At 42.2% G+C, this 72,089-nt stretch overlaps 1 protein-coding gene across 1 annotated transcript; it reads right to left on the reverse strand.

Moving 5' to 3' along the window:
• Positions 1-26,459: 26,459 nt before the first annotated feature.
• Positions 26,460-27,856, reverse strand: LOC109242397. Its single transcript, XM_019409261.1, has 4 exons — positions 27,832-27,856; positions 27,251-27,623; positions 26,992-27,169; positions 26,460-26,813 (listed from the first exon to the last, which is right to left on the reverse strand). Exons 1-4 carry the CDS (start codon positions 27,854-27,856, stop codon positions 26,460-26,462), a joined length of 930 nt encoding a protein of 309 aa, XP_019264806.1.
• Between the last annotated feature and the right edge of the window lie 44,233 nt (positions 27,857-72,089).

Raw genomic sequence — 72,089 nt, forward strand, 5'->3', positions numbered from 1 at the left:
TAAGGTACTATCAATTTTACCTCTCTTGTAACCATGCTCAAGCAGGAATTTTGACAGTCGTTCATACCATGCTCTTGGGGCCTGCTTGAGTCCATAGAGAGCCTTGTCTAACTTGTACACATGCTCAGGACATTCCTTGCTCTCAAACCCTGGAGGTTGTTTCACAAACACTTCTTCCTTCAGGTAGCCATTTAGGAAGGCACTTTTGACATCCATCTGATGAAGAGTAAATTCCATATGTGTTGCAAAGGCTATGAGAAGTCTGATTGCCTCTAGTCTTGCAACTGGAGTAAAAGTCACATCATAGTCTATGCCCTCCTCCTGGCTGTAACCTTGGACCACAAATCTTGTCTTGTTTCTTGTAACTGTTCCATCTTCATCAAGTTTGTTCCTGAAGACCCATTTTGTACCAATACTGATCTGTCCTTGGGTCTTGGAACTAGATGCCAAACTTGACTTCTTTCAAACTGGTTAAGTTCATCCCGCATTGCATTCACCCAATCTGCATCCTGCAAAGCCTCAACAATATTTTTAGGTTCAATGATAGATAGAAAAGCATCAAAAGCACACAGATTCTTTAATTGTGATCTGGTTTTGACTCCAGATGTTGGATCAGTGAGAATGTTCTCAATGGGATAAGAACTTTGATACTTGTGAGGTTTCACAACCAACTGGCTTCTGGTAGATGCTTCTGCCATTTGCTGAGGAACAGGATTATGAACAGGTTCCTTCGAAGAATTTATTTCAATTCCTCTTTGATTAGTTCCCCCTGTCAGGTTGCCCTGTAGGAAGAACCTGTTCCATCAATTGTTCCTTCTGTTGGTGCCACTTTAACCTGAGCTGATGCTTCAGTCAAGTCCTTTACCAATCCAATTGCTTTATCTTCATGTTCCTGTCTCTCAAAAAGAATGTTAGTTTCATCAAATACTACATGCACACTTTCTTCTACACAGAAAGTTCTTTTGTTTAACACTTTATATGCTTTGCTATGTGAAGAATATCCCAAGAATACTCCCTCGTCACTTCTGGGATCAAACTTACCTTGGGAGTCTTTTCCATTATTGTGCACATAGCACTTGCAACCAAATGCCCTAAGATGGGATATGTTTGGTTTTCTCCCTTTAAGTAACTCATAGGGAGTCTTCTCTACCAGAGGTCTGGTCATGCATCTACTGATTATGTAACATGTAGTGTTTACAGCCTCTGCCCAGAAGCTGTGAGGCAATTTACTAGAAAGCAGCATGGTTCTAGCCATGTCCTCAAGAGTTCTATTCTTCTTTTCAACTACTCCATTTTGTTGAGGGGTCCTAGGGGCAGAGAAATTATGATCTATACCATTTTCATCACAGAATTCAGCAAACTTGGAATTTTCAAATTCAGTTCCATGATCAGACCTAATGGATGCAAGTTGATTTCCTAATTGTTTTTGAGTTTTTCTAACAAATGCAGTGAACATATCAAATGCTTCATCTTTGGAGGTTAGAAATAGAACCCAGGTAAATCTAGAATAATCATCAACAAGCACTATTACATATTTCTTTCCACCTCTGCTCATGGTTCTCATTGGACCACATAGATCCATATGGACCAGTTCCAACGACTTTGTTGTACTTACCATTTTCTTGCTTTTGAAGGATGATCTTACCTGCTTCCCCCTTGCACATGCCTCACAAACTTTGTCTTCCTTGAACTTGATATTAGGTAACCCTATCACCAAGTCCTTAGAGACTAATTTGTTAAGCTGATTTAGACTTGCATGACCAAGTCTTTTGTGCCACAGGAGGGGATCATTTACCAACACACTTAAACAAGTGAGTTCACTTTCTGAGAGAGTAGACAAATCTACAATGTAAATATTGTTAACTCTTTTTCCCTGCAAAACAATCTTGTCAGTGGTAAGGTTAATCACAAAGCATTTGGTGGAGGTAAAAGCCACAAGGTTACCTCTGTCACACAATTGTGACACACTTATTAGGCTATATTTCAAGCCATCTATCAGGTAGACATTCTCTATGGAATGAGAATCTGTCTTTCCTACCTTTCCAACCCCAATGATCTCACCTTTCTTTCCATTACCAAAGGAGACATTACCTCATTTAAGTCCTCAAGTGAAAGGAACTGGTCATTGTTCCCAGTCATATGTTTTGAGCAACCACTATCCATATACCATATTTGGCTCCACCCTTTCACTTGGACATACAAAAGAAATCAGGGGTTAGTCTTAGGAACCCAAACTAATTGGGTCCCTTTCTATAGGCAAAAGGAAAATCAAATTCCTCTTGCCCATCCAGGCAGCTTACTTTTCTCCCCCTTGAACAAAGCTTTGTTCTTTGACTGGTCCTGTTGTTGGGACTTTTTGCATTACATTCATTTTTTTGTAATGACCCAAGTTTTGCCACATTCGTGTGTGCAATATTTTAATTCTCAGGAAGGGTGGAGGTACTTGCTTTAGGGTTCCCACTTTGGTGCTTGAGTCCCCTAGCCAAGTCACTGCTTTTGTTTGCTACTGTGATGAATCTTGCAACCAAGAGAGTGCATCAGAGCCTTGTTCCCATTTGCACAGTTCTGTCTAATTCATGTTTCACTTTTCCTAGATTTCTTTTTAGGACTTTGATTTAGTTCATCCTTTTTTATAACAATCTCATCCCATCATTTTTTTCCTTAGGTTTTTCCTCTTTGAGTGAAGATATGCGTGATCAACTTTCTTCTTTCATTCCTAGTTTCAAATTTTAAGTTTTTCAAACCTAAGTTCTAGGACACTGTTATCAAGTTTTCAGAGAACTGGTTCTTCTCACTCAGCATTTGTGTTACTACTTCTGATTACCCCCTAGAACTCTAACTTTTTGCATTTTGCTTTTAGGTCACACATTCCTAGACAGAACTTTACCTTCTCATTTGTTAATTTATCTGCGACAGGGTCAGTAGAGTGAAGTCTAGTAATTGAGCTGCGAGGCCAACGCTTCCTTAGGACAAAAATTTAAATCTTGTCTTTGAAGATGAAGTAATACTTAACCTCTTGTTACATCATCATGATTCCTCCGATGGCCATTCAGTTGCTTGCTCCTTCTTCAGCTTCATCTTTCTGGTCTTCCATCTGAGGTTTCTCCCAAGCAGCAACCATTAGCCTTGGTTGAAACTTTTGTTCCTTTTTTGTTTGACCTGTTCTCTTCCTATTCCTTCGTAGTCCCTTTCTTTTCTTCCATCAATTCCCATTGAGGACAGTTCTTGATCATGTGAATCAGTCTTACCACACTTGTAGCAGCCTCATTGGTCTGTTTTCAAGGAGCTCTTGTCTGTTGAACGGTTTGTACCTTTTTGAGCAACCTTCTCTCTCATCAGGTACTTTTTGAAACTCTCTAGTGATCATAGCCATTCATCACTCTTCCAGATCTGAACCTTCCAGCAATTCCTGAGAGCTAAGGCTTCTCTCCTTCTTGGGTGTATCATATTCATGGTTTGCCCTTCTCATTTCATAAGCAGTAAAGAATTTCCAATGAGTTCATCCAGTCTGAGAGTAGCAATATTCTTTGGATTCCTGAATGGCAGTGAATTTTGCTTTCCATCGTGACTGGCAGAACCCTTGTCAGAATTTTTCTCAACCTTGTCTTTCTTCAGAATAATCCTTCCAAAGAGATTTTAAGTTCATTTGTCATGTAAGTGAACCTAGTATACATTTCTTGAATTGTTTCTCCTTCCTTCATAGTAAAGTTCTCATATTGAGAATACAGCAGTGTTCCTCTTGACCTCTTTACTTGAGGTGTTCCTTCATGAGCCACTTGCAAGGTGTCCCAGATTTCCTTAGCAGTGGTACAGCTTTGAATTCTGCTGTACTCATCAGGACCTAGTCCACACACAAGCCATTTCTTGGCTTTAGCATTTTTCTTCCACTTCCTCAGGTCTTCAGCAGTGCAGTCAGCCCTTGTCTTTGGCACATCAACTCCTTCAGCATTCTTCTTTGTGGTTGCTAGGGGACCATCAGTGACTATGTCCCAGAGTTCATAGTCTTCCCCTATGATGTGATCTCTCATCCTGTTCTTCCACCAAGAATAGTACTGACCATTGAAAAGTGGAGGCCTAGCAGTGGATTGCCCTTCCCAGTTTCCAGGTGGTGCACTCATGTTGATCTTCTCCTAAGGTGTTAGCCTCTTCAAGGATAACCCGCTCTGATACCAATTGATGTTCTTAACGTCAATACCACACAAGAGAGGGGGGGGGGGAGGGGTGATTTGTGTGCTACCCAATTTTCGCTCTAGAAGAACCTGGTTCTTCTAGGTGTACTTACTACTACTGTTTGCGGAATTAAGAGTAGATAAAATAAAGAACACAGAGATTTTTACGTGGAAAATACCTGGCTCAAAAGGTGAAAAAACCACGACCTACTACTCAGTAGGATTTTCCCAAACTTCCACTAAAATCACTGAGCCAAAATAGCATTTACAAAACTCTTGTAAACCTAAGGATTAAACTCTAATCCCAGTGTAGCACACAGCCTCAACTGTTGCGACACCTTCAAGTTAACTCTAACTTGAATACTCAAAGTACCTAATACAATTGCTTCTATGAAAGTTGGAAATGTACAACTTTAAAACACCTACTACAATTGAACTAAAATAAAAGAAAGACACAATGGAATTGGTTCTTCTATCTTGTCCAAGTAGCTTCAGGAATGCACACTTGAATCTCACATAAATTGCTTGCAAAATTGTCTCGCTCTTTTGCTCTAAATTTAGTTTAACTTCTGCGTTTGTGCAATCCCTGTAAAAGAGAACAATCACTGTTATTTAATGAGTTAGTAAGCAGAGTTTGATTGAGACTCAATTGCTGATCTTTCATCGAAGTTGAGTCCTTGAACAATACAAACTCCAACCCTATCCTTTATCCGGATTGTGTCCTCTTCCCATGAGAAGACTTTCTCTCCTCATCCAATATGCAACCTTTTCGATTAGTTCAGGAGATATTACTGCTTGATTACTGAGACTTATCTCCTTCATGTGTATCTCACATGTCTAGGTTGATAGATATTGTGCCTCACATGATGGACCTGGTCCATGACTGAGTTCATTTGTCATTCTTCAAAACTTCACCTGAACTTGGGCCAACATCTTGCACTTGTCACGATCAACTTGGACTTCAACTTGGGAGACACTGCTTGTTATCGGACAACCATTTTTCCGGACAACCCTTATCACAATAAATATTCCTGATTCATTCAAGTCCAATACCTTATGCCCAATGCATTGCACTCGTGTTCTAACATTCACCAAATCATTGCATTTTACATCAATCCCAAAGAACATATATTATCACCAACTCCGTGCACACATTATTCTCATGTGTCTTATGCCATTTTGATGTGCTTGCCAGACTCAGCTTTGTGTGATTAAAAAGCTGGTAGCAGATTTTGAAGTCATTTCTCACTTGTTTCGATAAAAACAGACTCAAAAGGGACTCAAACAAAACAAGAGGAACAAAATAAGGGAAAAACGAGAAGATGTGATATCTAACAAGAAAATATTTTTACCAAGGAAAAAGAACAAAGTAGAAACGAATCTGATTTGAAGGCCATCTCCACTGACCATGACATGCATATTGGATTAAGCGGCATGATCTATCAAGCGAGTCTAATCTTCAACTCTTGTTATGCCTCTAAGTTGTCAAATTGGGCTTCAGCGCTCCAATTGTCCTATTTGATCCACAATCCTCAGTCGACTTGTAGTGCCCTGAAGGGTTTTCACCATCAAGCCTCTCTCATTTTTGCTCTTTTTCTCAACTCACAGTCGCCTTACGGTGCCCATGAAGGTTTTCACCAATAAGACTCTCTCATTTTATCACTTTCTCTCTTTGTGCTGAAAACAAGGTATTACCCATGATACAAGAAGATCATACTATTACCACACCCTTGATTTGGCATCCTCAAAGATTGATCGGAAGGTCTTTCTTTGTACCGTAATGTAGGCTTTTGGACAGGGTTGGAAAGAAATGGTGGCATGAAGGCTCAAAATAATTTAAGATGAAAGGGTTCAAAATTACAACTTTTGGAATCAGATCTTTTGGCAAAATTACTTCTGCCCCAGTTTCTTGGAGTGGGAATTTTTTTTTGATGGAATTTCTAAGAAGTCTGCCCCACTCTTGACTTCGGGGGATTATGAAATATTTTATTTTGTGTGACCGAATTGTAAGGCTGCCTACGTATCTTGAGGTGACAAGAATCAGGTCGAACGTAGTTCAAACGCAAAATTGGTTTTTTTCTTTTCCTTTTCTTTCTTTTTTTTCCTTTTTTTCCTTTTCTCCTTTTTTTCTTTTCATCTTTTCATCTTTTCCTTTTTTCTTCTTCTTTTTCTCCTTTTCTTTTCCTTTTCTAGTTCCTAAATCTATTTCTAATTCCAAAAGAGGGGTATGAAACAAAAAATTAGGGCTCAAAAGGGGTAGCAAAAGATAAAAGTGTTTNTACCAAAAGTAGGGGAATGGAAACAAAAAAGTTAGGGACTCAAAAGGGGTAGCAAAAGATAAAAGTGTTTGGGTAGCAGAATAAAATGCCTTCGTCATACCAAAATTTAAAAATGCCAAGTACAAACATGCAATTGAAGATAATCAAAGAAATCATACATAGTATCTATTGATGGCATCAACACAAACAAAAAGTGCCAATGGGCAATACCTTTGTCCCAATGAATGACCCTAGCCAGTTCGAAGCAGACTTAACTCAACCTTATCTTGATGTGGAAGAATGCATTTTAGCACTGACTGATCTTCCTCAAACTACTTGAGAGACATTCCCTTGTTGTATGCTCTAATCAACCTCTTGTTTCCTAGACTAACTGCCTCAGTTTCACTCAACTCATGCTTCAGGTTATCTCAGAATGCATGAATCTTTACTTGTTTCCTCAAATGCCTCCTTTTATCATATTCAAAACCGTGTCATTGCTTCATGATGAGACTTATTTTCAAGATCAGGCTAAGAATTATGCGTGCTTGTCATGTCACTAGAGTCATGATGAAAAGAACTATTAAAGGAAAAATGACCTAAACAAAAACTTAACAGAATACAGGAGATTGCATTAGACAGATGGTGAAAAGGGTTTGAACAAAACAAGCAAAATAGACATGGGTTACAACCCTGGAACAACCTAGATAACACTAGACGAGTTACTATCACTAAACGAACTAGGCAAAATAAGAAGCAGAAGGGTTTGAGCCACAAGACAATATCCGGATTACAACCCTAAAATAACCCGAAAAACAGAATGACAACAAAATAAACCACCAAAACTCCTCCCTGGCTAGCCAAGAAAGAAATGTCTTTCCAATTACCAAGCTCGACATCTTAGCCACTAGGTTGCACATCAAAATTACTAGGACCTTCACTAATTTTCATCACGTTGACCTTAGCAAATAGCTTTTGGGTCCCTTTTACCAACTTGTCCTTAAGATCAACCTATGGAACCGAGACTGATAGCGTTGAAAACTTTGCGGTAAGTGGCCCTCCAAGGGATTCAGAAGAGTTCTCATATTCCTTTTCCACACAAATCATGTCCACCATATGCGTCTCATTATGAACAGGCAATGGACTTTGGCTAGTATCTGCTGCATCTGAATTTTGCACGGTAATGTCACCTGCATCAATAAGCTTCTTGACTGCTCTTTTCAGATGCCAACACTTTTTTATGGTGTGCCCCGGGGCATTAGAACAATATGCGCACCTTTGAGAAAAATCAAAATTCTTTGGAAGGGGGTTCGGCCTTTTTATCTGAATCGGCTTCAACATGTCCAATTGCCTCAGCCTTTGGAATAGACTAGCATATGATTCTCCAATAGGGGTGAAAGACTTTTCTCTTTGTTGTTGCCTTCTCATTTTGTATTCCGACCTTGGTTGGAACCTCTTTCGGGTAGGTGGTTGATATGCTTGTAGAGGTGGGTAAGACATTGGTGGAGGCGGTGCAAGCCGTTTCGGGTTTCGTGGGTGTGGAGCATATGACGGTGCATTGTGGATAGAGTACTGGGAAGGTGAGGTATGACTTTGGAAATTTTGTGGAGGAAAGTAGCATTGGTGAGGATTATCTGGAGTACGAGGATATTTATGGGGTCGGTATTCGGGCTGAAAGCGTTTATCAGGATTGCCCACTGGATCCTGTCGTTGGCGGTGCTCAACAACATCTTTTCTACCAATCAAAGAACTGACCCGAGCAACTTGTTCGTTCCATCTGAACCAAAACTCCCTAAAACCTTCCTTGGGTTTCTTTTCCATCTGAGATAGGGAGGAGCGGTCTGGGATAATGTCTATATTGTACTGATGAGCTACTGGATCTCCACGACCATCATATAAATTAAGCTTTGGCATTTTAAACCCTTTCAGCTTTCTGAATATCTCATCTTGCTCCACTGTCTTAGCAGGCTTTGCATTTTCACCGGGAGGCTCAAAATGAGGAGCATAAGAGTATGAACCCGAGACCTTGAAAATTGGTTCAGGAGCATAGTGTTGGGCATCGGGGACTTTGAACACGGTCTTGCTAGAGGATCGAGGAAGAGTAGCTAGTGGGGGAGCTACAAAAACATGAGTGGTCAAAGGAGAGGGATATGAGGTGTTTTTGAGGGGTGGGGTGTAAAAAGGTTGTGGAGAGATATCAGCAGCAGTGGGAACCTGGGCTTGTGATAGTGCTGGGATAGTTGCAGGGTTTCCAGTGTAGTTAGTGGGGAATGAAGGTGGAGGATGCCCCCTGATCCAAGATCGATACATTTCTACCATCTGCTGTTTCAACCTTTGGACCTCCTCTTTCAATTAAGATTCCGAGTTCACAATCTCCCTCGACGGGTCAACAACTCCTGTGTCCAAGTCTTTGCTAGCCATGTCTACCTTGCACTTTGACCTTGTGTTGTACAGATGACTCGCCAAAGTGCCACAAACTAACCACCCTCTGTTATGATAACACTGAAAGTAACAAAGGGGAGCAAGACAAAGCCAACATGTTAGCGTTAGGGCATTTATCAGATAGAAATATCACATCGCGTGCAATACCCCTAGCAACAATTAACGGTTCTAGAATGGCTTCGAGGGTCACAAGGTCATTTGGCATCATCCCAATTTTGCTCTTCTTGCCGCATTTCCTTCTTCATTTTCCTTTCTAACACCTCTTGGTTTTTCATTTCTTTCCCCCTCTTTTCTTTTTGATTATCGCTCTTTTCTTTCCTCTCATTTCTCACGTCCCACAACTTCATTCTCTATTTTTTCTTTTCTTTTTCTTTTTTTTATGGTGATCCGATCGAACCCTATGTAGGTTGCCTACGTATCATGTCCCTCATGAATCAGATTAACCGTAGTTCTGGAAAAAGTAATGGACAAAATAAATTAAGAAACAAATTTTTTTTTGAATGTTTCATTTATAATTTTTTTGGTTTTCAAATACATCATAGGAAGTACGATAACAAAAGACTAGACAAACTCTTAAACCACCTAAAAGACTCAAAAACAGGCTCAAAATATAAAAAGTCCCCTCAAGTAGCTCCTGAATGCAGTGGTCCTGGGATATCAGTCATGCTCGAGCTGTGGTAAATGAATCCATACCTGAATGAGAAAAAGAAGACCAAATATATTAGTGACTCGAGATACTATGTGAGACCACAACACCTCCTATTGGACACATGCAAGACATGATTGGGCTATTTTTGCAAAATACCTACGTGGCCAAGAGTGGCTATTAGAGCAAACTCAACAAAGCTGACCTCAAAGACATGGAAATACCTCACCAAGGCTTATATGGATTCAAACTTCCATCAATCATGGCCCAAAATTAATTTGCTGAAATGACCCATTTTGCAAAAACGATCGATATGGCCAGAAGTGGCCAAAGATGCAAACTCAAAAAGGACGGACCTTAAAGTAATATGAAACCTAGTTGTGGACTCAAGATCCTAATGCATGGGTCATTGAACCACTTTGCGAAAATGACCCTATTTTGCAAGAATGGCCGATGTTGCCAAAAGTGGCTAGACATGCAAGATTTGGCTAAGACCCCGCGAAGCTTAGAACCTAAGACTTACTAGGAAGACCGGAACCTATGCGGGCTGCCTACGTATCCCGCCGCGAAAGACGAGAATTAGGTATGCGTAGTTCGGAAGATTGGATACGGGAGAGAATTAAAAAAAATACTGATTTAGAGAAAACATATTTTTGTCTTTCTTGTTTTTTTTTTTTGAAAAATGATGAAACATGTAAAATCTTTTTGGATTTTCCTTTTCTCCTTTTTTTTGAAAATGACGGGAAAGTGCTAGGGCTGCTTATCGGGCGGATCAGGCGGTTATTTACTTTTAACGGTTTGGCTTATCAGTTATCGGCTTGTAAATGTATTAATCCGCTAGCCACCCGATAAGATATCGGGCGATTGGTATCGGTTTAGCTATTATCGGGCGATTATCGGTTTAGATTGTACCTTTTTAATTAGTAAATTGTGTAATAAACCGAAGTAAAAATCTAAGACATACAGAGATAGTATTTCAGATCTGCACGAGTTCCAGCAGCAGCAACACGTTTGAGTAGCAGGGCTACTGGAAACACCAAGTATAGTGTTACATTTCAGCTAGCTAGTTTGTTGGTCTTGTTCATAGTTCATAAAAGTTGTGTAGAACCTTGTGAATGTATGTTACACAGACATCGAATGAACAAGCATACTAATCAAGTGCAATCTAAATGATATAACTGTTAACGAAGGGTGTAGAACCTTTTGAATGTTCTAAGAAGATAATTACAATAAAATAACGTTAGTTTTGTGTCTTAAGTAAAAATACAACAAAGTGTTAATTAGCATGGAACTTGAGAGTAACATGTGACTAAACCCCAAGAAGGATATAAAGCATTTGAGCGGCTTTAACTAAGCACTGTCCAAAGTAGTCATAAAGCAAATCATACAGACAGCATAAGTATAAAATCTAAATGTCCAATAGAGGTCCAGTACTGGAAGTGGAAGTGTGGAAGGAATTTTTATTATTATTATATATATATATATATATATATATTCTTAACGGATTAACGGATTATCCGTTAAAAAAATTGAATAATATGCCCCCAAACCGATAAGCCGTTAATAAAAAATTCTCAATCCGTTCCCCATCCATTAAACTGTTAACCCGATGCCAATAAGCCATTAAGCCACTTTTGCGGTTCGGATTTCTGTTTCGGTTCGGTTTTGAACACCCCTAGAAAGTGCAAAATCCTTTTTGATTTTTTTTTGTCTTTTCTTGAAAAAGTTGTGAAAGAAAAATATAACTGGACCATACTTGCTTCATCTTTATACTTCACCCTTTTTCCCATTGGTCCGCCAAATGACCTATTTACCCTAAAAGAATGCAACATGTAGCACATAGGGATGATTTAATGTGTTTTTGGAACACGAGCCCATTTTGACATAATTTGGATAGGCCTCCTACAATGGGACACGGTGCCTGGGATCGAGCCCTACTAGGTCTAAATGACATGATGCAAATAAGAATGGCCTAAAGGCTGACCTAAGCTTGGGGTTCATTAACAAAGCAATTCGGGGCGGCACGTGGTCGATGGCGGCTGCTCTAGCTGTCCGCCCACTCTATGCTCCTACGCCACCCCCCTAAAGACACGAGTGACTCACAAAGAGGCCGTGTACGCTCAAACGTACTCCGAAAAACTTGTAGCAGAAAAAAAAGACCCATGGTAATTCAAATGATGACAATTATAAAGCGGTAAACACATAAGGAAAAGCGATAAACAAATAACCAACAAAACATCAAATAAGACAAACAAACCAAATAAACAAAGCAAATAAAGAAACAAACACCTCAACTGAACATCCTAAAAGCCAACAAGATCAAGTATCAGCTCGAACCTGCAAGTCCCCAGCAGAGTCGCCAGACCTGTCACACCCCTTTTTTTACTAACTTCCCTCTTAAAAATAATAAAAGGATTTGTAAAGATCACAAAGGTTTTCAATTAGAAAGTGACAAAAATTTGTGTTCAAAGAATTTTTCAGAGTCGCCACCTGACATTGGTTTCGGTATGCCAGGTCACCGTTTTTTTTCTTTAACAAATGATTTTTCCTTTTAAAATACTTTAGACTCTAAAACTGACTGCACCAGAGATTTTGGTAAGGGGGCTCATTTGACTCGGGAGAAGGTGTTAGGCATTCCCCGAGTCCCGTTGATGACGTCCAAATCCACTACTAAAAATTAAATGGACACGGTCGCATGCAATATAATTTACCAAACTATGAGTCGGGGTCGAATCCCACAGAGAACAATATGTTGGTGATTAGGAATGTAAGAAAATTATCACTTATCGCACAATGCCAAACACTAAGAATTTGGTTTTTGAAAATGTTTTATATCTAAGTGCGAAAATGTAAACTAACCTAGAAAGCAAGTAAAATGATCAATGGCTACAAGTATGAATGCATCGGATAATTACACTCAAGTAACGATCCAATGTATTTCATGATTTTACAAATATGAGCGAGTTTATGTTAATTAGCCACGTATAATAATTCTTAATTAGCTTCTTCCGAAGACTAACAAGACTTCCTAATTGAATTATCCCTAAAACAATTAAGAGATTAAGCACACCCGGAATGGCTACAAGTAGTTCAATCCTATCCCTAGGTAGAATCTATAAAATGAGGGTTAACGCCTCAAGTTCTTGTTAATTAATCTTTCCCAACCCCAAATTATCTTTTCCAAAATTAATTCGGAGTTAATGGGCGAGTCTTAGGGTTAGCTAATCCCTTTGGAAACATTAAAGAACAAGAATAATTAAAATAACAATAACTCACTTCATAAAAGAATAAAAATTATTTAATACATAAGCACAACAAGGTACTTAATCCACACTTTAAATATGAGTATTTCCATAAACAAGATTCAAGTGTTGGAAATAAATACTACACACTTAAATATTCAATACAAAGCAAGAAAATGAAGAAATAAACATAAATGGGTAAGAAATCCTTAACCACAAGCTTGAAATCTTCAAGACCCAAGTGTGCGTGCAAAACCCTAGCTTCAATACTTGTTCTTCTCTAGTCTATGGAACTGAAAATAAGCCAAAGATGTCCAAAGATCTGCTTGGTCGTGTATAAAAATGGTTTGGGGATTAAAAATGTAAAATTCCAGAATTGCCCAGGCCCAAAGCTCGATCTTCGCAATTGCGAACAGAAGTTCGCAATTCCCAACTCTGCCTGTGCTGCTTCACTTCGCATTTGCGATGATACCTTCGCATTTGCGAAGATTGACCTTTTCAGTTGACCTCACATTTGCGAAGTGCTACTCGCATTTGTGAAGAATGACTATTCCAGTTGACTTCGCATTTGCGAAGTACTCTTCGCAATTGCGAAGACTGACTTTTCCAGTTGACTTCCCATTTCCCTAGCTTTTTTTTTCGCAAATGCGACCACTGAGTGCATTGCCCAGATTTTTCCTCTTTTTAGCTTCTTTTTGACTTGTTTTCACTTGGTTTCTTCAACATTACCTCTAAATCACATTCACCCTGTAAAATAGAAGTAAATGACATTAAATACATGATTTTATCACTCAAACATAGCAAAATTATAAGTTTAAAGACAAGATAAGTTTGTAAAATACCAACTTATCACACCCAAACTCAAACTATTGCTTGTGCTCAATCAATGAAAGCGACAAAATCTCTTCCCAAGTATTTAACTCAACATTATATCCTTATCATGCCAAGCCAAAAAGGTCTACTTTAAGCACCAATGGATGACTTCGATTGGTAGCAAAAATTACTCCAAAGCATATGAATTATCAAGCACTTCTCATGAACTTCATTATACTTCAAGTGCTCAAACACTAATGCAAATCAAAGTAGCAATCAAGTCATGACACTAAAGCTTCAAAATTTGCCTCTCTATCACAATCAACTTTCTTTGGTCATTCCTTCCAATTGAAAATGGGATTAAATTCACAACTCAAATTTCATGTGCCCTCACATTTAAGATAGGATCCCACACTCATAAATCTTAATTCAAAACCACAATGGGATATCAAATGGAAAGAATTAACTCTCTCTCAAAAAGATGTTCAAATGCATACAAGTAGTACCATAGGCTTGCCCTTCATGTATTCCTCCACTAATGTAGACAACTTGGTTCAAAATTGATTAGGACTTAAAGGGTTGTAGTTTAGGCTTTTGGTTAAGGTAGGGCACAATATTTTTTTTTTGTTGTTAAAGTGACTCAAAACCTCCCCAAGCACTACAAAAGTTACAATTAAAGTCCACTTCCTTCAAAAATATTTTCCATCCTTTCTTCATTTTTAATTCCACACCTAGTCTTCCCTTTATTCACGTCTTTTTATTATTTTATTCTATATACTTTTTTTTTCCGTTTTCTTTCCTTTTCAAAGTCAAGGAAGATTTCATATATTTTTTTTCTCTACCTTCCACCTTTTCAAACAACTTTCATATCACAATTTTTCCAACCTTCACCCCCAAACTTAGGCTTTTAGCCTATGTTTGCACTTTCAAAGTACTTAGGGAGGTAGGGTTCCAAAAGCAAGCTCAATTAAGAACAAAGGATTTAAGCTTGTAATATGGTTGCCAAAGAATAAGGTTAAAGGCTCGAAATGGGTTGACTAGGGAACATAATCAAGGGTAGGAATTTTAAGGCATACTAGCGGTCCAATGAAGGCCTAATATCATTTTTCGAACCAAGTTAGTCTATGATTTCGCTTTGAAGCACATTCCGGGGAAGTTTTAGACTACAAGTAATGCAAAAGAACTCACAACTAATCTCACCACATATGGCACATGAACATTCAAGTGGAATACAAATCCAAAATCCAATTGAAACCAATGACTCAAAGAGGTTGCATATAGCATATGAAGCTATTTAGTGAATCAAAGAGCCAAAATTTGAGTCTAAAAGTCATGACATTTCTACTTCAATTATTTTTCTTTTTCAACAATCAAAGATCCATATGCCGAGGTTTAAATCAAATTGGTACCAAGCAAGCCACAACTTGGTCAATGGGCATAAACCCCAACTCAAACCATTTATTTTTCCTAAATTAACAAAAGCTAATTCTAACTACAAGACTAATTCTCTTAGAAAGTTGTCTATCTATCCACCATCGGGAAAAGTCGACAAAAATTTTCTACAATTACCCGGTTCAAGAAGAAAATTGGCATCCTTGGAAAAAGAACCATGGTATAAAGAAAACCAAGGATATCGCCACTAACATAAAACATACTATATAAAAAAAATATTAAGAAGCTAATAAACATCAAGTAACTAAAAAAAATTAGGAAGCTAATAAACATACTAATATAACACATGACATGGAAATATACTCATAACAAAATAAAAACAATCACAGTACTAGTCTGCCGTATATCCACAATTAAACCAGAATAACAGTTATACAAGAAGCCACCCCCAACTAAAGATGTTGCAATGTCCCCAATGCAACAAAACATGATAGAGTAAAAAATGGTGGAAAGTGCTCCCTGAATACTGCATCAACTGCTCTCCTCGCTGTCTGAGTCAGAATCATCCTCCTCTCCTTCTTCCTCGGGCCAAGCAACAGGAACATCGTCATCATCCACAGCCCTGGTCGATGGTATCCGGTCCTGAGGCTTTAGGACCTTCCACAGCCCCTTCACACCCTTCCACATGCGAGTAAAGAATTTGTCTCTTTTCTTCTCCCTTTTCACCATCTGGGTGTGTGCCTTTTCTAGACTACTATGGGAACTGCTCAACTCACCATGCTTCTTGGCCAGCTCAGTGTATGCCTTCTCCAGTGCCTTGAGGTGATCCACCTGCTTCCTCTAATCTTCAATGTATTTTTGGAACTCTTTCTGTGAAATGTAAGCATGTCCCTCAGATGTCTCCCCAGGTCCCTGGGGAAGGTCAGCTACTAACTCGAGAATCACTCGCATCTCGTCACTAAGCATAGCAAATGGTCCTCCTGCAGAGCATGATGGCTGACTACTCGGATCTACCTGAGAAGAAGAACCCAGCTTTCTCTTTTTGCTCTTCACTGCGCCGCCCTCTCCTCTCTTCTTCAGCGGATGCAGAGGCTTTCCCGGCTCTATCCAATTGTCCCCTGGAGCCTCTTCCACCCCAGCAAGCTGGCACAACTCAGTGATAAGCGATGGGAATATCAATGAAGGACTGTTCTGCATCCGATACTCCCTCAGTTCATTGATGAAGAGTTCACCAACATTCAGCTGAATACCGTCAATGATGCAGGCTATCATCTGAGCTCTTGTGACTGGGACATTCCATATGTTTGAAACAGGGAGATATGGCTGCATATGATGGCCAGCCATATCTTCGCTTCAGCAGTGAATTCTTTTGATGTGATCCCCTTCTTCTCAGCTGCCCATGGAACATCTGCACCCGGGTATAATTTGGACACCAACCACTCCCCTGAAGCACAGTCTTTTTGTTTGAATGGGGTCATGTCATGGTTTGGCAAATGATAGAAGCCATTTACAGTTTCAGCCCCAAAGTGTACCATTTTCCCCCGAATTCTCATCTGGGGCTTTTTTAGCCGGATAGCTGGGAGGTTGGCATAGAACTCCCTCACCCATTGCTCATTTGCTCGGCAAGGTTGAGGGGCAAAACAATTCCATCCCATGTCCATGAGCCTTTGATAGAATCGGGAAGACGTTCCTGGACATCGTCCATCAGTATGCCGCTTTCTGGGAGCACCTTCTTCGAGATCAGGTTTTCAAAGTACCGTTCTTGACACGCCAATGACAAGAACCGGTCTTGGTCAAAGTTCTGTTCAGCTTCCACGGAGTTGTCACTTGACGATCCTTCAGAGTTTGAGCCCATTTTCCAATTATAGTACCTGTTAACAAGTGATAAGAGTGAAGACATGGTATGACTATGAAGAATAGTGCAAAATGACTCAAATATGCCAAAAGAATGATCGGACAGTCGAAGCTCAGACTTAGAAAAAATTCCAAGATTTTCAGATTTTTTGATGTAAGCTCTCTGATATCGCAATTCCCAAAGAATCTTCGCAATTGCGAAGATATCAGAAGACCCCAGTTATGGGAATTGCGAAGATATCTTCGCAATTGCGAAGGACTCAGATATACCCAGGTTTGGGAATTGCGAAGGTCTTAGAAAAAACATTTTTCGCAATTGTGATGGTATCTTTGCAAATGCGAAGAGGCCATCGCAATTGCGAGCCTTCATCCCCAGTCAAGCTTTTCTACAAGCAATAGTGCCACGCCCTAAAGTTTTGCAATCCAAGTCATTTTTTTATGAACCCAATCATCATTCAAACACAAATCATGCACTAGACCTCACAAACAACCATGAATCAAAAACAATGTCGATGTTTCGGCCAAGAATTTCATTCGGGCCTTTCATCGAACACATGAAAAGCACACAAACTTCACTTCCATTAGACAAGTTTTGGGTACTCAGACTTCCCCAATTTTTTTTAGCAACGAACAATATCACACTCTCAACCAATCCTCACCCAGAAATTAATCATAAGTTTTGAACACATTTTTGAACTATAAAAAATTTGGGCAGAGGATGATACCCATTTGAGCACTAGGGTTTCAGAAAATCAAGAAGAATAAAGGAAAAGATGAAGACGAAGAAGAAGAAAAGAGAGTGATTAAGCTTTCATACCTGGATCCTTGTAATGAGGAGTGAGAGTTGAAGGAGTTTTAGTGAGAGCGAGGGAGACAGAGTTTGAGAGCCTTAGTCGTGTTTGTTCAATTTTTGTTAAAAAATGAGCATATGTCTGCTTTTACCTCTCAGAAGTCGCAATTGCGACACAATCTTTGCAATTACGAAGGTCAGTCAAGTCTGCTCGTGTCGCATTTGCGACAAAAGGTTGGAATTGCGACTGGGGTTGTTCGCAAATGCGAAAGGATAATCGCAAATGCGAAAATTTCCCCTGCACTTTTAATCAGCTACTGGTTTTGGCTCCCCGGGTCACTCCGACCTGCTCAAATCAACTCCAAAAAATCTAAAACTTGGCAGATTAGTCAAAAATAATATTCTAAGCTATCCTAAAAAATAAAATTTCAAAAATGACTAAAAATTTTGAAAAACGATGGGTTGCCTCCTACCAAGCGCTGCATTTAACGTCGTGGCACGACGCAAAATAACATTACCACTTTTCTCGCCACTTGGATGATATAAACTGGGCACCTAGCTTGGAATCAAGCTTGTGACCACGAGCGATGGGGGGCGGTAAGTTGATGATCAAGCCAAGCCTTAAATTCTTCATTTTGCACTTCTTGGCTTTCATGTGAGGAATGTCATTTTGCTTTCTTGTTCCCTCAAATTGTAGGATGTATGGCACGAGTGTTTTCTCCTCGCAGTCCTTCATTGATTCATGTGGTTCAACTTTTGTGTCACCACACAATTCCAATGTTGAAAAATGCTTGGGATGTGACTTCAAACCTCCAACTTGCAATTTTTCTCGGATTTTGACATCCTCTTCCTCCCCCGGACTAGAGTTAATCTCAACCAAAGTTGAATTTACACCGGTTGACTCTAATTCCATATTTTTCTTGGCATCACCAACACTCGTGAAGTCGGTTGGCGGATGTTCAATTCTTGACTCCTCAAAGTAGAGCTCACTTTCTTCCTCGTAATTGGACTCTTCTTGGCTTTCCTCCACACTCTCAAGTTGGTGGGCATAGTTAGCCTCAACCAATATTTGCATTTGATCCTCCAAAGTGCGGATATGTTCATCATTGTAAGCCAAGCCTTGTTTCAAGTCCTCGAGTGCAAAGTTGTGCTTCTCCTCATTTTCAAGAATGGTCTCCAACATGAGCATCATTTTCTCATTTTGAGCATTTGAGAGTTCTTCTTGGTTATGATCAAGTGCCAAGGAAGGATTTTCAACTTCAATCTCCATGGAAGGTCTTGGCTATCATTCACTTCCGAGGCTTTTTGAATCCTTAAGGCTTCGATCATTTCATCCATTTGTGAGTGCAACCTTGCAAGTGCCAAGTCATTTTGGAGACTATTCTCCAAAAGCTCCTCCAAGGCATTTTGCTCCTTGTTTCCTTCTTCAAGTAAACACTCCAACATGAGCTTGAACTCTCCACTTTGGCCATGCTCAACTTCTTCCACTTCCATGGCCCTATAATTTTCATCACAAAAAGTAGAATCATCATAGCGGCGGCTTGGGGAAGGGAAGGACAAATAAGCACAATCATCCCACTGACCATTTCGAAAACCACACTTATCACAAATACTCCGCTCATAGGGTTGAGATTGTGCGCACAATCCACCCCCGGGAGAAGTTAAACAATTTTGCCACGAGTGTGGTCCTCCACAATAAGGACAAGGGTCATCAAAGTAAGAGAAACTACCATCCGACCAATTTTTATTGTATGATGCCATTTTTCAAAAATAAGAAAATGAACAAGAAACAACAATAAAAAATAGACCAAGGTAAGAAAAATTAATTACACAGATATTCACAAGTTTGGACCAAAGCACTTACACTTATTTCTCAAACAACCTAAATTACGCTAAATTGTTCCTCGGCAACAGCGCCAATTTTGATGACGTCCAAATCCACTACTAAAAAGTAAATGGAAACGGTCGCATGCAATATAATTTACCCAACTATGAGTCGGGGTCGAATCCCACAGAGAACAATATGTAGGCAATTAGGAATATAAGAAAATTATATCTAAGTGCGAAAATGTAAACTAACCTAGAAAGCAAGTAAAATGATCAATGGCTACAAGTATGAATGCATCGGAAAATTACACTCAAGTAACGATCCAATGTATTTCATGATTTTACAAATATGAGCGAGTTTATGTTAATTAGCCACGTATAATAATTCTTAATTAGCTTCTTCCGAAGACTAACAAGACTTCCTAATTGAATTATCCCTAAAACAATTAAGAGATTAAGCACACCCGGAATGGCTACAAGTAGTTCAATCCTATCCCTAGGTAGAATCTATAGAATGAGGGTTAACGCCTCAAGTTCTTGTTAATTAATCTTTCCCAACCCCAAACTATCTTTTCCAAAATTAATTCGAAGTTAATGGGCGAGTCCTAGGGTTAGCTAATCCCTTTGGAAACATTAAAGAACAAGAATAATTAAAATAACAATAACTCACTTCATAAAAGAATAAAAATCATTTAATACATAAGCACAACAAGGTACTTAATCCACACTTTAAATATGAGTATTTCCATAAACAAGATTCAAGTGTTGGAAATAAATACTACACACTTAAATATTCACTACAAAGCAAGAAAATGAAGAAATAAACATAAACGGGTAAGAAATCCTTAACCACAAGCTTGAAATCTTCAAGACCCAAGTGTGTGTGCAAAACCTAGCTTCAATACTTGTTCTTCTCTAGTCTATGGAATTGAAAATAAGCCAAAGATGTCCAAAGATCTGCTTGGTCGTGTATAAAAATGGTTTGGGGATTAAAAATGTGAAATTCCAGAATTGCCCAGGCCTGAAGCTCGATCTTCGCAATTGCGAACAGAAGTTCGCAATTCCCAACTCTGCCTGTGCTGCTTCACTTCGCATTTGCGATGATAGCTTCGCATTTGTGAAGATTGACCTTTTCAGTTGACCTCGCATTTGCGAAGTGCTACTCGCATTTGCAAAGAATGACTATTCCAGTTGACTTCGCATTTGCGAAGTACTCTTCGCGAAGACTGACTTTTCCAGTTGACTTCGCATTTCCCTAGCTTTTTTTCGCAAACGCAACCACTGAGTGCATTGCCCAGATTTTTTCCTCTTTTTGGATTCTTTTTGACTTGTTTTCACTTGGTTTCTTCAACATTATCTCTAAATCACATTCACCCTGTAAAATAGAAGTAAATGACATTAAATACATGATTATCACTCAAACATAGCAAAATTATAGGTTTAAAGACAAGATAAGTTGGTAAAATACCAACTTATCACCCGTAACTAGTACGGTTGCGTACTCGATCTAGTTGGCTTTTAAAATATTTGAATTGAGGTAATAAACACAGAAAAAAAGGAAAGCAAATACGAAAGAGGCTCGAGGTCATCCCCACCTAATAAAAGAAAATACAAAGGAAAAATAAAGTCCTAAATACTAATATATACTATACTTCTTCCACGAGGTTCGTCATGGCCTCCAAATACATGATACTACAGGGCATACCCCGGATAAAATAATATACAAATCCTTCGGGGCATTCCCCGGATAAATTTAACTAAGGGAACGACCTCCCGCCTCGAAACTAACAAAAATCCTACGGCTTGCCTACCCAAGTGTGGCCGGCCTAAACATGCTACTAGCAATAAAAAATAATAAGAATAAAATAAAATGATATTAAGTTTGATTCATAGTTTATGACCAAGAGCCAAATCCTATTTTTCATGGATTATTTTCCCGACCCAACACTTCAAAGTGACGCCATTTCCATTCAAACTAATCTTTCATGTTTTCAATTACAAGTGTATAGAACCGATATTATAAAACATAATCCAACCATTCAAAGAACGACTTAAACAAAATCACAGTAAGGCTAACCAAGATTAAGTCGTAACAGATCAACTCAACCACAAAGTTCACAAGAAAAGTGAAGAAAAGGAAAAGATATGAACCTGAAAATTAGCTTTGATTGACTGAAAATTTAAGTGAAATTACACAAGCAAGATGAACCAACTGGTATGGACGAGATTGGAAACGGACGGAACTCGAACGAACCAACCCCAAACAGCAACACCAATCAATCAACTTCGATGTATTCAAGGTCGCTGTTCTTGGCTCTCAATCGTTCTCTTTTTCAAAACCGATGTCCGAACATTTTGTTTTTGTTTTTTTTTGTTTTTTTCTTTTTTTCCGTTTGGATCTGCTATTGGCGGTGGAGTCGCTCACCGGTGATCAATTCCGGCGAGGGAGGTGGTGGGTGACGGCTTTTGGTGGTGGGTGGTTGGCGTCGCTCGCTGGTTTTGTTCAAAAGGGTTGTGTGTGTGTGTGTGTGTGTGTGTGTCGACAGTGGGTGGGAGGTGAAGAAGAGCTAGTGCGGCAGTGTGGCTCTAGGTTTTTGGAGTTGAAGATGGAGATGAAGGAGAAAGGAGTGACGGTTGGGGGGTGGTTGTTTTTGGAGAAGATGACTGAAGGTTAGGGTCTTGGGGCTGAAGATGATGATGGCTGGACCTTGGAGAGGAGACGGCGGCGGCTGTCGGGTCCCTTAGGGTTGGTGGCGGCGGCTGGGCTATTAGGGTGTTCTCTAGGGTTTGTGTTAGGTTTAAGAAGAAGCCGAAGGGTTTTTTTGGGGTTGAAGATCAAAAACGGCTGGGGGGGTATGGGCTAAGGGGAAATTCCAAAAATGGGCCTAAGATTAGACCTATCAGACACAAAATTGGCCCAAAATTTATTCTTCTTTTCCAAGGGTAAAATAAAAGTATCACATATAATTAACAATTGACTTTAACTGAAATGCAATTAAAATGAAATTATTTTATATATTTTTCCAAAGATTATACTAAAAATAGTATAGGATTAGATTAAAATCATTGCAATATTAAAATAATACTACTACCAAAATACTAATATCCTTGAAAACAAAGCAGAACTATTTTTTGTATTTTTGAACTTTATGTAAGGTAGATAAACTAAAAGTAACTAGATAAAATATCAATTAGCTAAATAAAAGAAAATATATTTGTAATTTTCATTTTTGTTATAAAATAAAGTAAAATAGTTAAAACTAGTTAAAATAGTGTGTGACGACCCAAAGGGGTCATCACCTATTTTCTCTCTTTTCCGCGCTTCCGAGGCCTTGAAAACCTTATTTTTAGTAGCCTCGATTTGCGTGCACAGTCCGGGCGCGTAGCCTAAAAGCTTAAATATGAACTCCGTGTGAAAAATGTTAAAATTTGATATTAATATGATTAAAGTTGACTTTGGTCAACATTTTGGGTAAACGGACCCGGACCCGTGATTGGACGGTCCCGGAGGGTCCGTAGAAAAATATGAGACTCGGGCATATGCCCGGAGTCGAATTCCGAGGTCTGGAGCCCGAGAAATGAATTTTTCCGTGAAATTGTTTTTCTGAAAATAATATGGAAATTTGAAAAGGAAATTGATTAGAACGTGTTGGTATCGGGCCCATATTTACAGGTCTTATATGTGGTTTAAGCGCTTTCTGTGAAATTTGGTTGAAATCGGACGTCATTTGACGTGTTTCGGACCTAAATCTCTAAAAATGATAGTTTATGAAGTTTGATGAAAAAGTGATGATTTTGAGGTTTAATTCATTGTTTTTGATGTTATTTTGGCGATTTGATCGCACGGGTAAGTTCGTAGGATGTTGTTGAGTTAGTGTGTGTGAGTGGTTAGGAGCCCCGAGGGCCCGGGAGTGTTTTCGGAGGTGTTCGGGATGGTTTTGGAGTTAGGAAAATTGTAAAAAAATCTGCTGTTGGTGCACATTGAATTCCTTCTTCGCGTTCGCACTCCACCCTCGCGTTCGCATAGCTTCAGTGTTTTTCTCCTTCGCGTTCGCGTCACCACCATCGCGATCGCGTAAGCCATAATCAGGAGCCCAGCAACTTCCACTTCGCGTTCGCAAGGCCTTCACGCGTTCGCGTAGTTCCAGTCTTTCATTCAATGCGTTCGCGTATCCCCTATCGCGTTCGCATAGGCCAATTCCCTGGACCCCAGTATTTTACCCTACGCGTTCGCATCCCCCCCTCTCGCGAACGCGATGCTTCCAGTTCCCCCTGCTTCGCGAACGCGACCCCTGTGTCGCGAACGCATAGGGCATTTTTGCCCAGTTAATTTAAAAGCCTAAAAACAGAACAGTGACGGGTTTTATTCAAAAATTCACACGAGCTCTTCTTCTCCACAGCCCCTAGGTGACTTGTAGAGCGATTCTTCACCAAATCTTCTTGGGTAAGTATTATCTAACTTGTTTTCTCCACTTTCTATCATCATCCATTGAAATCCTAGGCCTAAAACATGTAATCTAGGGTTGAAATTGGGGGAATTGGGTAGAGTTAGGGCTTTTCGATTTTCTTTGATTTAGACCTCGTTTTGGGGTCGAATGTGAAAACAAATTGTATATTCGGGCTCGTGGGGGAAAGGATGATATAAATTTGGTCCGAACCTCGTGTTTCGACCAAGCGGGCCCGGGGTCGATTTTTGGAATTTTTGGGAAGAAAGCTTAGAAAACTATATTTAGGCATTGGGTTTGATTTGTTTAGCTTATATTAATGTTGTAAAGTCGTTATTTCATAGATTTGATTGAGTTGGAGCCGAATTCGAGAGGGAAGGCGGTCGTTGTGTATTGATTTAGCTGTGGAAGTTGAGGTAAGTGTTTGGTTTAACCTTAGCTTGAGGGAATAGGAGTCGAGTCTTGTTTGCTACTTGCTAATTGTCGAGTACGATAGGCATGGTGACGAGTATCTATACACTGGTGTCTATCATGACCGTGAGTCCTTATGTTGTGTTTATTCTTATCCTGTTGTGCTTTTCCATGCTTAGTTGATGATTCCTATGTGATGAAAGAGTATGAGAAGGAAATTATGAATTGTAAAATTCTTGGGAGCATTGGCTCAAGTGATAAAGTGAGATGTGAAGTAAGAAATGAAAGAAAGCTAATGAGTTATTGGTTATTCCCTTGCCGGGATGTTTTACTGTTTAGTAGACTTTTCTCCCTTGCCGGGATATTGAAATTATTGTTATTGTTCCCTTGCCGGGATATTGAAATTATTTTTATTGTTCCCTTGCCGGGATATTGAAAATTATTGTTATTGTTCCCTTGCCGGGATTTCTATTTTGTTTGTCTATTCCCTCACCCCATTATTTGTGATTGTTGTTTGGGTGAGGACGAGCAATAAAGCACGAAGGGTGATGCCGTGCACGATTGTAATATGAAAACTAATGCACGAAGGAATATTCCGTGCCATGACATTAATATTAATGCACGAAGGAATTCAGTGCCATGTTTTGATTATTCATGCACGAAGGAACATTCCGTGCCATGTTTTGATTATTAATGCACGAAGGAACATTCCGTGCTATGTTTTGATTATTAATTCACAAAGGAACATTCTGTGTCATGTTTTGATTATTAATGCACTAAGGAACATTCCGTGCCATGTTTTGATTATTAATGCACGAAGGGACATTCCGTGCCATGTTTTGACTATTAATGCACGAAGGAACATTCCGTGCCATGTTTTGATTATTAATGCATGAAGGAACATTCCGTGCCATGTTTTGATTATTAATGCACGAAGGAACATTCCGTGCCCTGATTTGATTACTAATACACGAAGGGTCATTATGTGCCATGATATGAGTGTTTATGTGAGGAAAAGCACGAAGGTTGATGCCGTGCACTTTATATGATTGTTGTTTGGGTGAGGACGAGCGATAAAAGCACGAAGGATAGTGCCGTGCAACTGTTGATTTTCTACTCTCGTTGATATTGTAGTTGTACTGTTTCATTCCTTATTTATTGATTTTATACCTGAACTGTTACAGCCCCTACATCATGCTTCCCTCCCTCTTGATTGGTTGATTTCTGTATACCTTTATCTTGCATACATATTATATTGAACTGCACAGGTTTGTTTGGTAGTCCGGTCTAGCCTCGTCACTACTTCGCCGGGGTTAGGCCAGGCACTTACCAGCACATGGGGTCGGTTGTGCTGATGCTACACTCTGTGCATCTTTTTGCACAGATCACGGTGCCGGAGCAGCTTTTGGACAGCAGTAGTAGATTGGGAGTAGACCTTCAGTCCGGAGACACCGAGGTAGCCTTGCTGACGTCCGCAGGCCTTTGTTATCCCTTGCACCGAAACAAACAGATTATGACTTCTTTCAGTGTATTGTATTTAGTAAATCTTAGAAGTTCGTGAGTATGGTGACACCAATCTTGGGTAGAGTTTTGTGTTGGAATTTTCGCATTTCTTTCAGTTATTTACATTTGAGACTTCTGCTTATATTATTAAACGCTTCGTTTTGTTATATTGTTGATGTTTGCTAAAAGAGGTAATTAATAATTGGCTTGCCTAGCTCCTAATAGTAAGCGCCATCACGACTCCCGAGGGTGGGAAATCCGGGTCGTGACATAGTGATATTAGGCCTAAACTAAATATTTAAATGCTAAAGTATATAAAATCTTGGGGAGGGTCAAAAATTACATGTCTACAACAACTTTTGTTAACTTGGCTTTGCATCTTGTTGGTGAAACATATTATACTTACATTACTAAATTCTTCTCGCCCCTGCCAATACAACAGTGAATGATGAGTTAAAACTTATAGTCATCTCTCTTTATATTTATTGGAAAAGCAAATTGTGAATACCTGATGATTCCACATCTCTAGCATTTAGGACATGTATTTTATAAATCTTGATGATACCACCATCTCTAGCTTCATCTCAAACTAAATTACGGAAAACTTCTTTATACACCATATTTTTAGCTTCATTCGTTATTTGGCCATCATCATCATAAACTAAAATCTTCAACCATTTCTACTTGTCACGCGTGAAAGAGCAACATACAGTTGTCCATGAGTAAATACTGGCTTCTTCAAAAATAGCCCCACGTGAGACAATGAATGGCCTTGACTTTTATTAATTGTCATGGCAAAAGATACAACAATTGGAGAATGTCTTTCCTGGAACTTAAAAGGTATTCTTGCATCTGACGGTGTCAATGTTATTCTCGGGATAAAAACTTTTTGTCCAGCCAAATTACCAGATAAAACCTTGGCTTCAATAATTCGATCTCCAAGTCTTGTGATGATCAACCTCGTGCCATTACACAATTCTGATGACTGGTCTATATTTCTCAGTAACATCACAGGAACGCCAACCTTCAAAGTGATCGAGTGATGGAATTCTAGAACATTTAATACTACTTAGGAATTCTGGTGTATGTACGTGCTCCAAAGCTGAAAAAGAATGATCAGACATACAAACGGTATCAGAACTCAAATATGTCTTCTCACGACTATGATTGAGTGAAACCATATATTCATTGATTTATTCTACCATATCAAGAGTCGGAGCAAGAATTGCTCTTTGTTGGAAGTAATCTATGTCACTGGAATGGCTAAAGAAATCTGGATATGTACTTTCAACAATTGCCGATGTTGGATCATTACAATTACTTATGAGAAGATCATCAGGGATTTGGACCTTCTCAATGCCATCAATGGAACTCCCAATCCTTCCATCACCGATTGCCAAAATCCATTAGGAAAAATTTCTTAACTCATCCAAATGTGCATCTAACTGATCTCTTTGCAACCTCATATTCATTGTTAGATTTAAGACTTCACAGTGGGTCCACAAATAAGAAGAATTAAGAGTAGCGTTAACAATATCTTGCCTAGATCCTTTTGCAATAACAAGCAAAATTTGTCTAAAGTCACCACAAAGAACAACTATTTTACCTCTAAAAGGTTTATCAACACTGGATGTGTCTTTAAATCTAAGAATATCTCTAAGAGTTTGATCAAGAGCTTCAAAATAATATTTATGCATCATCGGTGCCTCATCCCAAATAATCAACTTTGCCTTTATAATCAAATTTGCTAGAGGACTACCTTGCTTTATATAGCATGTTGAATCTTCAGTTGGATTGAGAGGAATTGCAAATCTCGAATGAGCTGTTCTACCACCTGGTAACAAAAGAGATGCAATGCCACTTAATGCAACAATTAACACAATGTCTCCTCTAGATCGTATGCCATAAGACAAAGTCTTCCAAATAAAAGTCTTGCAGTTCCCCTGTAACCATATGTCACGACCCGGATTTTCCACCCTCGAGAGTCGTGATGGAGCCTACTCGTGAAAGCTAGGCAAGCCAAGTATTATAGATTTTATTACCCTCTTCCTTTAACCTTTTTAACATTTACGAATTTAACAGGTGATCAACAGCGGAATAATCATAATAAATAGAATGCGGAAGGCGAAAGCTAATAGTTTAACCAAATACTTACACAAAAATCCAAAATACAACTCTACCAAAAATATGGTGTCACAATGTCACGGACTGTCTACGAATACTACAAACAGCGGTCTGAACGAAAATACAGATCTGTCTCTGAAGTACATAAAAGAACAGAATGGAAAGATAGAAGGGGATGCCAAGGCCTGTGGACGTCTGCAGGACAACCTCGGGTCTCCACCACTAGACTGAAGGCAGCAACCTCACTGTGGTCCAAAAGCTACAGCACCGGGATCTGCACACAGTGTAGAGTGTAGTATCAGCACAACCGACCCCATGTGCTGGTAAGTGTCGAGCCTAACCTCGGCGAAGTAGTGACGAGTCTAGGACAAGACTACCAAATAAACCTACGCAGTTATATCATATACAATAAATAATCGCGACAGAAACTAACAGTTAAAGATGGGAAGGGGAAACATATGCGGGAAATTTCAAGTACAAACATAATTTCAGTAAAGAAGCATAAGGAACACCAAAATTCAACTATAAGAAAGAATAAGGAGATTAATAACAAGTGCACGACATCACCCTTCGTGCTTTTACTCTCGTTCTTACCATAAGAATCAATATATTCGGCACGACATCACCCTTCGTGCTTTTACCTCACATAATCATGGCACGACATTATCCTTCGTGCCTTATCACTCATATCATGGCACGACATCACCCTTTGTGCTTTTACATTTACAATATCGGCACGGCACCACCCTTCGTGCATTAACACTCACTCACAAATATCACGCACGGCATCACCCTTCGCGCTTTTACACTCATCCTTACCCAAGCAACAATCACAAGCAATTCGGGCAAGGGAATCAATAAAATCACAATAGAATCCCGGCAAGCGAACAACAGTATAACAACAATATCCCGGCAAGGGAAACAATATCATGAACAATAACATCCCGGCAAGGGAAACAATATCATAACCTCTTCTCTTTTCCACAATTACTTCACAACTCAATTTACAACTTGAGCCAATGCTCTACAATGTTCAATTACCAAGAATACTTCCAGAAGCCTTGTTCAACATTAATAACATCATATTAAGCATGGATAATACATAAAGGAGTCACAACAATCATAGTATAAGACTCACAGGCATGCTTGACACCAACGTATAGGTACTCGTCACCACATCTATACGTCGTACTCAACAAGTAACACATAGAAAATAATACTCCGACTCCTATTCCCTCAAGCTAAGGTTATACCAAACACTTACCTCAATGCCACGAACACAATCAAGCCTCAACTACCGCTTTACCTCTTGGTTACACCACCAATTCACTTGTATCTAGTCACAATTTACTTAATAACGTTGCTAATTACTAAATAAACTAATTCCAATGCATGAAAATAGATTTCCCCTTTTGTTTTCCCCAAAAAGTCAAAAATCGACCACAGGCCCGCTTGGTCCAAACCTGAAATTCGGACCATAATGCGATTACGCATTCACCCCCGAGCCCGAATATACTATTGGTTTTGGAATCCGACCTCAATTTGAGGTCCAAATCCCCAAATTTTGATATTCCTAAGTTCTACCCAAAATTCCCAATTCCACCATGAAAACCCTAGATTCTAGGATGAAATCTTGTAAAAAGAAGTTAAGGAGTGAAAGAAATGAGTTAAAATCACTTACTTGTGTTTGGGGAAGAACGAGTGTCTTGAAAAATTGCCTCTTATGTTTTAGGGTTTTGAAAAATGAAAAATGGCTGAAAAGTCTCGTTTATATATACCCCTCTCAGACCCTTACCGCTGACCGCATAAAAAGGACCGCGACCGTGGAGTTCTACCGCGGACCGCGAAGTATCGAGCGCGGCCGCAAAGATATGACCTTGCCCACCGGTGATCGCGAAAAATCCCACCGCGATCGCAAAGACCCCACCACGGTCGCGAAGATTCACTGCGGACCGCGAAGCCTGGTTCAGAGACCTGCAACTTCTCTGAACCTGCAACAGTTATTTTCTAAGTCTAAATTCACTCCGTGGCCTATTCAAAACTCACCCGAGCCCTCAGGGCTCCAAACCAAACATGCACGCAAGTCCAAAAATATCATACGGACTTGCTTGTGCGAACAAATCATCAAAATAACATCGACCACTGTGAATTCAACCTCAAACATGAGATCACTCAAGAACATTGAAATTACTATTTTCTCAACTATAGGTCCGTTTTATACCAAACGAACTCCGATTCGTACCAAACTTCACAGATTCAACTTAATTATTATATAAGACCTGTACCGGGCTCCGGAACCAAAATACGGGCTTGATACCATCAAATTCAAACATCTTTAAATTTCTAAAAACTCTTATAATTTCAGTTAAACCATTTCTTTCAAAAATTTATTTCTCAGTCTGGGGACCTCGGAATTCGATTCTGGCATACGCCCAAGTCCCATATTTCACTACGGACCCTACGAGACCGTCGGATCACGGGTCCGGGCCCGTTTACCAAAAATGTTGACCAAAGTCAACTTTAATCAATTTTAGAGGACAATTTCCTTATTTTACTTAGATTTCACATAAGAGCTTTCCGGAAACGCGCCCGGACTACGCACGCAAATCGAGGTGAGACAAAAGAGGTTTTTAAGGCCTCGAAACACAGAATTTACTTTCAAAACGAGTGATGACCTTTTGGGTCATCACATTCTCCACCTCTAAAACAACCGTTCGTCCTCGAACGGGCATAAGAAAAGTACCTGAGTCGGAGAAAAGATGGGGATATCGGCTCCGCATATCAAACTCAGACTCCCAGGTCGCTGCCTCAGCAGGCTGACCCCTCTACTGAACACGAACCGAAGGAAAACTCTTCGATCTCAACTGACGAACTTGCCGGTCTAGAATAGCTACCGACTCCTCCTCATAGGACAAGTCCTTGTCTTACTGGACATTGCTGAAGTCTAACACGTGGGATGGATCGTCGTGATACTTCCGAAGCATAGACACATGGAACACTAGATGCACAGCTGATAAACTCGGCGGCAACGCAAGTCTGTAAGCCACCTCTCCCACTCGATCAAGAATCTCAAAAGGACCAATGAACCTAGTGCTTAGCTTGCCCTTCTTCCCAAATCTCACCACGCCCTTCATAGGCGACACCCGAAGCAACACCCGCTCGCCAACCATGAATGCCACATCACGAACCTTACGGTCGGCATAAATCTTTTGCCTGGACTGAGCTGTACGAAGCCTATCCCAAATGATCATAACCTTGTCCAAGGCATCCTGAACTAGATCCGTACCCAACAATCGAGCCTCTCCCGGCTCAGACCACCGAACTGGCGACCGATACCGCCTACCATATAAAGCCTCATAAGGAGCCATCTGAATGCTCGACTGGTAGCTGTTGTTGTAGGCAAACTCCGCTAGTGGCAAGAATTGATCCCAAGAACCTCCAAAATCAATAACAAATGCTCGGAGCATATCCTCCAAAATCTGAATAGTACGCTCGGACTGTCTGTCCATTTAAGGATGAAATGCTGTGCTCAACTCGACCCGCGTACCCAACTCACGCTGTACTGCCCTCCAAAAATGCGAGGTAAACTGTGTACCCCGATCAGAAATAATGGACACGGGCACACCATGAAGACGAACGATCTCCCGGATATAAATCTCTGCCAACCGCTCAGAAGAATAGGAATCCGCCACAGGAATGAAATGCGCTGACTTGGTCAGCCTATCAACAATAACCCATGTAAATAACGCCTCCAAATCTTCAGCGCGTGAACAATGGCTGCTAGCTCCAAATTATGAATTGGATAACTGTTCTCGTGAATCTTCAACTGCCACGAGGCATATGCAATAACCTTGCCATTCTGCATTAACGACGCACCAAGTCCAATACGAGATGCGTCACAATACACTGAATATAGCCCTGAACCTGTGGGCAATACCAACATCGGCGCCGTAGTCAAAGCTGTCTTGAGCTTCTGAAAGCTCGCCTCACACTCGTCCGACCACCTGAACTGGGCACCCTTCTGGGTCAACCTAGTCATCGGGGCTGCTATAGATGAAAACTGATAACTAGGGATTCTAGTTCATTTTTTTACACTCCTTTTTACTTGAGTTTTGATTAAAAAATGTATACAAATAGTCCAAAAGGTTTACATGTTGTACTTGTTTGCAGGGTTTGGTCAAGAAAGTGACTAGAAGTCAAAAACCAGCTCAAAAAGGAGTGAAACCTGCACAAGTACCAAGAACAAGTCAAAGCACAGCTGCAATAGACCCACCGCGGCCGCAATCCATTTAGTCCAGCCCGCGGTGAGGAGATTCAGAGAGGTGCAGATGTTGGAAGCTCAAGCATAGCGGCCGCAATCCATTTAGTGCGGACCGTAGTAGCCTCACTGCGACCGCAATCCGGTTCATGCGGTCAGCGGAGAAGAGATTCAGAGAGTTGGAAATTTGGAAGTTGGAAGCCACTGCGGACGCAATCCATTTTGTGCGGACCTCAGTGAAGCCACCGCGGCCGCGGTGCATTTTCCACGGTCACAGGTGGCCAGATTCAGAGACTCAAAAGTCAAGCTAAAAAGCCTCACTGTGGCCGCGGTGCATTTTCCGTGGCCCGCGGTACCTCCGTAGGGGTATTTTTGTCCAGAAAATTTGGCCTTGTATAAATAGTTCTTTTTCAGATTTTTAGGGTATCTAACTTTTAGCTTAGCACGTGAATGGCATTTTTAGACAATTTTGAGTAATTTTATAGTGGGTTTATCATTGAATATTTAATTCTTAGCTTGTAAACATATTATATGGGTTATTCTTCATCTAATTATCTATTTTCTTCCACTATCATGAGCAGCTAGACCCATTAGCTAGGGTTGTGGCTTAACGCTAGTGTGGGTATTTGATGGGTCTTATGTTTTAAGGCTTAAATGTTTATGGGTGGTTGATATTTGGACTGATTTGTGTTTTCTATATTGGATTAGTGGTTGCAAACACTAATTTGTGCCTATTTGACTTGGGCTTTTCTTGAGAAAGAGAGCTTGAGTCTAGGTAATCAGTCCAACAAGGAATTGGGGCGTACTCAAGAGATTGATAGCCCCAATTAAAGGGTTAAACCTAGAGATAGTAATACCCGACTTGAGCCTACATTGCTTGCATAATCTTGACACCCAATTGGTCTTGAGGAAGTCAATTAGGGCAAAGTCACTCAAGCTACCGAGAGGCATAGAGTGAGTAGTGGATTGGAAGCGTAATTAAGAGCATTACGCATTTCTAGTTTAGATAGGAATCCAATTCCCAAATCTAGCTCCCTGTGGATTCGATCCCGACCTTCTCGGGTAAAAGCTGCATCGACCGCTCTTGCCACTTTGTAGTGGTGCAGGGTTGGACCCGATCACTTTTTGGCGCCGTTGCCGGGGAGCTAACGATTTTGGCTATCTATCTAAATAGTTTTGTTTATTGTTTTTCTTTCCTTCTGTGATACTAACTTGTGTGTGATGCCAATTCAGGTACAATATGGCAGCAAACAACAACAATGACCCTCTTGGTAACGTGGTTCCGGGGGAGGAGGTTGATGACATCGGTGAAGATGAGGTGCCTCTTGTACCTCAAGGACAAAGGAGAGGCCGCCAGGCCAATGCCAATGATAATGTTCCAGACCCTCCCCCACCACCTCCAAGAGTGGCCCCTCGGGTGCTTCCCAACCAAGGATATGCTAGTGCAATTGTCCCACCCCAGATCCGGGCGGAAAATTTTCAAGTTACCAATGTGATGCTGACCTTGTTGGAGCAGCGAGGGTATTTCACAGGTGCTCCCGATCAGAACGCTTACAAGCACTTTAAGGGTTTTATTGATACATGTTAGGGGAGCAAGCAAATGTGCGTGTCCGAGGATGCCTTGCAGTTGAGACTATTCCCTTTCTCTCTTCGAGGGAATGCACTAGATTAGCTGGAGAGACTCCCCAACCACTCCATCCATACATGGGATGAGTTGTCGAACAAATTCATTGCAAAATTTTTCTCGCCGAGGGACATGGCAACTTTGAGGGATGAAATCTTAGCTTTCAAATAGGAGCCCAACGAACCATTGCATGAAATTTGGGAGAGGTACTGGACTATGGTAAAGGAGTGTCCCAACAATGATATGACTGAGGCAATGATACAACAGACTTTCTACCAGGGCATTAACACCACTAACCAGTGCATAGTGAACCAACTCGTCGGGGGCAACTTCATGAACACACCATATGATCAAGCGTGTGAGATATTGGATGAGATGGCGGACACTTCTTCCGCTTGGCAAAGTAGAGCAAATGTGCCACAAGGTGACCCCACGGTCATTCACTTGCACAAGGAGCTTCATGATCATGGACATGCAATAGCAGAACTTACAACAACAATGAACCAGTTAGCAAAGGCACAATTACAACAGGTTCAAGCTCCTCGACAAGTAAATGCTATGGAGGGTGTCAATATGCTAGTGAACAAAAGAAGACAAAGAGGCCAACAGAACCAAGGGAGTTCGGATCAATATGACCAAGACAGTGGTGGGTTCCAAGATGATGGTTATGATGAGCAAAAATGAAGAAGTGCAATACGTGAACAACTATCAAGGACAAAGGGGCAATTCTTCCAACCAATAACAACAATGGAGATCCCAAGGCAATTGGGGAAATCAACAACAAGGGAACATAACTGGGGGAACAACAACCAAAATCCAAATTGGGGCAACCAGAACAATAATCAGAACAATCAGGGTAACTGGAGCAGCAACAACAACAACTGGGGTGGAAACAACAATCAGGGTGGTTGGAACAATAACAATCAGGGAAATTGGGGGCAAGGCTTTCAAAGGCCCCCAATGTATCAACAACCGAACAATCCACCCCCATTCCCATCCCAAGGTCCTAGTTCATCCAACAATGACATGGGGAGAATTGAAATGATGTTTGAATAGATGATGAAAAGGAATGCTGACTCCGATGCTTAGTTGGCATCCCACAATACTTCAATCAGAAACTTGGAGGTTCAGCTAGGCCAAATCTCACAATCTATGCAATGGCGGTAACTACAAGAAGTGGACGAGGCGGTGATGTGAATGCCTCCAAACAAAAAGAAATTTTGAGTGATGAAGTTGAGTTGCAAAAGGATGAGATCCCTTTGGGGGAGTTGATTATTAATGCACGTAGGAACATTCTGTGCCATGTTTTGATTATTAATGCACGAAGGAACATCCCGTGCCATGTTTTGATTATTAATGCACGAAGGAACATCCCGTGCCATGTTTTGATTATTAATGCACGAAGGAACATTCCGTGNCCAGATATCCCTTCATTTTCAGCCTACCCATTGACTGCCCACCGTTTGAGCCAGACCCTTGCCAGTATCAACAACTGGATGCAGGCAGCTACTTCTAAGCTGTCTTTCTTTCTACCTCGGTGGCAGCCCAGTCTGTACCCCTTCAGCCATAGGTTCCACAGTTAGTGGAGGATACTCTCAAGGAGCATCTGGACAACCAGAAGAAGCTCCTGGAGAACCAACAATTGATATTGGAGGTTGTAGGTCTCATGGGAAAGCACTGAAGGAGCTGGCGAAGGAAACAAAGAAGCTGAGAAAGACTAGAGCATCAAAGGAGTCTGTGAAAGAGTTGAGGGTCGAAGTGGAGAAAATGAAGGCTTTTGATCACTTGCCATTGGAGCTGCTATTGCATGACCCGACCCTAGCAGTCCAGTCTGAGCAGGAGCAGGATTTACAGAGGGCGCCAAAGAGGAGAAGGGTGATTCCCCATACTAATGACGCAATGATTGAGTTGGCGGAGCCTCAGGAAGGTTCCTATAGCCAGCCCCAGGTCCCAGTACAGGCCCAGGTCCCAGTGCAAACACAGGTTATAGGGATCCAGTCACAGGTTCCCGAGCAGTCAGAGGACCCAGGGACTAGGCACATGATCCCGTGCAGACCCAAGACCAATAGGGAGTTTTCTTTACTCTCTATTTTTTTGTTTGAGCTATTTTTGGTTAGTTAGCATTGAGGACAATGCTAGCTTTCATTTGAGGGGGTAGCCCTATTTTGATGATACAGGGTTGTAAATATGACACTAATTTCGTTTTGTTATGCTTTGATTTTCACTTTTGGTATGTACATAATTTTACCAGTTTATTTCACTTTTCGTACTTTGCAACTTTGGTCTGTATATAAAGTTACTTTCTGATGTATATATTCATTCCCTCTTATGTATATTCGTCTAAATCCCCTATTGTACATATTCATTTTACTTTCCGCATTTTCTTTCATAGCTTCTTCCTTCATTTTTGTAGCTTCTTATTTTGAATTTTGCGTGCAATAAGCCATTGGTTTTCTTAATGCCACGGTTCTTTCCAAAGGTGGAATTTGTGTGAACCGGGTGGCTCTTCCTGATGATGGATGGCATGACAACCTTCTTAAGGGTTTGAGTCTGTTTTCTTTTTCTTTTTAGTAGCTAGTGAGTAATAGTGCCTCAGGAAAAGCTTCACTTGGGCCTAACACATTTGCCTTTGATCTTATGGTCAAAAACAAATTGGTGTGTATAGGATGGTGATAGTTGTGACCTTGAGACTCTTGTGTTGGCCGACAATCATCAAGTGGTTTTTCGGGACCATGTGTGTTGCTCAAATCTTAGCTAATGTCGTTGTGGGCCCTCGACTATGTCTCTTTAGCAAACCTATAGCTTGTGTGGTGAGAATTTGAATTGCAAGTCCAAGTCACGTGCCATTGAGTCTAGAACTTGCTCTGAATGTTTGTCTAGGCGAAATCCTAAGTGTAGTTTGACTTGAGAAGTGATTATAGGCTCTCCTTGATCCGAATGATATCTTGAAAACATCCACAGCCTACCAATGATAATGTCCTTAGTCGACCCCTTTGAGCCATAGCCTTTTTTCCTTCAAAAAACAATGATACAAGCCTTTACCCATTCTAAAAAGACCCTCTCTTGGCACCCAATCTTTTCTTAGCACATGGCAAAAGCATAAGTTTGGGGGAAGAGACGAGGAATGCAACAAAGTGGTAAAAGGTACAAAAGCGAAGAAAGGGATTCAATAAAAGTAAAGTGATGAAAGGCGTGGAAAGCTTAGAAATAGAAAAAGGTATGAAATTAACAAGAAAGAGTGACAGTGTGTCCCTCTAACCCCTAAGAAAGAAGTAAATGACTTAAAAAGTCAAGAGAATGTGTGCCAAAATAAAGTAAATGAATTGCTTGAGGGAAGATGGAACCTACTTAGACCAAATACTTCCTACCCTGAACCAAAAGCCTTCACTATATCTCCACAAAAGCCCTATATGATATTCAGTTAAATGAAGCTTACATTAGTGGTGACTCACATAAGGGGCAAACTTATGGTACTTAGAGACGGACTTATGACCTTTCTTTGAGAGATATGAGTGTTTTCCACAATCCTTGTTCTGAGTGCTACAACCTAAAAGTGAGGTTTGCTTATGCAGAGTTGAGGAGTATGACTTTGGGTTCCACAATGACCAAAGTAATAGAAAGAGTTTCTTTGATGAGTTGAGTCAATCCTTGATGCTCTTGTGTCGCACTAAAACCATGGTGTTTAAAAGGTTGAATGTTGTTAATGATGCATTTGAATTGAGGGCAATTGATAGTCCCAATTGATGCTAGATGAGGTCACTTTAGGTCAGCTGAATTTTCTTGGTTGTATTCTTAAGGAGGTGGGACTTATTTTGTTTGCTTGAGGACAAGCAAAAGCTTATGTTTGGGGGAGTTGATAACTAGGGATTCTAGTTCATTTTACACTCCTTTTTACTTGAGTTTTGAATAAAAAATGTATACAAATAGTCCAAAAGGCTTACATGTTGTACTTGTTTGTAGGGTTTGGTCAAGAAAGTGACAAGAGGTCAAAAACCAGCTCAAAAAGGAGTGAAACCTGCACAAGTACCAAGAAACAAGTCAAAGCACAGCTGCAACAGACCCACCGCGGCCGCAATCCATTTAGTGCAGTCCGCGGTGAGGAGATTCAGAGAGGTGCAGATGTTGGAAGCTCAAGCACTGCGACCGTAATCCATTTAGTGTGGACCGCAGTAGCCTCACCGCGGCTGCAATCCGTTTTATGCGGTCCGTGGAAAGAGATTCAGAGAGTTGGAAATTTGGAAGTTGGAAGCCATTGCGGTGGCAATCCATTTTGTGCGGACTACAATGAAGCCACCGCGGCCGCGGTGCATTTTCTACTGTCCGCGGTGGCCAGATTCAGAGACTCAAAAGTCAAGCTAAAAAGCCTCACCGCGTCCGCGATGCATTTTCCGCGGTACCTCCGCAGGGGTATTTTTGTCTAGAAAATTCGGCCTTGTATAAATAGTTCTTTTTCAGATTTTTAGGGTATCAAACTTTTAGCTGAGCACGTGAACGACGTTTTTAGACTATTTTGAGTAATTTTATAGTGGGTTTATCATTGAATCTTTAATTCTTAGCTTGTAAACATATTATATGGGTTATTCTTCATCAATTATCTATTTTCTTCCATTATTATGAGCAGCTAGACCCATTAGCTAGGGTTATGGCTCAACCCTAGTATGGGTATTTGATGGGTCTTGTTTTTTAAGGCTTAAATGTTTATGGGTGGTTGATATTTGGACTGATTTGTATTTTCTATGTTGGTTTAGTGGTTGCAAACACTAATTTGTGCCTATTTGACTTGGGCTTTTCTTGAGAAAGAGAGCTTGAGTCTAGGTAATCAGTCCAACAAGGAATTGGGGCGTACTCAAGAGATTGATAGCCCCAATTAAAGGGTTAAACCTAGAGATAGTAATACCCGACTTGAGCCTACATCGCTTGCATAATCTCGACACCCAATTGGTCTTGAGATAGTCAATTAGGGAAAAGTCACTCAAGCTACCGAGAGGTATAGAGTGAGTAGTGTCGTGCATTGGCTATATCGCGATCCCAAACATAACAACTTTGCCTTAGAATTTAGAACCCGTCAAGTATTCACCTAGGGGAAAGTACTTCCCTAGTGCCTCGTTACCTATTTAGAAAACCTATCGAGCAATTATTCTTAGTTTAATTTAGCATCTCAGTAGTATAATATTAGAAGTAAAAAAAACGAACAATTATGATTGGAAGCGTAATTAAGAGCATTACACATTGCTAGTTTAGATAGGAATCCAATTCCCAAATCTAGCTCTCTGTGGATTCGATCCTGACCTTCTCGGGTAAAAGCTGCATCGTTCGCTCTTGCCACTTTGTAGTGGTGCAGGGTTGGACCCGATCAAAACACCCTCACAAACCGACGGTAATAACCCGCCAAACCCAAGAAACTCCGGATCTCTGTAGCTGATGTGGGTCGAGGCCAGTTCTTGGCTGCCTCTATCTTCTTTGGATCCACCTGAATACCCTCTGCTGATACAACATGGCCCCAGAATGCAACTGAACTCAACCAAAACTCACACTTCGAAAACTTGGCATACAACTGACTGTCCCTCAGAGTCTGAAGAACGACTCCAAGATGCTGCTCGAAGACAATCACGAAGGAATCCAGATAAGGCCTGAACACTCGGTTCATCAAATCCATGAAAGCTGCTAGGGCATTTGTCAACCCGAATGACATCACCAAGAACTCATAATGCTCGTACCGAGTGCGGAAAGCTGCCTTAGGGACATCGGATGCCCTAATCCTCAACTGATGGTAGCCAGATCTCAAGGCGATCTTAGAAAACACTTGGGCACCCTGAAGCTGGTCAAACAAATCATCAACCCTCGGCAATGGGTACTTGTTCTTGATGGTGACCTTGTTCAACTGCCGATAATCTATATACATCCTCATCGATCCGTCCTTCTTCTTAACAAACAACACCGGCGTAACCCAAGATGAGACACTAGGTCTAATAAAGCCTTTATCAAGCAAGTCTTGCAACTGCTCCTTTAATTCTTTCAACTCAGGCGGGGCCATACGATATGGTGGAATAGAAATGGGCTGAGTGCCCGGAGCCAAATCAATTCAGAAGTCAATATCCCTGTCGGGTGGCATACCCGACAGGTGTGAAGTAAATACCTCAGGAAACTCACCGACAATAGGCACAGAATCCATAGAACGAACCTCGACACTAGAATCACGAACGTACGCCAAATAGGCCAAACATCCCTTATCAACCATACGCCGAGCCTTCATATATGAGATAACCCTATGGGTAGAATGACCAGGAGTCCCTCTCCACTCTAAACGAGGTAAACCCGGCAAGGCTAAGGTCACAGTCTTGGCATGACAGTCCAAGATAGCATGGTAAGGTGATAACCAGTCCATGCCCAATATGACATCAAAATCAACCATATCCAAAAGTAACAGATCTACTCGGGTCTCAAGACCCCCAATCACCACTATACATGAGCGATGGACACGATCTACCATAATAGAATCACCTACCGGTGTAGACACATATACAGGAGAACTCAAGGAATTACTAGGCATGACCAAGTATGGTGCAAAATAAGATGACGCATAGGAGTATGTGGATCCTTGATCAAATAGAACCGAAACATCTCTACTACAAACCAGAACAATACCTATGATAACTGCATCGGAGGCCTCAGCCTCAGGCCTGGCTGGAAGAACGTAACATCGGGGCTGGGCCCCACCACTCTGAACTACATCTTTGGGTCGGCCTCCTGCAAGCTGGCCTCCACCTCTAGCGGCCTGACCTCCACCTCTAGCACCTCTACCTCCACCTCTAGCACCTCTACCTCCACCTCTAGCTGGCTGAGCGGGCGGTGGAACACTCGGTGCCTGAACCATGGCACGAGAACCTTGATGCTGAGAGCTGCTCGGTGCTCGAGGGCAACATCTAGCAATATGCCTCGTGTCGCCACAAGTATAACAAGCCCTCGGCTGCTGAGACAGCTGACCCTAACGGCCTGAATAACCACTCTGAAAACCCTGTAGCAGAGGTGCACTGATAGGAGCTGGCGGTACACTGTAGAGCAGCTGATCAGAATACTGCATGTGAGAACCACGGCCACCTGGAGACCGTGAGAAGCCTGTAGTGCTGAATGAAACGGTCTGGAAGGATGTCCCCTACCAAAAGAATCTCTGCCTCCAGATGAGGAACCACTGAACCTGCCCGAATGACGAGGCCTCTTGTCAGACCGCTGACCACTCCCCTGTGATAGAACCATCTCAGCTCTCCTGGCCACATTGGCTGCATCCTGAAAAGAAATCTTGCTCCCCGTCTCCTTAGCCATTTGCAATCGAATAGGTTGAACGAGTCCCTCAATGAACCTCCTCACTCTCTCCCCCTTAGTGGTAAGTATAAAAAGAGCATGACGGGCCAAGTCAATAAATCTGGTCTCGTACTGAGTGACAGTCATAGAACCCTGCTGGAGACGCTCAAACTGCCTCCAATAGTTCTCCCTGTGAGTGATAGGAAGAAACTTCTCCAGAAAATAGTTGAGAGAACTGATCCCAAGTCAAAGCCGGTGACCCAGCTAGTCTAGCCAAGCAATAATCTCTCCACCAAGTCTTGGCGGCCCTGATAGACGAAAAGCAGCAAAGTCGGTCCCATTGGTCTCCACTATCCCCATGTTCCGTAGGACCTCATGACAGCTGTCCAAATAATCCTGGGGATCCTCAGAAGATGTACTACCAAAAGTAGTAGTAAATAGCTTGGTGAACCTGTCCAACCTCCACAAGGCATCAGCAGACATAGCTGGCCCCTCACCAGTCTGTGCCACAGCACCCGGCTGAACTACCCCAACTGGCTGAGCTGCTGGAGTCTGAAACTGGGGAGCCATCTGCTCCGGAGTACGAGTAGCAGGAGTTTGGGCCCCTCCTCCAGCCTGAGAGACGGCTGGTGCTACAAGAAGCAAGCCTGCCTAGGCGACACTCTCTATAAGGCCCACTAGTCGGACCAGAGCATCCTGGAGTACTGGGGTGGCGATGAACCCCTCTGGGACCTGAGCTGGTCCTGCTGGAACTGTCTGGGATGGAACCTCATCGTCAAACTCAACCTAAGGCTCCTCCGCTGGTGTTGCTGCTCGAGCTCTGGGCTGAGCTCTGCCTCTGCCTCGGGCCCTAGCATGGCCTTGTCCTCTGCCCCTCACAGGAGCTGCTACTGGGGGCTTGGGCTGCTGGTCAGCTGATGAAGTGGTACGTGTTCTCAGCATCTACGAAAGAACAGAGTGGAAGTTCAATTAGCATTGAGAAATCAAGTCGCACGACAAGAAAGAATAGATGTGAAGTTTTTCCTAACTCTGTAGCCTCTGGGGGATAAATACAGACGTCTCTGTACCGATCCCTCAGACTCTACTAAGCTTGTCCGTGAATTGTGAGACCTAAGCAACCTAGAGCTCTGATACCAACTTGTCACGACCCGGATTTCCCACCCTTGGGAGTCGTGATGGCGCCTACTTGTGAAAGCTAGGCAAGCCGAGTATTACAGATTTTATTACCCTCTTCCTTTAACCTTTTTAACATTTACGAATTTAACAGGTGATCAACAACGGAATAATCATAATAAATAGAATGCGGAAGGCGAAAGCTAATAGTTTAACCAAACACTTATACAAAAATCCAAAATACAACTCTACCTAGAATATGGTGTCACAATGTCACAGACTATCTACGAATACTACAAACAGCGGTCTGAACGAAAATACAGATCTGTATCTGAAGTACATAAAAGAACAGAATGGAAAGATAGAAGGGGACGCCAAGGCCTGCGGACGTCTGCAGGAATACCTCGGGTCTCCGCTACTAGACTGAAGGCAGCAACCTCACTGTGGTCCAAAAGCTACAGCACCGGGATTTGCACATAGTGCAGAGTGTAGTATCAGCACAACCGACCCCATGTGCTGGTAAGTGTCTAGCCTAACCCTGACGAAGTAGTGACGAGGCTAGGACAAGACTACCAAATAAACCTGTGCAGTTATATCATATACAGCAAATAAGAACGACAGAAACTAACAGTAAAGATGGGAAGGGGAAACATGCTGTGGGAAATTTCAAGTACAAACAGAATTTCAGTAAAGAAGCATAAGGAACACCAAAATTCAACTAAAAGCAGGGATAAGGAGATCAATAACAAGTGCACGGCATCACCCTTCGTGCTTTTACTCTCGTTCTCACCATAAGAATCAATATATTCGGCACCGCATCACCCTTCGTGCTTTTACCTCACATAGTCATGGCACGGCATTATCTTTCGTGCATTATCACTCATATCATGGCACGACATCACCCTTCGTGCTTTTACATTTACAATATCGGCACGGCATTAGCCTTCATGCATTAACACTCACTCACAAATATCACGCACGGCATCACCCTTTGTGCTTTTACACTCATCCTTACCCAAGCAACAATCACAAGCAATTTAGGCAAGGGAATCAATAAAATTACAATAGTATCCCAGCAAGGGAACAATAGTATAACAACAATATCCCGGCAAGGGAAACAATATCATGAACAATAACATCCCGGCAAGGGAAACAATTTCATAACCTCTTCTCTTTTCCACAAGTACTTCACAACTCAATATACAACTTGAGCCAATACTCTACAATGTTCAATTACGAAGAATACTTCCAGAAGCCTTGTTCAACACTAATAATATCATATTAAGCATGGATAATACATAACGGAGTCACAACAATCATAGTATGACTCACGGGCATGCTTGACACCAACGTATAGGTACTCGTCACCACACCTATACGTCGTACTCAACAAGTAACACATAGCAAATAAGACTCCAACTCCTATTCCCTCAAGCTAAGGTTAGACCAAACACTTACCTCAATGCCACAAGCACAATCAAGCCTCAACTACCGCTTTACCTCTTAATTCCACTACCAATTCGCTTGTATCTAGTCACAATTTACTTAATAACGTTACTAATTGCTAAATAAACTAATTCCAATGCATGAAAATATATTTCCCCTTTTGTTTTCCCTAAAAAGTCAAAAATCGACCACGAGCCCGCTTGGTCCAAACCCGAAATTCGGACCAAAATCCGATTACCCATTCACCCCCGAGCCTGTATATACTATAGGTTTTGGAATCCGACCTTAATTTGAGGTCCAAATCGGAATGTATTTTGGAGGTCCGTGGTAGATTTTGGCTTGGATTGGCGAAAGTGGAATTTTGGCGTTTTCCGGTTGGTAGTGGAAATTTTGATATCGGGGTCATAATGAAATTCTAGAAATTGGAGTAGGTCCGTTGTGTCATATGTGATGTGTGCGCAAAATTTCAGGTCATTCAGATGAGGTTTGATAGGCTTTTTGATCGTTTGCGGAATTCGGAAGTTTTGGAATCCTTAGGCTTGAATCCGAGGGTGATTTGGTGTTTGCGATGTTTTGAGTGTTCCGAGGGTTGGTATAAGTTTGAATAGTGGTTTATGACTTGTTCGTATTTTTGGTTGAGGTCCCGGGGGCCTCGGGATAAATTCGGAAGGTTGTCGGAAAGTTTGGAATTGGAGTTGAGCAGCTTCAGCTGCTGTTCCTGTCATAACCGCACTTGCGGATTGGGGACCGCAGGTGCGAGCCGTAGAAGCGGCAAGGAACGCAGGAGCGAGGTTTGGACCACATCTGCGGAGACCTGGGTCACAGGTGCGGCATCTGGGGATCTTAATGAAAAACCACAGATGTGGTTAAGTTGACCATAGGTGCGGTCCGCAGGTGCGTTAATTTGTTCGCAGGTACGGAAATGCCTGGGCAGAAAGTATAAAAGGCCATCTTCGCGATTTTCAGCTTATTTCCTCCATTTTTTAGACGGGTTTAGAGATTTTTGAGAGGATTTGAAGAGGGATTCAAGGGGTAACGCTTGGAGGTAAGATTTTTGAACTCAATACTCGATTCTATGGTGATTTATAATTGGTTAGGCATGAAATTATTGGAAGTTAAGGGTTAAAATTGGAGAATTAGGGCTTGAAATTGGAGAGTTTTCATTGGGGATTTGAGGGGCCATTTGAGGTCCGATTTTAATGTTCTTGATATGTATAAACTTGTGGGAGGATAAGGATTCTAGTGAAGTGATTTTTATCAAATTCCGAGATGTGGGCCCGGGGGGTCGGGTTTGGCCAATTTCGGGATTTTGATGTAATTTGATTATTTTCGCGTGGGCTTTGTTCCTTTAGCCTATTTTGATGTTATGATCCTGATTTTGGGTAGATTTGGCGCGAGTTGAGGCCGATTCGAGAGATAAAGGCATCGCGGGCTAGAGTGTGGACCGGTTTGAGGTAAGTAATGATTGTAAATGTTGTCCTGAGGGTATGGAACCCCGGATTTCACATCGTTTCACTATCTTGAGGTGACGCACATGCTAGGTGACGAGTGTGAGGTCGTGCACCGTTGGGAATTGTGACTTGGTCCATCCCGTTCGACTATTAAGTCGCGTATTTGATTGAAAACTGTTTGATATTATTGTATTTTGGAAAATATTACTGTGTTTGGGGTTGAATGTCATGTTTGGGCCTCGTGCCGACTGTTTGGACCCTTAGGGGCTTTTTATTACTGTTTCCTCACTGTTTTTGGTTTAATATTTACACTCAGCCCTACTATGTTTTACTGATTTCATAACTCGGTTCTATTTACCCCGTTTTAATTCTATAAATGATATTTTGGACCGAGCCCCTGTTTTACTGTTAGCCCGAGTGGCTTGAGAGGTTTCTGAGTGAGTGAGGCCGAGGGCCTGTGTGGTGAGGATATCATGGGATCGGGCTGCGCGCCGCAGCATGTTGTACTAATTTGTGATATATGATAGGCCGAGGGCCAGATTTATTATGCCACGAGATAGCTTGTGATAGCGATTGGGCTGTAGGAGCCCCTCCGGAGTCTGAACACCCCCAGTGAGCGCGGGTACCCAGTGTGTGTGATGTGATGCTGCTCGGGGGGATAATCTTGAAAATGTTGTTGCCCGAGGGGCTGATTATGAGTGATTGTGAGGTAGCCCGAGGGGCTGATCCTGTTGATATTTTGCCCGAGGGGCGGTTTATGGTACATGTCTTGCTTGATGGGCTGTTTCCGTTTTCTATCATTTTTACCTACTGATTTCATCACTTGTTTGAAACTATTGAAAGATGTTTTAAAGAAAAGGCTTTTACTGAAACTGAGTATGTTTTTACGAGTTAATTGATTTCTATACTGTTTTGGAAATATACTGTTTTGCTATAGTGTAGCGACGTGGAATTCTCTGTTTTCTTACTGCTCAGCTGCTTTTACTTTTATTACTTACTGAGTTGGCGTACTCTCATTACTCCCTGCACCTTGTGTGCAGATCCAAGAGTTGCGGGTCACGATAGTGAGCTTTGATTTTCCATTCAGCATGATTTGGAGTCGACAAGGTAGCTGCATGGCGTTCGCAGCCCTGTTCCTCTCCCTCATATCTTCCCTAGATTTTTAGTTTCGTCTTCCAGACTTTGTTAGACTTTATTGTATTGATACAGAGTTGTAGTTGCTCGTGACTTGTGACACCCCGATGTCGGGCTTGTGTTATATTTTTCGCACTGGTTATTTAAACTTATATTATGAGATTTTAGTTGATTAATGGCTTAAAATGACTTTTTATGAGTTTCTGGTTGGTTTTGGGTTTGTGTCGGCTGGCATAGACAATGTTTTGACTTTAACTGTGGACAATGTTAAATTTCATAATTCTTTTGGTGGTGAGGGTAGCCCCATTGTGGAGCATAATATTGAAAATTCTCGATAAAATGAAATGACAAGGGATGCTTTTGGGACTGTAATGACTTGGCCGATCGTTTTGAGAATTAACGCCCTGATCCCCTATTAACTGCTTTCCCCTATCTATTTTATTCAATTGTGATTTGCTGGGATAATTCGCTTTGAGTTTCGGAGCGTTTATGGACACTTAGTCCCTAAATGAGAGCTTAAGTCTTTGAATTTGGACCGTAGTCAGAACAGTGTGAAGACGACTCCAGAATAGAATTCTATCGATTCATTTAGCTCCGTTCGGTGATTTTGGGCTTAAGAGCGTGTCCGGATTGTGTTTTTGAGGTACGTAGCTCATTTAGCTTGAAATGGCGAAAGTTGAATTTTTGGAGTTTCGGGCCGATAGTGAATTTTTTTATATCGGGTCGGAATCTGATTCTGGAAGTTGGAGTAGGTCCGTAGTGTTGAATATGACTTGTGTTCAAAATTTGGGGTCAATCGGACGTGGTTTGGTCGGTTTCGGCATCGGTTGTAGAATTTTGAAATTTCAAGTTCATTAAGTTTGGATTGGAGGGTGATTCGCGATTTTAGCATTATTTGATGTGATTTGAGGGCTCGACTAAGTTCGTATGGTGTTTAGTATTGGTTGGAATGTTTGGTTGAGGTCCCGGGGGCCTCGGGTGTGTTTCGGATGCTCAAGAGGACATTTTTGGACTTAAAAAGTTGACAGATTTTGCTGGTGTTTCTGTTGCAGAAGATCCTTCTTCGCGATCGCGTGAGAAGGCTCGCGATCGCGTAGAGCATTTTAGGAGACCAGCTAAGTTGTTCTTCGTGTTCGCTAAGACAGGGATGCGATCGCGTAAGTTCATCAGGTGATGCATCACGAACGCGTGGGCTAAGTCGCGTTCGCGTAGAGTTAAGTGGACCTAAGCTGGGGCCACGCGTTTGTTCATCGCGAACGCGATGCGTGGTCTGCGATCGCATAGTTGGGAGAGTCAGAGCATCGCGATCGCGTGGTGTTTTACGTGTTCGTGTAGGGTAAATTAATGAGGTAGCGAAGTTGTTCTTCACGATCGCGAGGGTGTTTCCGCGATCGCTATCAAGGAATCACTAGGCAGAATTTAAAGTTCAAACATGACGGTTTGAGTTCATAACTCCAAAATTTGATTGAGAGCTCGGTAGAAGGCAAAACTTGGAGAGATTTTCGGAGGAAGTTTGTAGTTAATGATTCCTAGCTCCTTTTTTATTATATCCCATTAATCTAAGCTTAATTTATTCATTTAATTTCGAATTTGGGGTGAAAAATTGGGAAAATTTGAGAAAAGTTTTTGGCCAAATTTTGGGATTTTGATCAAGATTTTGGTATGGGATTTGAGTGAATTTAGTATGGTTAGACTCGTGAGTGAATGCATGTTCATAATTTGTGACTTTTACCCGATTCCAAGACGTGGGCCCGGGGAGGATTTTTGGGCATTTTTCTATCTTCTTGCCCTAGCTTTGATTTCATTAGCTAAATTAGTTGCTTGTAGCTAGATTTACATTATGTAATTGATTTGAATAGATTTGGGCCACTCGGAGTGGGATACTCGTGGCAAGAGCGTGATTTCGGATTGATTTGAGCTTCGTTCGAGGTAAGTGGCTTGCCTAACCTTGTGTGGGGGAACCCCCCCCCCCCAGGATTTGGTACTGTTGATATATGAATGTCGTGTACGTGAGGTGACGAGTGCGTACACGGGCTATTTGTTGAAAACCCCCATTTTCATTAAGCAAATATCTGTTTTTTCTTTAATTGAGCAATACCAGTATATGTAACTATCCCGTTTAGCTTAGGAAAGCATGCCTACGTGTCTTAACTATCGTAACTGCCTTAACTGTCTACCTGAACTCTGTGCATCATGTTTTGTGCAAAATTACCTGTCTTCTTTGATATGAACTTAATCTAAACTATAGAATTCCTTGTTGAAATTGTTGTTTATATTGATTGCGTTATATATTTACTTTGGGACTGCAGAATAATATTCCGGGAGATCCCCCTGCACGTTTATGTTTGGGTCTACGGAACGGTATCCCGGGAGATCCCCCTGTACTGGTTATTTACTTTGGGACTACGGAATGTTATTCCGGGAGATCCCCCTGTACATTTACGTTTGGGACTACGGGACAGTATCCCGGAAGATCCCCTGTACGTTTAATGTTAGTATTTATCCTTACTACGATATTTCACACTGTATTATTTTATTATATATTATACTAGTAGGGCTCTGACCTGATCTCGTCACTACTCGACCGAGGTTAGGCTTGACACTTACTGGGTACCGCTGTGGTGTACTCATGCCCTTTCCTGAACATGTTTTTCGTGTGCAGATCCAGGTACCTCTTCCCAGCGATATTTCCAGTGAGGCGAGGCAATTTTAGAGACTTCGAGGTATATCTGCCGCGTCCGCAGACCTAGGAGTCCCTCACTACTCTTCCTTATGTTAAAAACTTTCTTGTATTTTCTTCATTGATAGTTTCTGGAGTTTAGAAGCACTATATACTTCTGTAGCTTGTGACTCATGATATTTCGGGTTTTGGGAGCATTTATGTTCAGTTCGAGACTGTTTATTGTATATGCCGAGCGACATCTAAACTTCTAATTAAATTTACCTGTTAGATTGTTAATTTTCATGTTTTCATTTCATTTCCGCAAAATGTTAGGCTTACCTAGTCGTAGAGACTAGGTGCCATCACGACGGTTCGCGGAGAGAGAACTTGGAACGTGACAAGTTGGTATTAGAGCTCTAGGTTCATAGGAGTCGTGAGTCACAAGCCGGTTTATTAGAGTCTCGCGGATCGGTACGGAGACGTCTGTAATTATCTTTGAGAGGCCATAAAACTGTTAGGAAAATTCCACTTCATCTGATTCCTTGTCGTGCGAGATTATTGACTTCGAAATTATAAACTTCTGTCTTCTATTCACTCACAGATGGTAAGGACTCGTGCTACCATAGATGACCAGGAACCCGCACCCCCTGCAAGAGCCGCTAGAGGCCGGGGTCGGGGTTGAGGCGGAGGACGCGCACGTGGTGCAACCAGAGCACCCGCGCGAGCTGCTACAGAGGAGCCACCAGTAGCTCTAGCCGGAGCCCAGACACCTCATACGCCTACTACTACTTCAACTCTCTAGGAGACCTTGCACAATTCATGAGCATGTACAACACTCTAGATCAGCCAGGGTTGATTCCCCTTGCTGCAGCCACATCTCAGGCCGGGGGAGGAGCACAGACTCCCACCGCCCGCACCCCAGAGCAGCGGGTTCAGGTTGAAAGATACCAGAGGTTATACCGGTACCCCTATAGCCCCAGCTCAGCCCGAGGGTAGGGCAGCATTTTCTGAGAAGGAGCAACTCAGGCTCGAGAGGTACAAGAAGTACCACCCTCCTACTTTCAGTGGCATGTCGTCAGAGGATGCCCAGAGATTTCTGGAAGAGTGCCACCGTATACTCTGCACTATGGGTATAGCAGAGTCGAGTGAGGTTTCTTTCATTGCCTTCCAACTTCGAGGGGCAACCTATTAGTGTTGGCGTACTTTTGAGTTGGACAGTCCGGCTGAGGCAGTTTCCGTTACATGGACCCAGTTCTCGGATATATTTTTGAGGGAGTATGTCCCTCAGAGCCTCAGAGATGCATGGCGCGCAGAGTTTGAGCATTTGCGCTAGGGTACTATGACTGTTTCGGAGTATGCTATCCGTTTTAGTGACTTGGTTAGGCATGCACCAACCTTGGTTTCTACAGTTCGAGAGAGAGTTCGCTGGTTTATTGAGGGGCTTATTCCCAACATCAGGTCTAGCATGGCCCGGGAGTTAGAGATGGATATCGCCTATCAACAGTTGGTGAGTATTGCTAGGAGAGTAGAGGACATACTTGCTTGGGATAGGGAGGAGAGAGAGGCCAAGAGGTCTCGAGAGTCGAGCCATTATTCTGGTGCCCGTGCCCCAGCTGCAGTTCGTCATGGTAGGGGTTATGTGAGTCGCCCCGTTCATTCAGTCTTCTAGCAGCCAGTGGTATTCCAACTCCTCCTAGACCTCAGGAGCCTTATTATGCACCTCCAGTAGCTGGTGCCTCTCTTGCACGGCGTGCTTTCAGTGGTCAGTCCAGCAAACCTGGCCCGAGCCACTCACAGCCGCCATGCCCTCCCAGAGCTTGTTTTGAGTGTGACGACACTCGCCATATGGTCAGGGATTGCCCTAGGCTTAGGAGGGGTGCACCTCCATAGACTTCTCAGCCACAACGTGCTCCACATGGTTCCCAGGCTATGATCATAGCACCAGCTGCCACCCCACCTTCTCAAAAAGCTAGAGGTGGAGGTCGGAGAAGTAGAGGTCGCCCTAGAGGGGGAGGCCAGGCCAGATACTATGCCCTTCCTGCCCGTACAGAGGCTGTTGCTTTTGATTCTGCCATTAACGGTATTGTTTTGGTATGTCATAGAGATGCATCGGTTCTATTCGATCCAGGCTCCACTTATTCCTATGTGTCCTCTTATTTTGCCCCGCATTTGGGCGTATCTCGAGATTCTTTGAGTTCCCCTGTTTATGTGTCTACTCCTGTGGGATATTCTCTTGTTGTGGATCGCGTTTAACGTTCGTGTTTGATTGCTCTTAGTGGTTTTGAGACCAGAGCCAATTTATTATTGCTCAGCACGGTAGATTTTGATGTTATCTTGGGCATGGACTGGTTGTCGCCCCATTATGCTATTCTTGATTGTCATGCCAAGACCGTGACGCTGACTATGCCGGGTTTACCGCGATTAGAGTGGATGGGTACTTTAGATTACGCTCCCAGTAGAGTTATTTCATTTCTTAAAGCTCAGTGAATGGTTGAGAAGGGGTGTGACGCATATCTAGCTTACGTGAGAGATGTTAGTATTGATACCCCTACAGTTGATTCAGTCCCAGTAGTGAGGGATTTGCCTAATGTGTTTCCAGCTAATCTTCCGGATATGCCGTCCGGCAGCGATATTGATTTTGGCATTGATTTGTTGCCGGGCACTCAACCTATCTCTATTCTTCCTTATCTTATGGCTCCTCCTGAGTTGAAGGAGTTGAAGGAACAGTTACAGGAATTGCTTGATAAGGGCTTTATTCAGCCCAGTGTGTCACCTTGGGGTGCTCCTGTCTTGTTTTGTGAAGAAAAAGGATGGTTCTATGCGTATGTGCATTGATTATTGCAAGTTTAACAAAGTTACAGTGAAGAACCATTATCCTTTACCTCATATTGATGACCTATTTGATCAGTTACAGGGTGCTCGAGTGTTTTCCAAGATTGATTTACGTTCAGGTTATCATCGGTTGAAGATTCGGGATCCAGATATCCCGAAGACTGCTTTCAGGACTCGGTATAGTCATTACGACTTCCTGTTATGTCATTTGGGCTAACCAACACCCCAGCAGCATTTATGCATTTGATGCACAGTGTATTTCGACCATATCTTTACTCGTTCATCATTGTCTTTATTGATGACATTCTGGTGTACTCCTGGAGTCGAGAAGATCATGAGCAACACCTGAGGACAGTGCTTCAGACCTTGAGAGAAAAGAAGTTATATGCAAAGTTCTCAAAATGTGAGTTCTGGTTGGATTCCGTGTCATTGTTGGGTCACGTAGGGTCGAGTGAAGGGATCAAGGTAGAGCCGAAGAAGGTGGAAGCAGTGCAACATTGGCCCAGACCATCCTCAGCTACAGAGATCCGTAGTTTTCTTGGTTAGCGAGTTATTACCGTCGATTTGTTGAGGGGTTCTCATCTATTGCAGCACCTATGACCAGGCTGACATAGAAGCGTGCTCCATACAAGTGGACGAAAGAGTGTAAGGAGAACTTTCAAAAGCTCAAGACAGCCTTGACTACAGCCCCAGTATTGATATTGCCTACCGGTTCGGGGTCTTATACAGTCTATTGTGATGCGTCGCGAGTTAGCCTCGGCACGATGTTAATGCAGGACTGTAGGGTTGTTGCATACGCGTCCAGACAGCTGTAGGTACATGAAAAGAACTATCCTATCCACGACCTTGAGTTAGCTGCTATTGTTCATGCCTTGAAGATTTGGAGGCACTATTTGTACGGTGTCCCTTGTGAGATCTATATTGACCACCAGAGTTTGCAGCATTTCTTCAAGCAAAAGGATCTTAGTTCGCATCAGAGGAGGTGGTTAGAGCTTCTTAAGGATTATAATATCACTATTTTGTACCACCCGGGAAAGGCCAATGTGGTGGCCGATGCTTTGAGTCGCCGGGCGGAGAGTTTGGGGAGGTTGGCTTATCTACCAGCAGTAGAGGGGCCCATGGCATTGGATGTTCATGCCTTAGCCAGCCAATTTGTGAGATTGGATATTTCTGAGACTAGTCGAGTATTGGCCTGTGTGGTCTCTCGGTCATCTCTTTATGATTGTATCAGGGAGCGCCAGTATGATGACCCCCATCTGCTTGTCCTTAAGGACACGGTTCAGCACGGTGATGCTAAGGAGGTTACTATTGGGGATGATGATGCTTTGAGGATGCAGTGCAGGCTATGTGTGCCTAATGTAGATGGCTTGCGTGAGTTGATTCTTCAGTAGGCTCACAGCTCGCGGTATCTATTCATCCGGGTGCCGCGAAGATGTATCAGGACTTGAGGCAGCATTATTGGTGGCGTAGAATGAAGAAGGACAAAGTGGAGTATGTTGCTCGGTGTTTAAATTGCCAACATGTGAAGTATGAGCATCAATGACCGGGTGGATTGCTTCAGAAGTTAGAGATTTCGGAGTGGAAATGGGAGCGGATCACTATGGACTTCGTTGTTGGGCTCCCACAGACTCAGCGGAAGTTTGATGCAGTTTGGGTGATTGTAGATAGGCTGAACAAGTCGGCTCATTTCCTTCCTGTGATGACTACCTATTCTTCAGAGCAGCTGGCTCGAGTTTATATCTTTGAGATTATCAGACTTCATGGCGTGCCGGTATCTATCATCTCTGACCGGGGCATGCAGTTTACATCACGGTTCTGGAGAGTCGTACAGCATGAGTTGGGTACTCGGGTGGAGTTGAGCACAACATTTTACCCCCAGACGGACGGACAGTCCGAGCGCACTATTTAGATTCTTGAGGATATGCTTCGTGCATGTGTGATGGAGTTTGGAGGTTCTTGGGATCAGTTCTTGCCACTTGCGGAGTTTGCCTACAAAAATAGTTACCAGTCCAGCATTCAGATGGCACCGTATGAGGTCTGTAGGGTAGGCGGTGTAGGTCCCTGGTGGGTTGCTTCGAGCCGGGCAGGGCTAGATTATTGGGCACAGACTTGGTTCAGGACGCTTTGGAGAAGGTTAAGGTGATTCAGGACAGACTTCGCACAGCCCAATCTAGATAGAAGAGTTATGCGGACCGGAAGGTTCGCGATGTTTCATTTATGGTTGGAGAGCGGGTCTTGCTTCCGGTTTCGCCTATGAAGGGCGTTATGAGATTTGGAAAGAGGGGCAAGATGAGCCCAAGGTTTATTGGTCCCTTTGAGGTGTTGCGACGTGTTAGGGAGGTTGCTTACGAGCTTTCCTTACCTCCCAGCTTGGCAGGAGTTCATCCGGTATTTCATGTTTCGATGCTCCGGAGGTATCACGGTGATCGTCTCACGTGTTGGATTTCAGCTCAGTCCAGTTGGACAAGGATCTATCTTATGTTGAGGAGCTAGTGGCTATATTGGACAGGCAGGTTCAAAAGTTGAGGTAAAAGAGCATTGCATCAGTGAAGGTTCAGCGGCGGGGTCAGCCAGTCGAGGAGGCGACTTCGGAGACCAAGCAGGATATGTGCAGCCGTTATCCTCATCTTTTCACCACTTCAGGTATGTCTCTATGCTCGTTTGAAAACGAATGAATATTTTAAGAGGGGGAGGATGTAACGGCCCGACCGGTCATTTTGAGAATTAACGCCCCGATCCCCTATTATCTGCTTCCCCCTATCCATTTTCTGCTATTGTGATTTGTCTGGATGATTCGTTTTGAGTTTCGGAGTGTTTTGGGACACTTAGTCCCTAAATGAGATCTTAAGTCTTAGAATTTGACCGTAGTCGGAATAGTGTAAAGACGGATCCGGAATGGAATTTTGTCGATTCCGTTAGCTCCGTTGGGTGATTTTGGGCTTAGGGGCATGTTCGGATTGTGTTTTTGACGTCCGTAGCTCATTTAGGCTTTAAATGGCGAAAGTTGAATTTTTAGAGTTTCGGGCCAATAGTGAAATTTTTGATATCGGGTCGGAATCCGATTCCGGAAGTTGGAGTAGATCCTTAGTGTTGAATATGACTTGTGTTCAAAATTTGGGGTCAATCGGACGTGGTTTGGTCGCTTTCGTCATCGGTTGTGGAATTTTGAAATTTCAAGTTCATTAAGTTTGGATTGGAGGGTGATTTGCGATTTTAGCATTGTTTGATGTGATTTGAGGGCTCGACTAAGTTCGTATGGTGTTTTAGTATTGGTTGGAATGTTTGGTTGAGGTCCCGGTGGCCTCGAGTGTGTTTCGGATGCTCAATGGGACATTTTTGGACTTAAAAAGTTGGTAGATTTTGCTGGTGTTTCTGTTGCAGAAGATCCTTCTTCACGATCGCGTGAGAAGGATCGCGATCGCGTTGAGCATTTTAGGAGACCAGCTAAGTTGTTCTTCATGTTCACTAGGACAGGGATGCGATCGCGTAAGTTCATCAGGTGATGCATCGCGAACGCGTGGGCTAAGTCGTGTTCGCGTAGAGTTAAGTGGACCTAAGCTGGGGCCACGCGTTTGTTCATCGCGAACGCGATGCGTGGTCTGCGATTGCTTAGTTGGGAGAGTCAGAGCATCGCGATCGTGTGGTGTTTTATGCGTTCCATAGAGTAAATTCATGAGGCAGCGATGTTGTTCTTCGCGATCGCGAGGGTGTTTCCGCGATCGCGATCAAGGAATCACTAGGCAGAATTTAAAGTTCAAAAACGAGGGTTTGAGTTCATAACTCGAAAATTTGATTGAGAGCTCGGTAGACGGCGAAACTTGGAGAGATTTTCGGAGGAAGTTTGTGGGTAATGATTCCTAACTCTTTTTTGATTATATCCCATTAATCTAAGCTTAATTTCATCATTTAATTTCGGATTTGGGGTGAAAATTGGGAAAATTTGAGAAAAGTTTTTAGGCCGAATTTTGGGATTTTGATCGAGATTTTGGTATCGGATTTGAGTGAGTTTGGTATGGTTAGACTCGTGAGTGAATGTGTGTTCATAATTTGTGACTTTTACCCGATTCCAAGACATGGGCTCGGGGAGGATTTTTGGGCGTTTTTCTATCTTCTTGCCCTAGCTTTGATTTCATTAGCTAAATTAGTTGCTTGTAGCTATATTTACGTTATGTAATTGATTTGATTAGATTTGGGCCACTCAGAGTGGGATACTCGTGGCAAGAGCATGATTTCGGATTGAGTTGAGCTTGGTTCGAGGTAAGTGGCTTGCCTAACCTGTGTGGGGGAACCCCTCCCCCCCTCCCCCCTGTCGCGCCCCCTTTTTCTCGCGAAATCGGGTTCATGACATTTGGAGGGACAACTCTTTCCTTTTGGGAACTGGGTTTTGAAGAGACGCCACCTAATGATTTATGGTGCATTAGGACACCTTACAGGGTTCAATTATAACTAAACTTGGATAACCAGAGATAGGGTAAGGGCTTTGAAATTATCCTAAGGGGAAGGTGTTAGGCACCCCTCAGGATCCACTAGTGTGGTTCCCGGCCAAACAGTTATTGTGAATTTGGGGTATAATTAACATGTAAGCAGATAAGGCTCAAGTAAGAGGAGATTTCAATTCATAATGGTTTGAAAGTAAACAAATCTGAAAGAACAATCAAAGAGCTGATTTTAAAATAAGGAGTTGCAATGCTTTTAAAAGAAAAGGGAAATAAGGGAAAGGGGGTCCTAGGTTTATTTAAAATATGGATCACATCAATGCAATACCCGGTAATCACTCCTCAGAAGAGGGGCTACACGTGGTATTAGCGCACCGGTCATCATATCCATATCTACCCATCCCACCCCGTTAAGGTATTAATGTGCGGATTGTTCTCAATTACTTATTGCATGCTATTACCCGTCACATTCTTATCAGTCCTGGAGGTACTTAGGATTATTAATCCTAAAGGGAGGGATATTAGGCTTATTTGAAGTTTCAAAGGTAGAAATTCTAAGGCGACATACAAAACATATAAAGACTACACATTAAAGGGGGAAACACATAAGCATATAAGGCTCAAGTATACCTCCTCAAACAAAAGCACATAAATAGCATGACTTGCACATACTTTTTAGGTCTGATTTAAAGCACATAAAGACGAGGGAAGTTAATTGTTGAGGCAGCTTAGTTTATTACATAACTCAGATAAGAAGTCCGAATCAGGCCTGCCTGCTAGTTGTAGCAATTAATGAAGCGGATTTAGTTTTACAATTATTATCCTAAGGCTTGCCTGAGTGCTTGGACGGAGTCCTATAGGCATGATGTCTATTCAATTCAGAAAGGGATGAGACAGTGAAACTCGAAATAGATTGTTTGAAATCCTATAGGCATGCTTGCTAAACCTTGTTAAGTAAGGGGATTAGATTTAAAAGAAGTTCAGAAGGGACAAAAATAAATTAGACTAGTTACAGGTCCTGCAGGTGATAGTATCTACTATTACTGATTTTTAATCCCTATGAACAGGATATCTAATATTGAATGGGAATGAAACGACTCAGATTTTATTAAGAATCCATGCAGGCATGATTTCTATATGTTATTGATTTCGAAATTGCGAATGTGATACTTATTTAGCCGTTTAGAACCTAAAGCATGATATCTAAGTGGCATGCAGAATTCGAATACGACCTATAGACAAGTTATCTAGGTGTGAAACTAAACGAACGGGATTTAGTATAATCCTAGAGACATGATTTCTAATGTAATTTGAAAGTGCAGAGTTAAAGAAGTCCTATAGACATGATTTCTAATGCAGTTTGAAAGTGCAGAATTAAAAGAATTCCTATAAACATATTTTCTAATGCAGTTTGCAAGTGCAGAATTAAAAGAAATCCTATAGGCATATTTTCTAATGCAGTTTGCAAGTACAGAATCAAAAGAAGTCCTAGGCATATTTTCTACCCTTGCATGCATAATTACCCAACCCTTTTTCACTAGCTAGTCCCAAATGTTCATTACAAATTATTACAAACCAGGAATAATAAATTACATCAGAAAAGTACAAAGAAAGTTACAACCAGAGGAAGCCTAATTCTTCACATCCTCTCTGAGTTATGAGATAAACCAACTCAAAGACCACTGATCCAAAGCCTTTCTCAGGCTTGAGTGTGTCAGAGTTCGCTAAGGGCCTCAATAGGACCCCGGGCAGTGCTCACACCCAAGTTTCATAACCAGAATAGGGACAAGTGTAGTGGAAGTGCCAACCCTCATGTGTCCAAGTTCAGAGGGAGCTCATGGGTCCCAAGGCAAGGCTCACACGAGGGGGGGGGGGGAGAACTTAAGTCTAAGAAGATAGTGCAAGTGCAGAAACAGAGGAATAAAGGAGAGGGGTAAAGGGTGGCAGGGAAACAATTACAGAGTTGACAACTTCATACAAAAGGGGTTCAGGGGTTGGGAATTGCAAAGAGCCTATGCATTTAGGCCTGAGTCAATTCTAGGCATGCACAGTAACAGGGGTGCTGTCATGCCTGTAAATCAACTAGAACACACACATATAATGGTAACATAGAGGTAATGATCCTAGGAGGACCAAGTTTGAGTCATGTTCAGCAATATTCGATGCTGTCATGCCCCAAACCGCCCATAAAACATCAAACAGATTGGGGTAGGGATTTAGGATTCATATTGCACTGATTCAGAACAAGGGAAAAGAAATTACAACATGCTAAATAAAGATACTGAAATAGATACAAGCAGCAGGCATACTAGATTGCAAAAACATTAAGTAACCAAGTTGTTGTTGAAGCTGAAAACTTTATTAAAACATACCAGTTTATAGAAGCAAAATGTAGTAAAGAAAAGCTGCAGGACTTTGAAATATAGCTTTGGCTTTCAAACAGGTCACAGTGCAAGTAGTAAAGCAAGAGAGAGTGTTTTTAGTGTAAGTATGAGTTTTTTTGAATCAAAAGTGTTCGTCCTTTTGTTAATGAGAGAGCAAGGTACTTATAGTTTGAAAACAGGTAGAAAATAAGGCAAGAATCATAGTTTAGCAGTAATTATGGAACTATGTGCTAGTTGAAATCAAATCAGTATAAGTACTTCCTTTAATCAAGGAGTTAACTTTAAACAGTAACATGCAAATACTAAGTAAGGAAAGAAATCACACAAGGCTGAATATAATAAATAAGGAAATATTTTCAGCATAGTACAAGTACACAATATGTAACTAGGTTCATCAGATTCTAAACAAGGAAAGGTTGGTAAGAATCAAATACCAATGTAACCAAGGTAAGGGAATTAATCAAATTAAGTAGAAAAGTAGGGGTCTAAGGTTCACAGGAAAGTGTTCAAATTAGACCAAGAAATAGGGAAATCAGTAAGGTGAAACAAGGAAAGAATTAATTACTTAACACACAAGTGCAATCAGAATTTCACAAGGAATGGTTTGAAATCAGTCCAAAATTGAAGGTCATTTAAGAGGGGAATTCAGCATATAAATAGAGTGCATACACATTACGCATGCGAGGCCAAACTATGGCAAAGAGAAGCAGCATGAAATAATAATCACATAGTCAGTAGACAGTGAACTATTGAAACATGGTAGTCACATAGGTTAATTTCATAAATTTAGTAACAGAGAGAAGAGAGAGTATCAGAAGCATGCAAAGGGTTAAGTAAAAAGGCCCTTCTGAAAAAGTATAGTTGAGTTTCAATGATAGCAGGAAATCAAAATCACATAAAGAAACAAATGCTGAAACAAAAAGGTTTCAAATCCAGTCAAGCAACTTCAAACAGATGAGTTGCACAAGCAGCTTCAGAAGTTCGAATAGCCCCCCAAAGAAATTAGGGTTTTTGAAACCAATCGAACTCAAAGATGACGAACAAGTAAATCACACAACTAATAGTCTCAGAAACTCAAATGAACCCAAACTTAGGGTTTTTTAACACCAATCGAGTCTAGGGATGAAAAACAGATAAATCAAAGAAATATTAACAAAAAATAGATTCAGAAACCTCAAAAGAAATTAAGGCTTTTAACATGCAAACTCCAATAGAAGAACGACATAAGGAAACACAGTAGAACATGTCAAAAATTAGAGAAAGCTTCGAGATAACTTAGACAAAAACCCTAATCGGAAAAGATAAAGGGTTTTGAAGGTAGAGCTTTAGGAGAAACTTTTTAAAAAATGTTTAGAAGTTTAGAGCAAACACAGATCCAAAACAGATCTAAAAGAAATCGGAAGAACCTTGAAGGTTAGGGTTTCAGAAGAAACCCAAATGGTGAGAAAGGCTTTGAAAAACCATCGATCTAAGCAGGAGAGTCAAGAATCAGACTCGAATAGCCATGGCTGGCCGGAGAAAGGTCAGAGACGACCGGAGAACAGTCATAAACTGAAAACGACCAAGGTCTGGACCAAACTTTCTAGGATCTAGCCTTGAAACCAGGATAACCGGACATGTAGAAGCTATATGAGGTGGATACAGGCCTCCGATGGCCTTGGAAGCCATGGGTTTGGGAGGTTTCAGGGTTGGAGTTTGATGGCGGCGGCTGGGTTTGAGAGGGGTTTGAGAGAGAAAGGGATTTAGAGGCGGCGGAGTGTGTGAAATGGTTAGGGTTAGGGGGTAGTTTGAGATTAAAAAAGGTAAGGGCCGATATTGGCCGTTGATCATTTAGATCAACGGCTAGGATTAGGTAGGGGATCCTGGTTGGGTTATGAAGATGGGTTTGGGTCAGATTAATTTGGAATTGGGTCGGGGTAATTGGGCCTCAGATTGGGTTTAAATGGGGTGCCAAATCAGGCTAAAATTGAAATAAAAATGGGCTAACATTTAAATAGCCACTTTTCCCTATTTGATTTATAAAAAATAGTAAAATAATTTCTGAAAATAAATTAAAGGTATTAAAATGAATATATTACATAATTATCAAATTAAAAATACTGTACTTAATTTTTATAGACATAAACGCAATTAAATCTAAAAGAGGCTAATATTGCAATTATATGCAATTTAGCTATAAAAATACTCAATAAATTTGTAAAAATATGTAAAAATTATACTAGCCACATTTTAATATAGATATGAAAATCCAATAAATGAATCACCAAAAAACGATAATTTTGGGAATAATTATTGGGTTTTTCTGGATAAAATAGGGCAATAGATTGATTTAAAATCCTTAAAATTAGAAAAAATGGTAAAACATTTGGGCATACTTATATAGGCATGCTCATGCTATTTTGAAAGTAGTTTGCATGTTTAAAAATATATAGGAAAAAATTGGGTATCAACAGCTGCCCCTCTTTACCCGGGAAGGATGAAAGAGTTGTCGGGTAAAGATATGATGACTAATTTTGACCGAACGAAATGGTTCGAGGAGGCTTAGGACGTGCCCTGATTTCCGAGCTGCCTACATATCCCTAGTTTTACAAGAATCAGGTCATATGTAGTTCAGGATCCATCGGCGGAGTATGCCGATGGGTACTTTCAAGAACGGACGCAATATTCAGGACGGGGGAATGGTTAAGGTTTGATAGGGCTGCGGGAACTGGAGCGGGATCGCTCCTGCCGAGATGGCCGTTGCTCACTGGTTTACCTGCAAATAAGCAATACAAGCATATATGGTACGTAAATTTAAACATGATGCAAATTCCCGTCGGACCACGAAGGTTGTCTTTGGACGGTTAGAATGACGTCCTTAGACCATGATGTCCGGGGCCATGAAGTGTAGAATAAAGGATTCGAAGCCATGAAATGATGCTCTCGGGCTATGAGGATGATGCCTCCGAACCATGATGCCTTTGAATAATGATATGGACAAGATAAAAGGGGTCCTCAGGCCATGACATGGCGTTTTCGGGCTATGAAAATGGTGCCTCCGAACAATGACGCCTTTGGATAATTCGGCGATCTTTCAGCCCATGAGATGCAGTATTTGGCGATCTTTCAGCCCATGCAATGCAGTAGGTGGCGATCTTTCAGCCATGCAAATGAAAATAAGACGGCGATCTTTCAGCCATGCAAATGTAGAATAAGGCGGCGATCTTTTAGCCATGCAAATGCAAATAGTGGCGATCTTTCAGCCATGCAAAATGCAAATAATGTGGTGATCTTTCAGCCATGCAAATGTTAATAATGTGGCGATCTTTCAGCCATGCAAAATGCAAATATTGTGGCGATCTTTCAGCCGTGCAAATGTAAATAATGTGGCGATCTTTCAGCCATGCAGATGTAAATAATGTGGCGATCTTTCGGCCATGAAGAATGCAAATAATGTGGTGATCTTTCAGCCATGCAGATGTAAATAATGTGGCGATCTTTCAGCCATGCATATGTAAATAATGTGGCGATCTTTTAGCCATGCAGATGTAAATAATGTGGCGATCTTTCAGCCATGCAGAATGTAAATAATGTGGCGATCTTTCAGCCATGCAAATGTAAATGGAGGTAGAGCTTAACCTCGGAAGGCAGAATGGTAGCCTTGTGCAATGCAGGAAATGCAGAGGGAGACAACGTTTAGTCTCGGAAGGCAGAATGGTAGCCTTATGCAATGCAGGAAATGTAGAGGGAGACAGCGTTTAGTCTTGGAAGGCAGAATGGTAGCCTTATGCAATGCAGGAAATGCAGAGGGAGACGACGTTTAGTCTCGGAAGGTTGAATGGTAGCCTTATGCAAGAAATAAAAGGGGAAATTGTAATAGAGTTTTCTTAGCTGATAGCAGGTTGCGGTATCATGACTGTTGGGGACATCGTGACATATGGAATGCCACTGGTGCATGTGGATAGCAAATGTTGGTAAGTGCAATAGTTCTGAGAGTTCTATTCCTGAACAATGTTCGTCTCGTGAGTGTATAGTATGTCAGATGCTTTCGTTATCCTAAGTGCCTGCATCCAAAGAAAAATCGTGAGTTTTGTAAAAGGGGGGAGGTTAGTTCGTATCCCCGCTGGCTCTCTTTGGCCTGTTCGGCTTTGATCTGGTGATACGGTACGTATCATTGGGGTAGCGTCGCTAAACAAGGTGATTTCAGAAATAAACATGCATGATTTTTTTTGTAAAAATATGACATAGGTATACAATTAAGAAACAACTTTTAGATGAACCGAAGACTGTGACGTGGATCAAGACATTGCGACCTCTCTTGCTACGGAATTTTAAGGTTCCTCCTCAAAATTCTGCCCAAATTTAATGGTTTGATGCTTCCGACGGTTACTTGCGCTGACTGGTTGAAATTACTTCAGAATTTTGAGGGTCCTCCTCAAAATTCTGCCCCAGTTTCCTAATTTCAGGGTGAAATGAAATTTTTTATTGAATTGTGACCGAACCCATAGGGCTGCCTACGTATCCCCTTTTAAACGGGAATCAGGTCAGGCGTAGTTCAATTACATCATATAGGGAAAACATAAAGATTACACATAGTAACGTTTGACTGCGTCTGAATTAATCGGCTTTGGCCAAACTTCTCCGTCCATTTCTGCAAGTATGAGGGCTCCTCCTGTCAAAACCCGGTGTACCATGTATGGCCCTTTCCATTTGGGCGAGAACTTCCCTTTGGTTTCGTCTTGATGCGGAAAATTTTTCCTTAATACCAGCTGCCCTGGTGTGAACTGTCTTGGCTTGACTCTTTTGTTGAAGGCTCTGGACATTCTGTTCTGATAGAGTTGACCATGGCAAACTACGTTCATCTTTTTCCCATCTATAAGAGCTAGCTGCTCGTAACGACTTTTTACCCATTCTGCGTTGTCGAGCTCGGCCTCCTGTATAATCCTTAAGGAAGGAATTTCCACTTCGGTGGGAATGACAGCTTTCGTACCATAAACCAGCATATAGAGGGTTGCCCCAGTTGATGTGCGGACTGTGGTGCAATACCCCAATAAGGCAAATGATAGCTTCTCGTGCCACTGCTTATGCTTCTCTATCATTTTCCTCAATATCTTCTTGATATTCTTGTTGGCGGCTTCCACGGCTCCATTCATCTGAGGCCTGTAGGCTGTGGAATTCTTGTGTTTGATCCTGAAGGTTTCACACATAGCTTTCATCAAGTCACTGTTGAGGTTTGAGCCATTATCAGTGATGATTGACTCTGGGATACCGAATCGACAAACAATACGGTCGCGAACGAAGTCTGCCATGACTTTCTTAGTCACTGCCCTGTAGGATGCTGCTTCGACCCACTTGGTGAAATAATCGATGGCTACTAGGATAAACCTGTGTCCGTTTGAAGCGGCATGCTCGATTGCTCCAATAACATCCATTCCCCAGGCGGCGAAAGGCCATGGTGAGCTCGTTGCATTAAGCTCATTTGGAGGTACCTTTATCATGTCTGCATGTATCTGACAGCGGTGGCATTTTCGGACATACTGGATGCAGTCCGCCTCCATAGTCATCCAAAAGTAACCAACTCGGAGTATCTTCTTTGCTAAGACAAAACCTTTCATATGTGGACCGCAGGTCCCAGCGTGAATTTCCTCTAGTAGCCTGGATGCTTCCTTTGCGTCGACACACCTTAGTAGTCCCAGATCAGGAGTCCTCCTATATAGGATTCCTCCGCTGTGAAAGAAATTGTTAGACAATCTCCGCAGCGTGTGCTTCTGGGTATGATTGGCAAGCTCCGGGTAATCTCCTTTCGCCAAATATTCCTTGATATCATGAAACCAAGGCTTTCCGTCTGCTTCCTCTTCAACATGGGCACAGTAAGCTGGCTGATCGTGGACCATTACTGGAATGGGATCAATGAAGTTTTTGTTGGGATGCTGTATCATGGATGACAGGGTAGCCAATGCATCAGAGAATTCATTCTGTATTCTGGGAACATGTCGGAATTCTATCTTTGTGAACCTCTTTCTCAACTTCTGTACATGATGCAGATACGGGAGTATCTTTGGGTTCTTGGTTGCCCATTCCTCTCGTACCTGATGTATGAGTAAATCTGAATCTCCGATTATTAGCAACTCTTGAATGTTCATGTCAATGGCCATCTTGAGCCCTAAGATGCAAGCTTCGTACTCGGCCATATTGTTAGGGCAGGGGAACCTGAGCTTGGCGGACACTGGATAATGCTGACCGGTTTTTGATACCAAGACTGCTCCTATACCGACTCCTTTGAAATTTGCTGCTCCATCGAAAAACATTCTCCAACCGTCATAGGATTCTGCAATGTCTTCACCTATGAATGATACCTCTTCGTCAGGAAAATACATTTTCAGGGGTTCGTATTCTCCATCTACGGGATTTTCCGCAAGGTGATCTGCTAGTGCCTGTCCCTTGACCACTTTCTGTGTTACGTAGACAATGTCAAACTCACTCAACAGGATCTGCCACTTGGCTAGCTTGCCAGTGGGCATGGGCTTCTGAAAGATGTACTTCAAAGGATCCATCCTTGATATGAGGTATGTAGTGTAGGCACAGAAGTTATGTCTCAGCTTATGGGCTACCCAAGTCAAAGCACAACAGGTGCGCTCCAACAGAGAATACCGGGCCTCGTACGGAGTGAACTTTTTGCTGAGGTAGTAAATGGCTTGTTCCTTCCTTCCTGTTTCATCATGTTGCCCCCGAACACAACCGAAAGCCCCGTCCAACACCGCAAGGTAGAGTAATAAGGGTCTACCTGGCTCAGGCGGGACCAAGACTGGTAGTGTTGACAAGTACTCCTTGATTCTGTCGAAGACCCTTTGACAATCGTCTGTCCATTTGGTAGCGGTGTCTTTCTTCAACATCTTAAAGATTGGCTTGCAAATGACTGTGGATTGTGCTATGAACCGGCTGATGTAGTTAAGTCTTCCCAAGAAACTCATCACGTCTTTTTTGTTCTTTGGCGGTGGCAGTTCTTGAATGGCTTTGACTTTGGATGGATCCAGTTCTATTCCTCGGCGGCTCACAATGAACCCAAGCAGCGTCCCAGCAGGAACCCTAAATGCACACTTTGCAGGATTTAGTTTTAGGTTGTATCTCCGCAACCTGTTGAAAAACTTCCTCAAATCTTCCATGTGATCAATGGCCTTCTTGGACTTGATAATAACATCATCTACGTACACCTCGATCTCCTTGTGTATCATATCATCGAAAATGGTAGTCATGGCCCTCATATAGGTGGCCCCTGCGTTCTATAGACCGAATGGTATCATTTTGTAGCAATACATTCCTACGGCGTAATGAAAGTTGTTTTCTCAGCATCTTCCTCATCCATCCAGATCTGGTGGTAACCAGCAAAACAATCCACGAATGACTGCAGCTCATGCTTGGCGCAATTGTCAATCAGGATGTGTATATTTGGCAAAGGGAAGTCGTCTTTCGGACTGGCCCGGTTGAGATCCCGGTAGTCGACACAAACTTTGACTTTCCCGTCCTTCTTTGGTACTGGCACAATGTTGGCTAACCATGTCGGGTATTCAACTACCCTGAGAACCTTAGCTTTGACTTGCTTAGTGACTTCTTCGTTGATTTTCAAACTCATATCAGGCTTGAATTTTCTAAGCTTTTGCTTTACCGGCGAATATGTCGGATCGGTTGGCAGTTTGTGAGCCACAGTAGACGTACTCAAACCAGTCATGTCATCATATGACCAGGCCAATATGTCTTCATATTCCCTTAGAAATTCTGTGTATTCCTTCTTTTTTGATGGCGATAAGTGAACGCTGATTCGTGTTTCCTTGACGTTTTCTGCATCTCCCAGGTTAACAACTTCTGTCTCGTCCAGGTTGGACTTAGGTCTGTTCTCAAAGTTTTCAACTTCTTTGACAATCTCATCTGGTATGTCATCTTCTTCTGAATCAATGTCCATTTGTTGCATTGTCTCATTGCATGTCACAGTCATTGGTTCATCAAGATAAGTAATAGTAATGCTGTATAAATGAAGTAAATGAGAGAAAAATAGTAATAAGTGTTGATTCATAAGAAAAGTCGAAATACATTTGATAAATTTCATAATTGTTTTGAACATTAAAGATCTTATTGCGAAAAGAAAATCATCTAATAGTAAAAAAATAGTGCATGATGCTTGTTTAGCCTTGCTACTCCGAGGCTCGTCGGGCTCTGGTTGTTCTGATAGACCAGTTATTGAGACGTGCTCCTCTGCTTACGGCCTGTATGGAAGGGCCTTCCTCCCCCTTCTCCTCAAGGATAACACAGCAATCCATGTCATCGTCTTCTAAAAACAAGCTTTTCATTGCTGCGAGCGCCTCTTCTTTGTCTGTCCCATAAACGACGTCGGCCTGTTTGAAAGTCTGTTCTAAGTGGGGTATCGGTTGCTCCAGTGGGTAGTAAGGACCACGCCATGGCTGCGACCAGTTGTTGAACTCTTCCCAAGTGTATCGTATCCCAGACCGAAAGTAATGCCGTGCTTCTTGAGCTTTTTGGGTTTAGCAATCCCCTGGAGATTCTTGCCAAGCCCCTTGCCAGGTTTGTATCCACTCCAGTTCAATATACTCTCGTTCTTGTTGTCCCACCATTTATCTTTATCAACAATATTGACTCGCTCGATGTGGTGGTAGGTTTCCCCACCTAACTTTCTTCTTCCCCCTATTGCTGGAATGGTATGACGACTGTGGGGTTGCTGCCATCACCGTGAATGATTACTTCTTGGTGATTCCATTCAAATTTCACGGCCTGATGCAATGTTAAAGCCACGGCACCCGCAGAATGAATCCAAGGGCGTCCTAACAGCAGATTGTAGGACGCGGGCATATCTATCACTTGGAACTCAACATCGAATCAGGTTTGTCCCATCTGAAGACACAGGCTGATCTCACCGATGGTGGCTCTCTGGGATCCATCAAAGGCTTTTATGTTGATTGCTCCTTCTTTTATCTCGTGCAAACCTTTGCCCAACTTCTTGAGCGTTACCAGCGGACAGATGTTAAGGCTGGAACCCCCGTCGACCAGGATCCTGGTGATGAAATAGTCCTCACATTGTACCGTGATATGCAGGGCTCTGTTGTGACCCAGCCCTTCAGGTGGCAGCTCGTCCTCATAGAAGGTGATTTTGTGGCTCTCTAATACCTGTCCCACCATATTGGCCATTTCCCCGCCGGTGATGTGGCTCGGCACGTAGGCTTCACTTAGTACCTTTAGTAGAGCATTTTTATGTGCCTTGGAATTCTGCAGTAGTGAGAGGATGGATATCTGCGCTGGTGTTTTGTTCAGCTGGTCAATGACCGAGTACTCTTTAGCCTGTATCTTTCTCCAAAGGTCGTCTGGACCTGTCTCTATGATGGGTGGCCGGTTGGAGGCCTGCTTGCTAGACTCAGCTAGGTATTCAGGGGTATAGACTCTCCCTGTTCTTGTCATTCCATGTGCTGCAATATTTTTTTCGAACCTGACCTTGCCTTTCCTCCTGGCTTCAGTTGTGTAATCCCAGGGTATAGCTTTTGTGTGGAATGAGGGCACAACGGACATCGTCACTGGGATTGGTGCGGCCACCTTTATTTCGAATAGGACACGTTCTTTGGGTGGCAAGATGGGAACTTCAAATGGTGTTGGTGCCTTTGCTGATGGAGCTGCTTCGAACTCAAGAGGGATAGACACATCTACCTCAGTGACCTCAGATGGTTGGATCTGGACCCTGATGGGGTTAAGAGTAATTGCTGGCGTCTTTGGATCATCGCCCTCTGTGATCAACCCAATGGATCCCTCGGGATCCCAATCATCTTCCACCTCAATCATGTGAATACCCCCGCCTTTATGGTCCGGCAGAGGATTGTTGCGGACATTCGGGGCGGGTTCTTTTGCAACAATAATCTTGTTATCAATTAAAGTCAGGATCTTGTCTTTTAGAGAACGACATTCGTCAATGGTGTGTCCTTTCATGCCGGAATGGTATGCATAGGATTTGTTTGGATTAACCCACTGAGAAGGGTTCTCAGGAGTTGCAGCTGGGATAGGGGTGACATAACCAGCAGTTTTGAGTCTTTCATACAACTGGTCAATAGGTTCAGCAATGGCTGTATATTGTTTCGGAGGCCTTCGGTCAAAGTTTGGTCGAGGTCTGGGGAAGTTTTGGCGCGCAGGAAGGGATTGATAGTGGGATGGTTGAGTATTGTAGGCTTGGTAAACATGTGCGAGTTGGGAATATCTGGGTGAAGTAGGCTGATATATGGGAGGTGGAGATGGTTGATAGGTGGGTGGTGAGGGTGCTTGGTAATTTGGAGTGGGCTGATATGTGAGTGGAGGTGTCGGATAGGTTTGATATTTGATAAGAGATTTGGTTCTTTGTGCAACCATCACAGCTCCTACGTCTCTCCTTTTGGACACACCACCGGACCGCAAGGCCTTATTTGCAGCCTGCAACGCCTCGAAGTTTGTGACCATACCGCTCTTAATGCCTTCTTCGATTCGTTCCCCCAGCTTGATGATATCAGAAAATTTGTGGCTTTCAATCATCATTAGTCGCTCATAGTATTGCGGATCTTGGGCCCGGACAAAGAATTTGTTCATTTGTTCCTCCTCTAAGGCAGGTCTGACCTTGGCGGCTTCGGACCTCCAGCGAGTAGCATATTCGCGAAACATTTCTGTAGGTTTCTTCTTCAGATTCTGAATGTAGAACACATCCGGCGTATTTTCTGTGTTAAATCTGAACCTGTCCATGAAATTAGAGGCCATACCTACCCAAGTTGACCATTTCTTAGGATCCTAGCTGATGTACCAGGATAGTGCATCTCCTTTTAGACTCCTCATGAACAGCTTCATGCGAATTCTCTCATCCTTTCCGACCCCAACCAACTTGTCACAATATGTCCTCAAATAAACCCTGGGATCATCTGTACCGTCGAACATCTCAAACTTTGGAGGTTTGTACCCCTTGGGCAGTTCGACATCGGGCTGTATGCAGAGATCTTCATAATTCAACCCTTTAATTCCCTTGTTTCCTTCAACACCCTGGATCCGGCTAGTCAATTTCTTAAGTTCTTCAGCCAGGTTCCTGATAAGCAAATTTTTATCATCAGACTCGGGTGTGCCTAAAATGGGTTGGGTGGAGAGTGGCGTGGTCTCCACGTAGATAGGGGTGTTATGGTGGGTGTGGAAGTGGTCATTTGTGGGGTTTTGGAGTTTTGGGAGAAGCAATGGTGTGTTGTTTGTGGTGTGGCAAGTGTTGCATTGTGTCTTTGGCAGAATGACATGGGGAGCGTGATGATTTTGTTGCTTTGGGATGCTTTGGGGTGGTGTAGGGTTTTGAGTAGTTGGAAAGGTGATATCCGAGGTGCTGAGCGAGAATGACAAACTTGCCAGATTCCGAACCTGGTCGAGCTCTTCCTGGAACTTTAGCAATTTTTGTTCAAGCTGGGATACATTTTACTTGGGACCTTGAGTACCATGACCATTAGTGACCTCTACTCGTTCAGTTGAATTCTCATTTCTAACGCTGTTCAAATCTTCCATCTTGCTTTTGTTCTTGTTCTTAACAGGACTTAGAGGAGGAGTGGGTGGAGGGCCCTTGGATCTTGTGGAATAGGATGATGTTGCCAGAGTGCTCGAACTAACCTTTGGGGAGGGGAATAACAAAACAAAAATAAAACAAAAAGGTAAACAACTTAGTTGGGTGTTATAAAAGCGTTGCAATATTTAAACACATAGTGCGAGAATATAAATCTCGTCCTAATTTGGGGGACCTCTTTGTGCCCGAGGTAGGCCTAGCGACAAATTAATTTGGAGAGCTCATGATGCTAAATGCCTCATATTATTGATAGAAAAATAAGACGAATCCAAAATCGACACTAAACAACAGGAAATAAAAGTCACTAATGGCCACTGGCCTTATTACATTTTAAATAACGAAAAGATAAAGTCCTATCTACTTGGTCCCCGAAAAGCCTTCCCCAGACTCGGCATCCTTGGCTCCGTCGAACAGCTTCCCCAGCTCGTGAAGTCCCAGCAATAGGTAGGCCCTGGCTAGATGTCCACCTTCGTTCCCCTCAGCATTCTGACAGTCTTCGACCCTCTTGAGAAACCTTCTTTCCAGCTCCACTATGCCTCGCTCCAAGTATCCCAGTCACTTGTTGGCACTGACAGCCATGTCCTTCCACTCCTCAATTAACTTTTGATTGGCTTCTTGTATCTCACGGTGCTCGCTTTCGCACTCCCGGATTCTCTTGCGCAGTTGGTTGTATTTGACCTGTGCCTTGGCCTTTTCATCTATGATCCTGTGACCTCAAACAAACTCGGGCTGGCTTAGACCATTATGATTATCCTCCAACCAGCCAGAATAGTAGGGAGTACAACCGGCGTGGTATCTATCTGGTTCGATGGTATCTTTCCCCATGACGATCTTGCAGTGCCACATCTGCTGAGCTTGGCACTTGTAAGGGCTACCATCATCTTGGAAGTCAGCCCGGAAGTGACTCATCTTGTCGACCCTGGGTACAACCTGCTTCCTACCAGCTTGCCTCATAACTCGGAGAGGGACGTAAGGGTATGTTCCTCTCAGACCGATCAATATCAGAAAAGGTGCGTCTCTGGATCGGGCGATGAATTCTTCGGTCGGAAACCATTTGAACATTCATTGTACTTGCTCCTCGGTCAAATTATCAAATAGCTCGAACCATCCTTTGGCATCCTCTGGCTGAGCAAACATATCAGGGATACAATTCATTCGCTTTGGGTGATGGAAAGCGATATGATCGTCCCAGTCCCTTCGCTGAATCTCTTATCGGTATTCACTCTTTTGTAGATGCTCCACGAGCCAAAGTTGAAGTAGCAAATTGCAGCCTTCGAAGTGACTAGCTCCCCGTTGACACTTTTCTAGGGCTCGGTATATTTCCGCGATGATCATGGGCACAATGCTGAATGGTTGCCCTCCAATTCCTTCCATTAAGCTCTTAGTGACCATGGCTAGTCTGGTGCGGATGCTTGCTTTCTTCATTGGAAACACAATCAACCCCAAGAAACAGAACATGAATACAAAGACCCTTCGATGACTATGCCCTAATGATGTGATGGCGAACTCATCAGGATAGGTACGGTAGGATTTGCTGTGACCGTACCTCTCGTATAAATAGTCAAAGGGGATATAAGATTCTTTTAGGCATGTTAGTTCTGTATTCTTCTTCAGACCCATCATTTTGAGGAAACCCCTGCCCTTGCGATTCTCAGGCATCAACAAACCCGGAGTCTCCCACATCAAACCGGCTAATCCTCCTATTTCTTCTAGCAAGGGTGTCATCTCAATATCCCCAAAGCGGAACACAACCCTTTCGCAATCCCAAAATAATGTGGCAGCTTCTATGATTTTGTTGTTGGGTTGAACCTCCAGGAGGGAAGGTAGATTCCCTAGATATTTTGGAACGAGAGTCTGGTCGGTGGAGTGAAGATCTTTCCACCAGCTTAGTAGTCTTGGGTGGATGTTGGTAACCATGCCGAATCTAGGGATTTCGTGCCTCATTATCTGCAA

This window comes from Nicotiana attenuata, unplaced genomic scaffold (assembly GCF_001879085.1).
Source record: "Nicotiana attenuata strain UT unplaced genomic scaffold, NIATTr2, whole genome shotgun sequence".
Taxonomy (NCBI): domain Eukaryota; kingdom Viridiplantae; phylum Streptophyta; class Magnoliopsida; order Solanales; family Solanaceae; genus Nicotiana; species Nicotiana attenuata.

Coding starts and splice junctions, on each gene's coding strand:
- LOC109242397 (XM_019409261.1), bottom strand. CDS start 27,856: ATGTTAAAAAGGTTAAAGGAAGAGG. Junction 27,170..27,250: donor AATCTAACAATGAATATGAG/GTTGCAAAGAGA, acceptor CGGTGATGGAAG/GATTGGGAGTTCCATTGATG. Junction 26,814..26,991: donor TTGCTCCGACTCTTGATATG/GTAGAATAAATC, acceptor ATCACTTTGAAG/GTTGGCGTTCCTGTGATGTT.